At 36.9% G+C, this 72,089-nt stretch overlaps 6 protein-coding genes and 1 long non-coding RNA gene across 10 annotated transcripts in view; 4 read left to right on the top strand and 3 right to left on the bottom strand.

The window, feature by feature from the left end:
- Nucleotides 1–16,236: 16,236 nt before the first annotated feature.
- Nucleotides 16,237–18,759, top strand: LOC126588489 (G-type lectin S-receptor-like serine/threonine-protein kinase LECRK3). The gene has a single exon (XM_050253581.1). It carries the CDS (start codon nt 16,324–16,326, stop codon nt 18,712–18,714), a length of 2,391 nt encoding a protein of 796 aa, XP_050109538.1. The 5' UTR covers nt 16,237–16,323; the 3' UTR covers nt 18,715–18,759.
- Nucleotides 18,760–24,006: 5,247 nt separating this feature from the next.
- On the bottom strand, nt 24,007–36,770 carry LOC126588496 (G-type lectin S-receptor-like serine/threonine-protein kinase LECRK3). The gene is made up of 2 exons (XM_050253590.1): nt 36,507–36,770; nt 24,007–25,777 (listed from the first exon to the last, which is right to left on the bottom strand). Exon 2 carries the CDS (start codon nt 25,696–25,698, stop codon nt 24,160–24,162), a length of 1,539 nt encoding a protein of 512 aa, XP_050109547.1. The 5' UTR covers nt 25,699–25,777; nt 36,507–36,770; the 3' UTR covers nt 24,007–24,159.
- Nucleotides 36,130–36,440, bottom strand: LOC126588520 (uncharacterized). The gene is made up of 2 exons (XR_007611504.1): nt 36,258–36,440; nt 36,130–36,201 (listed from the first exon to the last, which is right to left on the bottom strand). It is a non-coding gene; the product is annotated as an uncharacterized LOC126588520 (long non-coding RNA).
- A 1,828-nt stretch (nt 36,771–38,598) lies between the features above and the next one.
- Nucleotides 38,599–40,198, bottom strand: LOC126589210 (G-type lectin S-receptor-like serine/threonine-protein kinase RLK1). The gene is made up of 2 exons (XM_050254415.1): nt 39,395–40,198; nt 38,599–38,625 (listed from the first exon to the last, which is right to left on the bottom strand). Exons 1-2 carry the CDS (start codon nt 39,968–39,970, stop codon nt 38,599–38,601), a joined length of 603 nt encoding a protein of 200 aa, XP_050110372.1. The 5' UTR covers nt 39,971–40,198.
- Nucleotides 40,199–41,396: 1,198 nt separating this feature from the next.
- Nucleotides 41,397–44,141, top strand: LOC126588493 (pentatricopeptide repeat-containing protein At5g59600-like). Of its 3 annotated transcripts, XR_007611487.1 has the most exons (3): nt 41,397–43,234; nt 43,495–43,593; nt 43,912–44,141. XR_007611487.1 is itself a non-coding variant. In XM_050253586.1 (2 exons), the coding sequence occupies exon 1, from the start codon at nt 41,586–41,588 to the stop codon at nt 43,203–43,205; it is 1,620 nt and encodes a 539-aa protein (XP_050109543.1). In that variant the 5' UTR covers nt 41,397–41,585; the 3' UTR covers nt 43,206–43,234; nt 43,495–43,693. The 3 variants fall into 3 exon arrangements, 1 of the variants encoding a protein (XP_050109543.1); XR_007611486.1 differs by lacking the exon at nt 43,912–44,141 and having other exon boundaries at nt 41,397–43,402; nt 43,495–43,693; XM_050253586.1 differs by lacking the exon at nt 43,912–44,141 and having other exon boundaries at nt 43,495–43,693.
- A 4,897-nt stretch (nt 44,142–49,038) lies between these two features.
- Nucleotides 49,039–51,267, top strand: LOC126588508 (uncharacterized). Of its 2 annotated transcripts, none has more exons than XM_050253612.1 (2): nt 49,039–49,363; nt 50,535–51,267. In XM_050253612.1, the coding sequence occupies exon 2, from the start codon at nt 50,583–50,585 to the stop codon at nt 50,994–50,996; it is 414 nt and encodes a 137-aa protein (XP_050109569.1). In that variant the 5' UTR covers nt 49,039–49,363; nt 50,535–50,582; the 3' UTR covers nt 50,997–51,267. The 2 variants fall into 2 exon arrangements, with proteins under 2 accessions (XP_050109569.1, XP_050109570.1); XM_050253613.1 differs by lacking the exon at nt 49,039–49,363 and adding an exon at nt 49,450–49,558.
- Nucleotides 51,268–70,991: 19,724 nt separating this feature from the next.
- The window catches only part of LOC126588169 (beta-glucosidase 24-like), a 4,516-nt gene continuing 3,418 nt past the window's right edge, over nt 70,992–72,089 (top strand). Inside the window, exons 1-4 of the mRNA XM_050253228.1 lie at nt 70,992–71,179; nt 71,354–71,423; nt 71,659–71,717; nt 71,891–71,966. Of these exons, the coding sequence (XP_050109185.1) occupies nt 71,000–71,179; nt 71,354–71,423; nt 71,659–71,717; nt 71,891–71,966 (385 nt within the window). The 5' untranslated portion in view covers nt 70,992–70,999. The remainder of the gene's footprint in view (nt 71,180–71,353; nt 71,424–71,658; nt 71,718–71,890; nt 71,967–72,089) is intronic.

The raw sequence follows: 72,089 nt of genomic DNA, 5'->3' as shown, positions 1-72,089 counted from the left end.
CTTGCCATTGAGCATAAATTCGCCATCGATCGTAAGTGCCCCGTTAAAGTTAAGAGACCATTTCTCTAGTTGGATTAAAGTTGAGAGACCAATTATAATAGATTTTTAGTTAATGAATTATTACTCCAATTTAATTAAAGTTAAAAGACTGTTACCATAATTTACTCTGTGTGAAAAGTGGGTATTATGAATAGCACATCCCAAAATAAAATGCACCACAATTTGGTAGGATCTTCCTGTTGAGAGTGATATTTACCGAAATATTGGATAATTTGTCGGCCACAGAGCTATACAAGGGAGTATCTTTAGTGTGACCGTCACACGAGATGGTACATTACGTGTCGTTATATAAATGGTGGAATATATGTGTTAAAAAGTTAATAACTTAAAAAATAAAAAATTTCACCACTTACATAAAAACATTTGATGTACCACCCATGTTCCCGTCACAATTAAAATTTCTCCTTGCTGACAGATGCCCAAACTCCAACTGCCATTCAAATGAGCCCTCCACCCCCAGCCATAATAAATTAGGAAAACTAATGAAAAGGGCTTGAAAACTTTGAGTTTTAATGATAAGGACAAAATAAAGGGTAAAGTGAATAGTACCAGGATTGACTTTTTAGTGTAAAAATGTGGTTTTTCGTTAAAGTGAACAGTACCGGGTGCTTTTCGTTAAAGTTCCCTAATAAATTCTCTTTCTTTAGTCAAGAAGAAAAGGAGGGACTTGGCCCTCACCTCAACTTTTTGAGAAAGAAGAAGTTTATCGCTACCATAATGTTTCGGTCTAATTATATAAATTATACGTAAATTTTTCTTTATATAACATTACATTATTACATTTAAAATGTTACGATAGATTCGTTCCATGAAAATTCTTCTTTAATTTTTTGGATTTTTTCTCCTTTTCCCGAAAACCAGCTCATATTAGTGTTCGTCCTCTGTCAATATCACTCACCTTCAACCAACATTTAATAATTTGATAACGTGTCATATTTTTTGGCAAAGCGGACCCATTTTTGTGGGGTGATATAATAACGGCGTTTGTGGTTTGTCAAGGCATATACCCATTTATCCATTAGCAGTTAGGTCACCTCGCTCACCCACAACCTAACACATCAACAAATATTGCTTACAAATTCTAGAAAATTAGACCAAGAAAAAGAAAACCAAATGCTCGCAAATTAATTTATGTAACATGAGTAGTTTTTTATCCATTGGTATTTAGTTTACGTTGGATGAAATTCTAAATTTAGAGCTTATTTAGATGTAATTTTAAAATGATTGAAAACGTTTTTGATGAAAATATTTTTGAAAAAAATCCTTAGTAAAAATGCAAGTAAATCCTGAAAAAACATTTAAAGTGCTTCATGGAAGAAACACATAATTGATGCTTCTCGTAGAAAGCACTTAAAGTGCTTTTGAAACCCAACAATATTTTCTATAAAAATACCTTCAATCATTTTAAAAAGTACATCCAAACGAACTCTTAATCTCATATATTTTATTGAAAGGCCACAGCCTACAACACTGGGAATGGTGCATCGAATTGTGGTTTCTCTTTCTCGGTCTAATTCAAAGGATCTGCATATTGAGAGGTTCTTTTTCGTGGAAGTGCTGGGCGAGCAGAGATAATTGTTGGGTGTGACTATAAGCTATCATTTATAAATGAAGGAATTTGATTTTCACCATAAATCAATTAGTAATATGGAAAATAGCTCAAATCGTTATAAGCTATTGTATAGTTTGATCTCTCACCGATGTAAGATTTTGTATTCACATTCACATATATGTGTGATAAATTTTCAAGCCTAACACGTGAACAATACAAATTGGGTGACGTAGAACACGTGTGTCGTTGAGCTTCACATGTGAGCTCATCTGCTATGATACTGTGAAGAAATTGGATTCCATCATAAAACCAATAAACAATATGAGAAGAGGTCCAACTCCTTATAAGCTCTTGCATGACTTAGTCCCCCACCGAGGAATTTTATCCTCACATTCTCAGACTAAATTCTACAAAGAGTAGTTGTATAGAGCTTCTAAGTCAAGATTGGGTAACTTAGGGCTTTAACCCAAAAAGAGGGGTAGAAAAGAATGCTTATTGTAGGCCAGGGACGGGAGGAAAGACTTGAATTTAGAACCAGTCAAGAGCAGGATTGATGTCTCATCTTTTTGAAGCATTCAAAGAAGGGAGCTTCCAAGTAATTGGCCTGTGTTGTAAAATCGACGGTGGGTGCAGTGGAATAAATGAAACAAGACACAAAATTTACGAGGTTCCTCTACAGTCAGTGTGACTGGAGTACGTCCTCGGGGCAGCAATGGTGCTTTCATTATAATCTGAAATAATAAAAGTACAAAGATAACTCTCTCCATTATCTCCTGTCCTCTTTCTCTTTTTTCTCTCTTCCTTTCTTCCTTCCTATCTCTCCCATGAACCTCTCACATTCATCTCCCAAAATCTCTTGTTGTGTTCCATAAGACTTGCTTTTATAGAAGCAAATCACAAGCAACATAGTCAAAGGCTTACTATATGCATGTGAGTATTTACTATACACATGTAGTACTTTACTATACACATGTGGGCAAACATACCCACTATTTACAACACTCCCCCTTGGATGCCCTCATAAGTCTTCAATTGACTCGTTAAGATCTTGATCTGTTTTGGATGCTCCCCCCGATAAGTATCTCCCCCTGATTTCAAATCATTTAGGCTGATCGTTGATCGTTGATCATTCTGCTTCAGTCTCTTAGTAAAAAGAGTTGCCGAAATAGGTACTTTACTTGTTGTTAACTTTCCACAGGCTTGTTCTTGAACTGGGCTGAAGGGCCTTCTGCTAGATTTGCTCCAAAGGTCTGAATTTACTTATTTTATCTAGAACTAAATTTAATTCAAGGGTGATGGACACTTGATCTTGAATCAAACTTGTGATTTATTTAAGGACCTTCGAGACTTGATCTTGAATGAAGTTGTACCGTGAAGAGCTTCACGTGGCAAGTGATCTTCGGCTTTGTCGGGGATGAATCAGCACGTGTTTGTTGTGCTTGTCTCCACATGCTTCAATGTATCATTTTCACTTGCCTTACTTGCTCCCCTTGCTTAAGTAGTATTTTCCCTGGTTTTCCCCCTCCATGTGTGGCATCTTCTCTAGTAGGATTTGTCCCTTGATGCATGAGTGGAATGCAAACCCTTGCATTTGAATGATTCATCACTTCTTGGTGACTGGAGACCCAGCTTCAACAACAGTTGAAGATGACTACTCTTGCTCTCGTCCCTGAAGATATGAGATAATCTTGCTCTGGTGCGACTTGTTTGAAGAGGTATTCTCGGAGAAGAAGAAAGCTGAGTATTTCGAGATACTGTGTTGAAGATGCATTCTCGGAGATGAGAGAAAGTTAGGAGTTTTAGATGTGTGCCTTGCCATGGACGATGAAGGTCGACATATATAGGGATTTACCCAATAGCAAGTAGTGGTGATGTGCCTTTACTCTTGTCAGCAACTGTGGTGTAATTAGAACAGTAAGATTTACGCGTTTTCAACTTTGTCAGAGATCTTTGACAAAGTTGCACACGATATCCAAAAAAGCTGAGATTGCATCTGAAAAATGCCAACAAACTTTATTCAGGAAAATCTGGCTTTTGAAATTCGGAGAGCGGTGCCTCTTCGATCTCTGAACAAGTGGCTATGTTGCCTCTTCTTTTATAGAGACATCAATTATGTTCAAGAGTATGCTTAGAAAGTTGCTGCCTGTAGAAATTTCCCCCATTTTGCACTTCTGAAATTTTATTTGACCTCTTTTTTCCTTCATCATTTCTAAAAATGACTTGCCCATCTAACATTTGCTTAGATTTGCGTCTTAGGAGTGATACAGACGAGCAGCGTCAGGATAATATATGGCGCTCATCCTTCTTATCTTCTAATGGTCCTCTTACGGTTGGGGACTCTGTGATGAATAACATAATCGCTACTGTGGTAGCTAGGAATCTTCTCACTCCAAAGGATAACATGATCCTTTCAAAACGGTCTGATGAGCCAGCCGTTCAAGACTCCTTGGCTCTCAGTGTTTAATGTGCGAGCTCTGTATCCAATATGGGTCAACGCCTACTTGCTTAAACTCGCCAAGTTGAATCATTGATGGCTGAGGTGGCAAGTCTTAAACAAGAGATAAGAGGGCTCAAGCACGAGAATAGAGTGTTACACGTGCTTGCAAATAATTACTCGACGAGCATGAAAAGAAAGCTCGACCAACTGCAGGAATCCGAAAGTCGAATTCAAAGTGATCACCAGAGGTTCGTTGCTAGATTCCGAAAGCAACTGATGCCTTCCCCTTCTGGTATTTTGCCAAGTACTGGGGTGTCACATGATCAATCTCCAGTGCCTCCCCATTCTGGGGTACTTCCGAATACTGAGGCTTCACATGAGCAACCTTTGTGAAGGCTCCATCCTGTTTGTTTGTTTTAACTCATGTGTATGTACATATCTGTAATTTCTTGAAAATATTAATAGATAAGCTTTATTTCATTCAATGTATTGTGCCAAATACAATAAAGCATATACTTCACTAAGATGTGGTACTTCTGGACCAAATATTAATTTATTTTTACTCTCACGAAGATAAATGATTATTCTTAGTGTCTTCATCATTTGAGTATTCAACTCATAATCTTCAATCCATATGGTTCTTTTAATATCATAAACATCATGGATAAGATTCTTGTTGGTAGATTGTTCGATCTGCAGTTCGAGACAATAATTCTCTCAACACTTTATAATCTTTTTTTACTCTTCAGGAGTCTCAATTTAATATCATCAACTCTTCAGGAGTTCTAATAATGTCATTGACTCTGGCAAGAGATTTTAGTATGTTGCAACAATATCATAATGAAAGTACTCACTCAGGCAATTTATACCATCCATTGGTATTGAGTACATATTTTATGCTTTACCCTTCGAAGGCTTATTTCAAGCAATTTTAATCCTTCAGGGATTTTCTACACTTCATGACACATTTTCCTTTGGAATTTATACAGAGCAATTTGCTCCCATGTATACTTGAGGGATTTACTTATGGAGATATGATATGGGCGACTCACAACCCTTCGTATATAATTCTCCATTTATATGAACTCGTTTATAAGAGTATAATTTCTGGTTTCAATTAGTAACCTTGTGTCATATCATGTGAGTGTATTACACTGTATTACAAATGCCCATATGTAACCTCCTTGGTTCAACATATTTTGACTATTTGTATTGTATTCAAATATATAGGTCCATTTTTCCACGTTTTTACAAAATTGTAATGGAATTGCCTTTCTCCATTTTGGCCAATAATTTTCCTTTTGTCGACGAACAAAAGAACGTGACTCAATATTAACACAGCTCATTGATGAATTTAGTAGCTACTTGTAAAAACCAAAATTACCATTGGTTATCATCAATCCGTGATCCCATATTCTCATGTGCATGCGCATGCATAAAAGCTTTTCATTTCTTTGGATATTCATTGCCTCTTTAAGGGCATGACACTATCTCTTCCAGGATAGTCATAATTTAGAGAATGTGGATCATAACATCATCTTGAGCGTTATAGAGATTGGATTTTAATCTCCACTTCCGAGGAGTTGAGTCATTGGAACCTATACGCCTATCATGCTACATGCATGAGACATCAATATTCCCATGTCCGTAGATTGTCTTATCTGGGACGTGTATCCATGCGGCGACTGTCATGCTTCTGGCATGCAACAGTTGTGCTTCGGGAATGAAATAGTTCAGTAGTGTCATATTCTTCTTCTTTCAAATGACTAAACCTTTTGAATCTAAAAGTCCGCCATACTTCAGGTGTGCAACAGATAAATCATTTACTGTCTCATTATTTTTTCCAATATGAACATCAATTATTGTAGGCACATTTGCAGCAAGTATATATAATTTCATCACTTTCGTTGCATCATTCAATTATTCCTATTTTATTTTCTCATTGATTGCTTCGTGAATCAAAATAAGACAAATTATCTTCGTTCTTCTGGAACGGTATTTTCTTATCATTCTTCTGGAATGATATTTTCTCATTGCTCTTCCGGAACGATGTTATTTTCTCCCCTTAATGGCGGAAAAATTGTCTTATCAAAATGATAGTCCGCAAACCACGCGGTAAACATATCCCCAGTCAAGGATTCCAAATATTGAATGATAGATGGTGTTCAACATCAATGCCTAATCCGCGATGATGCCTCATTTCAATACGTTGTGGCAGTGCAATAGGCACATAGATAACACAACCAAAAACTCGTAAAAGTATAATGCTTGGCTGGTTCCCAAACACGAGTTGTACTGAGAAGTATTGATGGTTGGTAACATGTCTCAACCGAATTAATAATGCATCATGTAAAGTTTACATGTCCCCATGTAGAAAACTGGCAATTTCGTTTTCATGAGCAGAGTGCGGGAAATCAATTTCATCCGCTTAATAAAGGCTTCTGCTAAACCATTTTGAGTATGGACATAAGGAACTTCTGGTCCTTATTTAATAGTCTGTAAACTGAGACTCTTATGACTTTTATTACAATTAAGTTAAGACACTACGACACTTCAAACTTACGGTACTCATCTAGGAACTTCATGTCCTGATCTTCAGGATCAAGGGACTTCATACCTGATCTTTTTGCGTGATGGAACTTCAGGTCCAATCATTTTTATATGATGAGGATCAAGAAACTGCAGGTTCTGATCTGATCAATGAACTTTAGGTCCTATATATACTCATCGTAACAAAAGATAAGTGCAATAAATAAATTAAAGCAATATGCGGTAATTCTAGCCATAATTAATAAATTGCATTTAAGTAAATAAAGCTTGTGACAAGGGTTTTAATTCAGCACCATCAAAACTTAAAGCAATAGACGGTAAAAATGTCCATGGTAAATAAATTGCTTTAAAGTAAATAAAGCTTGTGACAAGGGCTTTGATTCAGCATCATTCACATAAATATCAAAGCTTTAAAGTAAAGGGTAATAATTCTACCCACTGTAAATAAATTGCTTTAAATAAATAGAACTTGTGACATGAGCTTTAAACCAACACCATGCACATAAATATCAAAGCTTTAAAGCAAAGAGTAATAATTCTACCCACTGTAAATAAATTGCTTTACATAAATAGAACTTGTGACATGAGCTTTAAACCAACACCATGCACATAAATATGCCAAAACAGAAAATGCAATGATTAAGTCCTTATCTTTTGCTTTTTCTTTTTCTTGATCTGCTATTTCTTTTGTTTGATTCCTTTTAGTTTTATTTTTATTTCACAGTTCTGAAGTCATTTTGGTTACTCAAGAAATAATAGTAACAATAGGTTCCAATTGGTGTTCCTCCTCTGGTGAGTTTCGAAAAAGTCGAAATGGTTCTCATAAGTTTTGGAGTCAAGAGTGTCTGCAACTTATGAAAAGATCAAACCGTTAGATTTAGCTCAAATTTTAGTATGATATGGATAAGAGGATACCAAACAACTTTCGTGAAGAAACAATTTCGATCTGAGCTACTGAAATGGAGTTTTGGTACTCATAAGGTGGCTGTCCAGTTTTCTGCGGAAATTGGAATCTGGTTTGGTATTTCAGACATCTACGACGATCGCACCGTTAAAGTTTTCTGAAATTTTGATACGTTGTAGATATTGAGCCGACAAACAACTTTTAAAAAGAAAGTATTTCAATCCGAGGTCCGCAAGTTGGAGTTCCGAGGCTGTTTACATGGCTGTCAAATTCTCTACAAATTTTGAGTATGTACTCTTTTACTTCTGCAAATGATGATATACAGTCATACAACAATATATATAGTTGCTTCAAGAAAATCAATTGTACTGAGATTTGAAGATGAAATGAAAATATTTTCTTATCTGTGAGATTCCAAGCGACAGAGGTGAACAGGATTTGTGACGTTGTGCTTTCCACTGACACGAGAGCTTCTCGTGCTGATAACGTGTTGTAAAATCGACGGTGGGTGCAGTGGAATAAATGAAATAAGACATAAAATTTACGAGGTTCCTCTACAGTCAGTGTGACTGGAGTACGTCCTCGGGGCAGCAATGATGCTTTCATTATAATCTGAAATAATAAGAGTACAAAGATAACTCTCTCTATTATCTCCTCTCCTCTTTCTCTCTTTTCTCTCTTCCTTTCTTCCTTCCTATCTCTCTCATGAACCTCTCACATTCATCTCCCAAAATCTCTTGTTGTGTTCCATAAGACTTGCTTTTATAGAAGCAAATCACAAGCAACATAGTGAAAGGCTTACTATATGCATGTGAGTATTTACTATACACATGTGGTACTTTACTATACACATGTGGGCAAACATACCTACTATTTACAACAGCCTGCATGCATATTAAGATTTAAAAAGACAGCATCCATTACTCAAAATGGCAAATCTCCAACCGTAATATCTGCCATGATTGAACCTTTTTCAAGTCGTTTGTGAGAGGACTCAGCACAATTGACTTGGGTAGTTACGTGCCTTCTGGCTCCCAACTAGCCAACTAGCCACCTAGTTCAATAAGATATCTAAAACCATTTGTAAATGAAATGTCGAATTTAAGATTCAAATTACAATTGATGGTTGATGTGGTAATTTCAAGTCTTATGTTAAATTTTGTACTTCTCCAATTGAATTGTCAAATTTATTTTATTATTTAAATAGAACTTTAAATGGTTTTAACTATTAAAAAAATGTTGAAACAACATTTTATTGGTTGGAATATTAGTGGATAAGAGATCGACTATTAAAATGAATTAAAAATAAATTTGACATTGATGTCAAATTTGACTTCAAATCACAAAACCTTCAAATCCAGTCAACAAATAACACTTCGGTTGGAAAGACTTTTGATGTCAAATATGCATAGTGGCATTCCACCTAGGATTTTGACATCTCATTTGAAGATACTCTGAGAGAACTATGATGTATGTTCATACTACACATAATCAATTGACGCGTGTCCTTTCACTTAATCTTGGTTAATTTTTTTTTCAAAATTGAAAAAGTAACATTTTGTGAAAATTAACTAGAGTTAGGTTAAAGGACCTGTGTCAATTGATTAGGTGTATGGTAAGCATACACCATAGTTATGAAGCAAAAAGGCTCTTGCTAGGCTTTTTTTTTTTTTTTTTTTTTTTTTTTTTGTCAAACGATATATTTTGTTAAATTAGATATTAAATTAGCCACTGACGAAGTTTGAACCCACGATATCATGCTAGACTTAGTTACGTGCACTATGATGAAGGGATCATGATAAGGGTGGGCCCCTTCGTAGTCATCTTGAAAGACAAAGTAGAAATGTGAAATTGGCCAGAAAAATATGAATCTCCCGGTCATGTCAAAATCACCTAGAGTAATAAAAGTGAAGTTTAAAAGTAAGCCCTTTTTATTTTGCGCATTTTTCGTTCTACTTTGATCTGGAATAAGCAGTTGAAGTTTTCACTCCTAGTCGTGTTCGTGGTGTTTTGAATAAGCAACTTTTAGTCTATCTTGAGATAAACTCCTGTTATAGTTATTGTTCATTATCATCCATTTCTATGTCCTTAGATCAAAATGAATACAGACGACCTTGCTAGAGGTAAACCGGGACTTATATTTGAGTAAACCATCCTATTGCAACACCAAGTTTTACTTATATTCCATGGCTCAGGCCCTTAAGCGGGACTTCCTTCTACATCTTTATTCCAGTGAGTATTTTGTTTTCCTTTTCATTTAGGTTTGATCACGTTTGGACTTGGCCCAGGACCGACCCCTATAATTTTCTTCAGAATGTTTTTTTGTTTTACACCCAAGTCTTCGATTTTCTATAAAATAAAATAACACTTATACTCATATGTATATAATTATCGTAAAACACTTACTAGGGTGTTATTAAGTTAATCTTTCTCACACGTACACCTGCACTTACCCTTTTATCTTTTCTGTTGATGAAAAAGTAGAATGAAGGAAGAAATCGTCATCAATGGTGACTGTGAAGTCGAAAAGGCAAATGTACTTTGTATGTTTTTACAAGTTTTAATTTGGGGAAAATTAGGTTCACATCCTTCTTTTTATTACTCCATTGATTAAAATCCTATTCATTTTCAATTTTTAATCAAGTTCCTTGGGTATTAATAACATCATTAATTATTTGAATAATAAAATATTTTTATTTTTAAATATATTCCTTTAATGTTAAAAATGTTACAATTAGTATATTTATATTTATGGCTAAATTTTTTATCATATATTTTTATTTTTAGTTTGTACCTATTTTTAATTTGCAAATATTTTTTAATTTGTATCAATTTTCTTTTCATTTTTAATTTGTACCCATATATTAGTTTCTTTTTGTGCCCATATTTTTTAAAGTTTTATTTGTGTTTGTACCCATGTGTATACCGTCACGTGACATTGTATATTTAATCAATGATAGAAAAATTACATATGGTATATTTATGTTTTATGCCTAAACTTTGTATCATATATTTATATTTTTAGTTTGTACCCACTTTTAATTTGCAACATTTTTTTTTAATTTGTAGTATTTTCTTTTTAGTTTTATTTTGTACCCGTGTATTAATTTCTTTTAGCGCCTATATTTTTAAAAATTCTTTTGTATTCATAATTTTTAATCTTTTATCTGTACCCTAATTTATTTCTAATGTACCCATTCTTCTTTATTAATGTACCACTTTGTTATATGTGAAATGTACCAAATACATTCTTTTGCCATTTCTTATTTCTTATTTTTACATAGTTTTTATCCATTTATTCAATCAAAATGTTTGAATTTTTTCATTGTAACCGTTTCTAATAGTAATATTGACACACCCCGTCCCGAAGGAGGGCATGCTGGCCGTCACGTGAGAGTGACGTAACCATTTACACAGTTCGGAAGCTTTAAAATACAATTACTAAGATGAAACACCCGAAGGTGAGTCCTACTTTTGTCAATTCTGTCAGAACACCGTTGGATTCCTCGTGACCACCATAACTTGAAATATCTTGAACCTGGAAGGGTGCAAAACAAAGTTGAGTGGGTCAGCAAAACATTCTTCGTCAAAACTTTCTTTTCTCTTTGAATATACTAACCCCTCGCCGTAAAACAAGTATAGTTTCCCAGAAATAAAGTATATACTCATATCATGCTAGACAATATGAATGTATGTCATGCCAAAGTATCATAACTGAATGCTCATCATCTCTATGTACATATGATGGAGTAACATATACGTAATATATCTCAAATTCATGCTAGGCAATATGAATGTATGTCATGCCAAAGTATCATAACTGAATGCTCATCATCTCTATGTACATATGATAGAATAACATATAATCGATTCAGCACTCGGCTATAAACATAGTTCATACTCTTTCATCATAATCAACTCAACCCTCTGCTGCATATATAGCTCATAATCATCTCATCATAATCAACTCAGCCCTCGGCTGTATATATAGCTCATAATCATCTTATCACATCATGTATATCTTGCACACATTCAATACCACCTCACGTGGTCTGCAACTCATCACTGTATATATCATAAGATGCTCTAGTGCTACAATCACGTAAAGTTGTGCGATAAATCGCGGGTCACCTACAAGTCGAACCCACATAAGTGGTCTATACGACAGTCTGTGCACCTAACTTGGATCCAAGGCGAGCATACGGTGCGGGAGGTGAACATACAAGTGAAGGATGTGCCTCTAACTCTGGGCGAGAGCACTAATATACGTGTGCAAGTAAATGAGCTTTCAATCGCATCTCAATCATATAATTCATCATATCTCAATCATATCTCATGATCGTTATCAGCATAAGATCTCAATCGTATCTCAATTCTATCTCAATCACATCTAAATTATATCTCAAATATATCTCAAACATATCTCAATCATGTCACAATCATGTCTCAATTATATCTCAATCATATCTCAATCATATCTCAATCATGTCACAATCATATCTCAATTATATCTCAATCATATTTCAATCGTATTTCATTCGTATTTCCATAGTATTTCAATCGTATCTCAATAGTATTTCCAATCGTATTTCAAACGTATATCAATTGTATATCAAACGTATTTCAAACGTATTTCAAACGTATTTCAAATGTATTTCATACGTATTTCAAATGTATTTCATACGTATTTCAAATGTAATATACTCACATGTAGCTTACCTGGGTCTCCTCAGCACCATGCAACAATATGCATAATTATGGTAATGCATATACTAAAATATGATGCATACATGATAGGTTACTTAAATCGTATTTCTTTTAAGATACGTTTTCTGGGAAATACGCCAAGTATACATATATATATACTGAAAAATAACTGCCCACTCACTGATAAGTAGCCGGTTCGTAACCCCCACGCCTAGTTTGGTTACGTTCGTCCTCGGTATAAGTCTCACCTATAAAAGAATAATTATACAAACATCATTTAAACGCACATACACAACATTCATTAATAACTTCTCATATATTTGCTCAAACCTAGGGTGTAAATATATGAAATCGATTTACTCGACGACACGAACGCGCACGTACCAACCACGCGCCGATCGGAGACCGGACGCGCCCGCACGCGCCGCCTAAAGTTCGGTCCACGCGCGCGCGTCGTCTTCTTCCTTGCTTCGCCGGACTGGTTGCGCCGGCGGTGGGGTTTTTGCCAGAATTTATGGGAAATTTTCAAAGTGTCATAACTTCTTCATTTCTTCACCATTTTCGACGTACTTTATATCAAAATGAAGGTATTGACGAGACGAACACAGGCATACCTACCTCGACCCCTAAATATCCGGGGATTCGCCGGAAAAAGCCTCGAAATCTCCGGCCAAATTTCAAACTCGTCGATCTCCGTGTTCTTACGTCCAAAAACTTCCAACGAACTACCCCAAGCCTCCTAATGACCTCAAGAAGCTTCCTATAAGCTTTAAAAGTCCTAAAATCAACCAATAAAAAGTTGATGAATAGTACCCAAATCGGAGCTCGTGATTTCGACGTGAAAACGTTATAGTTCTTACCTGAAATTGGTATGGTTGGACTCGTATCGTCGATACGAAGACGATGGTGGTTTTATTTTCTTCGATCTGTGAAGTTTTGAGAGAGTTGGGTGATGGTCCGTGTGTGTAGAGGGAGAGGGAGAGTGAGAGAGAGCTTTGTCGGGGAGAGCGAGAGTGTTGAGTGCAGATCTTCAAGGGAGAGAGGGAGTGTGAGAGACAGAGTGGAGGGATTCACGGAAAAGAAGAAGAAATAGGGGAAAACGTGTAATCCGTGAATGCACAGTTCCTTCACTTTAATCATGCACAATCAACATAAACGGCCAAAAACGTCCGATTCATCCTTGTCCAAATCACTACTTTAAACATTAGGGTAATTAAACACACATCATACTTACAATAATGAGAATACGGGACGGACTGTCACAAATATTATATAATGAGGGATTTTAGATTTATAGGATTATAAATCTCATAAAATATCAAACAATTAATGTCAAAACTATAAAAATATAAATATTAATAGTAATATAATGAGATGTACAAAGTCAAGGAACCTTGATCAAACTTTGAATACTATTAAGGTTTTAAGCAAAGAATGTTAAGGATTAAGGACCGCATCCAAAATATCCCTTGATTTTATGGTACAACCTCAACTTTCTTTATGATTTAGAGCATGTTGCCTCATGTGTGAAGCTCAACAGCCCCATACATTCCACATCACTTATTTTTTATTTTACGTGTTTGGTTTGAAAATTCACTATCATTATCAATTAGTTTGTTTTATAGTGTCACAGTGTGGAAGGTCAACTTTCTTCAAATCCATAACATACTATTCATTAAAAAAAAAAATATTTGTGTCTTGAACTTTCAACCATGCATCTCGCGGAATATTCAGAGAAAAAGAATAATCTTACACGCTATGCAGAAATTGAACAAAGTAAATGAAGTTTGAAGGAGTCAAAGAAGACAGTTTCCAAGTAATGCTAGCGAAATTGAATCATTGACGAAAATGAGCTCATTGCTGACCTTGTTGTGGTTTGATCCTCTATTTAATACAAAGAAATCACATCGTCGTCCAGCAGCTAAGTTTTTTATTTCATACTTTAAGAGGATGAAATAAAAAATTGCAAGTGATTGAATTAGAAAATATAGTTTGTTTGAATTTTTTCGTCCCTTTGTAATTTTGCCATGGCTTGTCCACTGATAAATCTTCTTCCTTTTAATGTTTCTACCATTTTCCACCCTAGCTCAAACTTCCAAAAACATTTCTTTAGGCTCATCCCTCACTGCACTGAAAGATGATAACTCGTCCTGCCTATCACCATCAGGTGAATTTGCTTTCGGTTTTCGAGAAATCGCAAAAGATGGGTTCCTACTAGCCATTTGGTTCGATAAGATATCGGACAAAACTATTGTCTGGTCAGCCAATGGGGATAAACTAGTGCCAAAGGGATCGAAAGTGGAGCTTACGATCGATGGCGATTTTATGCTCAATGGCAAGCGAATACCAAATCATGTATGGACACGTGTTCAAGTTTTGATTTTTTTTTTAATCAAAACTTGGATATGTGTCCACACGGAATTGGGTATAAGCAGGAGTTACTGTTAAATTGTTCAGTAGCCAAATCTTGTTTGTCATTTTTTTTTAGGAAACTTTAACGAAAAGCTCCCGGTACTGTTCACTTTAACGAAAAACCATATTTTAACACTAAAAAGTCAATCATGGTACTATTCACTTTACCCTTTATTTTGTCCTTATCGTTAAAACGCAAAGTTTTCAAACCCTTTTCATTAGTTTTTTTTTTTTAATTGTGTTTTGTTTTATAAAAAAAAAAAGAAAAGAAGGAAAAGGAAAAAAAAAAACAATCAGGTTTGTTTTTCACTAGGCTTTTTTGTTTTGTCGTTGGGCTACTTTGTTAGGCTCATACTGATAATTTGCTTAGCTCAGTTTGCTTGGAGCTAAGGTCTCTTATGTAGAAAATTTTAATTGTGGCAGAAACGCGGATGGTACATCACGTGTTTTTATGTAAGTAATAACAAATTTTATTTTTTAAGTTATTAACTTTTTAACACATATATTCCACCATTTATATAACGACATGTGATTTATCATCCCATATGACATGTGATGCACCATTTATATAACACATATATTTCACCAGTTGTATATTTTGTAGTGGTTCAAAATATACAACTGGGAAATAGATGTTCTGGGTTTTTGCATGATGTTTAATTATGGAGCTCTCCATTTTCCTTTTTTCCCTTGTCTTCCTGCTTGCTCTATTTCCTTCTCTTCTCTCCCCACATCTAAGATACCATCATAGCAGTTGGACAAAAAAAAATATTACTTTTAATTTATTTAACAAAGAAATATAAAATTTGGCAAAAACAAAAACCAAGAAGCTCGAGACTGAAGCTCGACGGAAGACGCGAAGCTGAAACTTCGACGGAAGACGCCGCCGTTGTTGAAAAACGAAGAGAGAGTTGAAGTCGAAGGCACTGGGTAGTCCAAAACCCTGATCTGGAGATCGCAACGACGCCGTTTCATGGCGTCGTCTTCCTCGACTACTCCACCTCCCTGACTCCGCCACCCTCGATTACTCCATCTCCCGCAGTAGGCTAAATCGAAACATTGGAACGGATTAGGAGAAAGGAGAGGGAGAGGGGAGAGAGAATTGAATTGAGAGAGATTTTTTAATTTTTTTTAATTCAGTTGGGCAAGAGGGTGCGTTCTGTTACTGGCAGCAGTTAACAGATAAATTGATGAAATTTTTAATAGATGTCTGATATTGCAACGAATTCGTAAATTAAGGTATGATATTATAATGTTAAAACATAAGGTATGAGATTGTTATGCGACATATAGTTGAAGTAGTTTTGTGTAATTTATCCTTATCAATTAATTTGTTTTACAGTGTCACACTGTGGAAGATCAACTTTCTTCAAATCCATAACATACTGTTCATTCAAAAAAAATTTAATAGTGTCTTGAACTTTCAACCATGCATCTCGCGGAATACTCAGAGTAAAAGAACAATCTTACACGCCATGCAGAAATTGAACAAAGTACATGAAGCTTGACCAAGTCAAAGAAGACAGTTTCCAAGTAATTCCAGCGAAATTGAATCATTCACGAAAATGAGCTCATTGTTGACCTTATTTAATACGGAGAAATCACATCGTCATCCAGCAGCTAAGTTTTTTATTTCATACTTGAAGTGGATGAAATAAAACATTGCAATTGATTGAAGCAGAGTCCCTCTGTAATTTTGCCATGGCTTGTCCACTGATAAATCTTCTCTTCTTCCTTTTAATGTTTCTACCATTTTCCACCCTAGCTCAAACTTCCAAAAACATTTATTTGGGCTCATCCCTCACTGCACTAAAAGATGATGACTCATCCTGGGCATCACCATCTGGTGAATTTGCTTTCGGCTTTCGAGAAGTAGCAAAAGATGGGTTCCTACTAGCCATTTGGTTCGATGAGATACCAAATAAAACTATTGTCTGGGCAGCCAATCGGGATAATCTAGTGCCAAAGGGATCCAAAGTGGAGCTTACGGTCGATGGAGAGTTTATTCTCAATGATGCAACTGGCAAGCGAATATGGTACACTCAATCTGCCGGTAGTGGAGTTGCCTATGCATCCATGCTAGACACCGGAAATTTTGTGCTGGCGAATCGAAGTTCATCCAATGTGTGGGAGAGCTTTAGTTATCCAACCGATACAATTCTACCCTCACAAACTCTAAATCTGGGCTTCATACTCTATGCGCGCTACACGGCAACAAATTACTCGAGTGGTAGATTCCTGTTTTCACTACAACCTGATGGGAATCTTGTACTTTATACTACAAATTTCCCACAAAACTACAACAATAAAGCTTATTGGGCAGTGGAAAATCCAAATATTGGGTTTCGGGTCATCTTCAACCAGTCTGGCCTTATTTACGTTACATCCAAGAACGGAAGCTTACTCAGTTCCATATCATCCAATACGGTTTCAGTGCAAGATTTCTACCAGAGAGCAACACTAGAGTATGATGGAGTATTTAGGCACTATGTTTACCCAAAAAGTGCCCGAAGATGGCCGCAGGCTTGGTCCACTTCCTCATTCGTACCTCCAAACATCTGCGTGTCAATTTTGGATTCTTTCGGCGGTGGTGCATGTGGCTTAAACAGCTTGTGCACGCTTGAAGATCAAGGACCGACTTGCCACTGCCCAAATGGTTACTCCTTTATTGATCCAAAGGATGAGCGCAGAGGATGCAAGCAAAACTTTGCCTCACAGAGTTGTGGTGAAGCGTCAAAGGAGGAAACAGATCTTTTCGATTTCCAAGAGCTACAAAACACAGATTATCCGGGTGGAGATTACGCGCAGTTTCTGGGGGTAACTGAGGATTGGTGTAAACAGAATTGCCTAGATGATTGTTTTTGTGCCGGGGCATTTTTCAGAACCGGAGAGTGTGTTAAGAAGAGACTCCCTTTGTCAAATGGGAGGACTGACCCCAGTTTTACTGGAAAAACTCTGATAAAATTTGGGAAACAAAATTCGACTGTGAAATCAGGTGGAGGTTCCAACACAGAAAAGAAAGACAATAAAACTTCGATCCTTTTCGGACCAGTCATCCTGAGTGGCTCTGCGGTTCTAAACTTCCTCCTACCATTGATAACTTATTTGGTTGTTTCGCGAGCCTATTCGAGAAAAGTGAAGGTGATTCAACCTTATCCAGTCATCTCTGGTATGAATTTGAAGCATTTCACTTATGAGGAGCTAAACAATGCTACAAACCAATTCGAGGAAGAACTAGGACGGGGTGCTTCAGCAATAGTCTTCAAAGGAGTTCTAGCCTCTGATAATGGGAAGAGCGTTGCTGTCAAAAGCTTAGACTCTAGGGTCAGAGAAAATGATTTGGAATTTAAAGCGGAAGTGAGTGCTATTGGCCGAACAAACCACAGAAATTTAGTCCAGCTAATTGGATTTTGTTACGAGGGAGAGCACCGAATTCTGGTGTACGAGTTTATGAGCAACGGATCTTTAGCGAGCTTCCTCTTTGGAGAGTCGATGCCAAACTGGTATCAAAGGAGGAAAATCGCCTTGGAAATTGCAAGAGGGCTGTTTTATTTGCACGAGGAGTGTAGCAGCCAAATCGTGCATTGTGACATCAAGCCTCAAAACATTCTTCTTGATGACTCTTTCACTGCAAGAATTTCTGACTTCGGTTTAGCAAAGCTTTTGAGAATCGACCAGACTCTAACCATGACGGGAATCAGGGGAACAAAAGGTTATGTGGCCCCTGAATGGTGGAAAAGGTTGCCTATCACAGCCAAGGTTGATATTTATAGCTACGGAATTTTGTTGTTAGAGATTATTTTCTGTAAGAAGCATTTCGAGGCAGCAGCAGAGGATGAAGATCCAATGATACTAGCTGATTGGGCGTACGATTGCTATAAGCAGAATGAGCTGCACCAGCTATTGAAGAATGATGATGAGGCAATGCACGACATGAAGGAGATGGAGAAGTATGTGATGATTGCAATATGGTGCATTCAGGAGGATCCGTTGCTCAGACCTACCATGAAGAAAGTCACATTGATGCTCGAAGGAACTGTCGAAGTCTCAGCTCCTCCCGATCCATCTTCTTTCATAAGTTCAATACTTTAAGTGCTTCCAATTATCCATTTCTTATGTTTATCAAAAGTTTTAGTTTTTATTTGTCCAACATGTGCATTCAAGATTACAATTTATTTCTGTTAAAACCTTTTTTCAGTGGATTAGTACTGCTACAAAGGTCTTTTCAGCCGACAAACACCGAACAATTTTTCTTTTCCAATGTTTTCTTCTTGTTCCAGCGAGAGGCCTGCCGAACGCTTTAAATTGTTTAGTTTTGATCAACCGATCTCTTCTTCAAAACCTCAGTTTTTATTCACCAAACGAGTCGTGAACCCGAATGGAATTCTCAGTTGGTCTCATTTTTCTTTGTACAGGTCTAATGTGTTATTGATTCATTCAATCGTGAGTTTATTTATCATGGCATCTGATTGATGCAATCTTTAACTGTGCATTACTTGGAAACATTCTCACACTAAATTCTACAAAAAAGAGTAGATTGGACGAGAGGAAAGACTTGAATTTAAAACTAGAGTCAGAGCAGCATTGATGTTTCTATTGAAATGTCCCACATCGACCGTATCAATGGAAAAATAAGAGTTTAAATATCATAATCCCACTCCAACTATTACCGAGGCCTTTTGTGATAAAACCCCACACCTGACGGATTGTGCAGGTGGTTAAGTGGGGACAATATCGGTATTGTTGGGAGTGGGCCATATGGCCCGTCTCTGATAATTCTACATGGTATCCCTTGGCTCCACGTGGTTGTGATTGTCGATGTGTGGATCTCCCACGTGTGACCCACTAATTGGGTCCCACGTGAGGGGGCGTATTGAAATGTCTCACATCGACCGTATCAATGGAAAAATAAGAGTTTAAATATCATAATCCCACTCCAACTATTACCGAGGCCTTTTGTGATAAAACCCCACACCTGACGGATTGTGCAGGTGATAATTACCAAGTTGGGGACAATATCGGTATTGTTGGGAGTGGGCCGTATGGCCCGTCTCTGATAATTCTACATGGTATCAGAGCCAGGGAGCGGGCCCGTACCGTACTGCCACGTGATGGGTGGGTCCCCTTGACCCCGCGCGATGATGGTGGGTCCCTTGGCCCTGCGTGTAGGGTGAGTTCCCTTGGCTCCACGTGGTTGTGATTGTCGATCCCGTACCGTACTGTCACGTGATGGGTGGGTCCCCTTGACCCCGCGCGATGATGGTGGGTCCCTTGGCCCTGCGTGTAGGGTGAGTTCCCTTGGCTCCACGTGGTTGTGATTGTCGATCCCGTACCGTACTGTCACGTGATGGGTGGGTCCCCTTGACCCCGCGCGATGATGGTGGGTCCCTTGGCCCTGCGTGTAGGGTGAGTCCCCTTGGCTCCACGTGGTTGTGATTGTCGATGTGTGGATCTCCCACGTGTGACCCACTAATTGGGTCCCACGTGAGGGGGCGTATTGAAATGTCCCACATCGACCGTATCAATGGAAAAATAAGAGTTTAAATATCATAATCACACTCCAACTATTACCGAGGCATTTTGTGATAAAACCCCACACCTGACGGATTGTGCAGGTGGTAATTACCAAGTTGGGGACAATATCGGTATTGTTGGGAGTGGGCCGTATGGCCCGTCTCTGATAATTCTACAGTTTCATCTCTTTGAAGTATTCAAAGAAGGCAGTTTCCAAGTAATTGGGCTGCTTGCATATTAAGATTTAAAAAGACTTTGCATCCCTTACCCCGAATGACAAATACCTCCAACTGCAAATCTACCATGATTCAACGTTTACTTAGTCGTTTGTGAAGACGACGGACTCAACACAGTTGACTTGAAAATTAAATAGTAGTGCATGATGTAAACCTGACAGAGGACGGAATTTGTGTTACTTTAGATGCGAGAAAGTTAAAAGAAGGAAGCAATTTGTGTTATTTTAGATGCAAGAAAGTTAAAAAAAATGAAGCGTCATTTAATTAAAAAAAGTGATTGGAGAATTTGTGATTCACCTGTTAAAAGATAATTTGTTGTTGCCATATTCGAAAAGCAGATGTTTTTGGACTTTTCACGTTGTTTGGATTATTTTTTGGTGCGTCAAAACCTCCATGGAATGGAAGAGTTTCTGTGCGCTTTTCATATCTCTGAAACTTTACACTTATCAGAAGAGCAGAGCAATTGAGTTGCAACTTGCTATTCTACACTCCCAGAATGCAGCGTTCGGATCATCTCTCTCCTCAATCCTTGCACTGGTATTCTCTCTCTCTCTCTCTCTCTCTCTCTCTCTCTCTCTCTCTCTCTCTCTCTCTCTCTCTCTCTCTCTGTATTTCCTATAGTTTAAGGCAGGCAGGTTGTCTTGTCCTTTCCAAGAAAGTTTTGTTTGGCTGCTGAGGAACCTCAGGAAAATAATAGAAAAGAAGAGAAATTGATCTAGTGGGGTTTATTAAATAGGCATTTTTTTTTTTTAATTACTGTAGAGTTCAATTTGGGAGCAGCCTCTCCATAAATGGGGGTAAGGCTAGCCGACATTCACCTTTCCCAGACTCTGCGTAAAGCGGGAGCCTTGTGCACTGGGTACGACCTTTTTTACTGTAGAGTTCAATGAGTTCTTTGATTAAGGTCAGCCATTTGCAGTTCCATTGAAACCAAGTACTTGGGAAATTAAATCCCATTTGCAATTGTCTCTTGTCTACTTAATTTTGTGTTCGTTGTCTTGGCATAATTAGTGAAATACTGAAATTTAGAAGTGTTTGGTCATTTGAAGTGAAAATGTACAAAATAAAAGTTACCAACTTTTGTTGATCTCTCACGGTTTTAGGCATTTTTATGCCCATCGGATTGGGAAATCATGTGGACTTACTATCAGCACCTCAAGGTCTGCACCACAAATCCTCTAGGCATCAAATTGACAGCTTTCTTAGACTATACCTTCCTGTATGTTATATTATGCATTGCATGATTATTGTTTTCTTGATGATATTCAGGTGAGATATTAAAGTTAAATCCAAGCTACAAGACCCCACCGATTATAAACCCTTGTTTGAAGAGGCTAGAGTTCCCATTCCTGTAAGTTAATCTTCTGGTTCTGCAATTCTGTGCAATTCTTAACTGTTTCTTTAAGATGTATCCAAACTGCTGAGATAATATACGTTATTTTATCATGGCGTGAAAAAATATTCTGTCAATCTTAGCTGTATTGATTTAAAATAAAACTTACCCAAGAAGAACATGTATGTGGAATTTTAATCTGGACTCACATGTGGTAGTCTTATCATTCATGTTCTTGTAAGGCAAGGCTTCTACAATGAGAAGTTTGGACCTGAAATCTGAACAGGTTGGCCGTAATTTGGGGTTGAGGGGTGAAGAATGTGCCACAGAGTACTACATGAATTCGAAATAACAGATTAAAGCTAAGCAACTTATGTGTACAATATCTATTACTCTGGTGGAATCGTTTAGATTTACTCATTTAAGCATACGTAGCATTGTTTTTTTTGGTTCGTTGTTTTCAATACTTTTGCTAGTTTGAATTTGGATAATATTATCGTTAGTTCACGAATTACTGTATTTGCTTGTTTTAAGAACTTGCACCAAGAGGCTAGGTTGGAGAGAGCTCACGCTGCAAAAACAGTCTCTTTAGAAGTACGGCTATTGTTGCCAATGTTTTACCCTCCATTCAACTGCCTTTTTAGGAACTTCTAGTATGAGTTGACATGTCATTATTTCACACAGAGATGGAATGTGGATACAACTATTTCATCACTAAAGAGTAAGGATTGCTAGGTTTGTTGATCCTTACTTTTATGAGGTTTCCTTTGGCCGGCCTCCAGGCGGAGGGTGGGGACTTTAAGACATGAGTATATAGTATCCAATTTCATGGTTTTCTGAGTCGGCAAGTATTTGAATTCTAATGCTTATATGTTTTTAAATGCTTTTCAGGTGAAACAATTAGAAAATGAAAGGACTGGTGCAGACAGAATTGCTTGGATGATTGTTTTTGTGTTGTGGCAAATTTTGACATCGGAGGTTGTTAGTGAAAAACTTCTGATAAAAATTCGGGAATGAAAATTCTACTCGAAGATCGGGTGGAGATGCGACACAAAAAATAAAGACAACTCAACAGTGATCCTTGTTGGATCACTACTCCTGAGTAGCTCAGGGGTTCTGAACTTCCTCCTACCATTGAGAAATTATTTGGTTGTTTCTCGAATCTATTCTAGAAAAGTTAAGGTCATTCAGCCTTAACCAGTCATGTCAGATATGAACTTGAAGTGTTCCGTTTGTGAGGAGCTAAATGATGCTACAAATAGAGTTGAGGAAGAACTAGGCCGCGGTGCTTCTGTAACAGTTTTCAAAGGGGTCTTAGCGTCTGATGGTGGAACTGGAAAGTGTGTTGCTGTCAAATTCTTGTATATGAGTTTATGAGCAATGGCTCTCTAGCAAGCTTCCTTGCTTCGAAGATTCAATGACAAACTGGCACCAAAGAAGGCAAATTGCATTGGGAATAGCAAAAGGTCTTTTGTATTTGCATGAGGAGTGTAGCAGCCAAATTGTACATTGTGGCATCAAGCCTCAAAACATTCTTCTTGATGACTATTGCCAAGAATTTCTGATTCTGATTAGCCAAGATTTTGAGAATAGACCAGACTCAAACTACGACTGGAATCAGGGGAACGAAAGGGTATGTGGCCCCTGGATGGTTCAAAAGCTTGCCTATCAAGGCCAAGGTTGATGTTTACAGTTACGGTATTTTGTTGTTAGGAATTATTTTTGCAGGAAGCATTTTAACGCAATGGCAGAGGATAAAGATCAAATGATATTAGCTTATTGGGCATACGATTGCTATAAGCCTAAGAAACTGCAGCTGCTATTCAAGAACAGTGGGGAAATGCTTGACGTGATGAAAATTGAGAAGTATGTTATGATTGCAATACGGTGCATTCAGGAGAACCCGTCGCTCAGACCCACGATGAAGAAAATCACATTCATGCTTGAAGGAACTGTTGTCTCAACTCCACCCGATCCATCTTCTTTCATAAGTTCAATATTTTAGGTGCTTCAGATTATAATCAATTTCTTTGAGCTATAAAAAATTTGTGTATTTTTTTGTACGCAAGTACTTTCTCACTTACTGCAGAACCTCTCAAGCCTAGTAAAGTATGCCGGAAACCTACCATTCTGTTTCACATTCGAGATGAAGCTGATTTAAGCGCTTAAATATGCAAGAAGAAAAGCTGATAACATATAAAACTCTTTGCATTAATTTAGTTGGCAAACAGAAAAGAAATTACAGAGAAATTCTTTTCTTTTGAATGCACATATTGAACAAAGAAGAATATATCCCTCTTTTTATTGAGACAACTCAAATGAGATTTATAATTGCGACACATTAATTACTGCATATTAAGTTAAAAGACTATCTGACCAACGGCAAGCTGATGGCTTAGACTGGAGTGCTTGATCATCATACATACAGAAGCATGGAACTATAACTGAAAGTACTCAAAGTGCCGAATTTGTGAAAGAGGATGGATCAGGAGTAACTGAGACTTCAACATTACCTTCGAGCATCAGTGTGACATTCTTCATCGTAGGCCTCAGCAATGGATCCTCTTCGATGCACCGTATTGCAATCATCACGTACTTCTCCATCTCCTTGATGTCTTTCTTCGCCTCACCATCATTCGGAAATAGAAGGTGCAGTTTTTTATCCTTGTAGCAATCGTAAGCCCAATCAGCCAGTATCATTTGATTTTCATCCTCAGCGTCTTTTTCAAATTTCTTCCGGCAGCAAATAATCTCCAACAACAAAATGCCAAAGCTGTAAACATCCACCTTCACTGTGATAGGCAAGTTTTTGAACCATTCCGGGGCCACATACCCTTTCGTTCCCCTGATTCCAGTTGTGGTTCGAGTCTGGTCCATTCTCAAAAGCTTGGCTAATCCAAAGTCAGCAATTCTTGCGGTGAAAGAGTCGTCGAGAAGAATGTTTTGAGGCTTGATGTCACAATGTACAATCTGGCTGCTGCACTCCTCATGCATATACAAGAGCCCTCTTGCGATTCCCAAGACAATATGCCTTCTCTGGCACCACTTTGGCCTCGACTCTCCAAAAACAAAGCTCGCTAAAGATCCATTGCTCATGAACTCATACACAAGCATTCGGTGCTCACCCTCGTTACAAAACCCAAGTAGTTGGACTAGATTTCTGTGACTTGTTCTGCCAATTGCACTCACTTCAGCATTGAATTCCAAATCATTTCCTCTAACCTTCGAGTCTAAACTTTTGACAGCAACACACTTTCCAATCCCATTATCGGACGCTAAAACTCCTTTAAAAATAGTTGCAGATGCACCGCGTCCTAGTTCTTCCTTGAATTTGTCTGTAGCATCTTTTATCTCGTCATAAGTGAAACACTTCAAATTCATGCCTGCCATAACCCCATAGGGTGGAATCACCTTAGCTTTTCGAGAATAAATGCGAGAAACAACCATATAGGTTATTAAGGGCAAGATGAAATTGAGAACCCCCAAGCTACTCAAGAGCACTGATCCAACTACAATCAAAGTTGAATCATATTCTTTCTTCTTTTTGTTCTTTGCAGCGCCAGCTGATCTGGAAGTAGATTTATCTTTCCTTATTTTGATTAATACTTTCCCGCTATAATTTGCGTCGATCCTCCCATTGAGAAGAGGACCTCCTTTCAACCAACAGTTACCAGTTCTAAAACCGGCAACTGCACAGAAGCAATCAGCTAGGCATGTCTGCCTGCACCAATCCTCAGTTATGTCTTGAAACTTGTCATATTCATTTACACGCCAATACGCATTTTGCATCTCTTGCATATAGAAAAGATCACTCTCCGATGAGGCCTCATCACAGCTTTGGGGAGCAAAGTTAGGTTTGCAGCCTTTCAACATATCATCTGGATCTATGTAGGTATAACCAGGTGGGCACTGGCAAACCGGTCGGCCTTGGTCATGTTTACATAAGCTGTTAAAGCCACACGTGCCCCCGCCTTTTGGTTGCAAGATACTCATGCAGATGTTCGAAGGTATGAAGGACAATGTAGACCATGTTCCGCCACTCGAGCCATTGTTTTTACGAAAAACATAGTGCCTCAAAACTCCATCATAGTCAAGAGTTGCTCTCTGGTACAAATCTTGGTTTGAAAACATAGAGGATAATACCACATTAAGTATCGCTCCATTCCTATCAGTAAGGTAAACAGAACCAGACCGGTTGAAGACTACCTGAAAGCCTCTTCCCAGAGTATCGGTGTAATTCCAATAACCGAAATAAGGATAATCTTGTGGGAAATTTGTTGTGTAAAGCACAAGATTTCCAATTTTTTGTACTGCAAACATGAATCTACCTCTCGAACAATTTGTTGACGTGTAGTGAGCATAGAGTCTGCTGCCTTGATTTAGAGTTTGTGAGGGTAAAATTGTATCGGTTGGATGACTAAAACTCTCCCACAAACTGCTTGAATTTGAGGTGGCCAGCACAAAGTTTCCGGTGTCTAGCATGGCTGCATGTGCAACTCCAGTACCAGCAGCAGAAGCAATCCATGTGCTTTTGCCCGTTGCAATGTCACTAAGGCTAAACTGGCCTTCTGCAGTGAGCTCAACTTTCGATCCTTGTGGCACAAGATTTTTCCCATTGGCTGACCACACAATGGTTTTCTCCGGTATCTTATCGAACCAGATGGCTAGTAGGAAACCGTTGTTTCCAATCTGTCGAAAACCGAAAGCGAAATCACCAGATGGTGACCGCCAAGATGAGTTATCATTTTGTGCGGTGAGTGATGAGCCTAAAGATATGTTTCTATGAGTTTGAGCAGTGGTGGAAAATGGTAGAAACATGAAAAGGAAGAAGAAGAGAAGATATCGAACATCAAAAGCCATGGAAATTAAGGTGAGATGGTAATTTGCTCCGATCAAACCTTACTAAAATCTTCAATAAATAGACTCAATATCGGTTGAACTATATTTTATGTAAACGACCAGTTGACGAGTCCAACGACATAAAAGTCTTTGCATGTTAGAGAACTAAACATCAATTACCAAATAATCAAATGGAGGGGCACTAAAACATCCAATAATAAAATAAAATTTTCATATAATTGTTTATGTGTGACATAGAGTTGGTATGGCCGTTAGGGTTTACAGGTAGCATACCTGCTTTAATACCATCAATAAAGTTGAAGCCATTCCTCATACCAACTGACAATAGAGAGCAAATATCAACTTCTTAGCTCATGCAAGATTCTTTAATTTTTCGACAACGGGACAAGTTATTGGGTGTAATTTGTCACATCCCGGCCTGGGCACCCACCACATTCCGGGCTCGACTCCGTCGTAACACGATATTATCCGCTTTGAGCCCCGACCACGCCCTCACGGTTTTGTTTTTTGGAACTCACACAAGAACTTCCTAGTGGGTCACCCATCATGGGATTGCTCTCGCGCAAACTCGCTTAACTTCGGAGTTCCGATGGAACCTGAAGCCAGTGAGCTCCCAAAAAGCCTCATGCTAGGTAAAGATGAAAATATATATAAGGCTTACAAGATCCACTCCTCTGGGCGATGTGGGATGTTACAATCCACCCCCTTAAGAGCCCGACGTCCTCGTCAGCACACTTCCGACCAGTGATTGACTCTGATACCAAATTGTCACATCCTGGCCTGGGCCCCCACCACATCCGGAGCTCGACTCCGCCGTAGCACGATATTGTTCGCTTTGGGCCCCGACCACGCCCTCACGGTTTTGTTTCTAGGAACTCACACGAAAACTTCCCAGTGGGTCACCCATCATGGGATTGCTCTCGCCCGCGAACTTGCTTAACTTCGGATTGCTCTCGCGCGAACTTGCTTAACTTTGGAGTTCTGATGGAACCTGAAACCAGTGAGCTTCCAAAAAGACCTCGTACTAGGTAGAGATGAGAATATATATATATATATATATATATATATATATATATATATATATAAGGCTTACAGGATCCGCTCCACTAGACGATGTGGGATGTTACATAATTCTTCTTCAAACTTTTGAGTAATTATTCCTCTATCTTTATGCGTAAATGGAAGCAGCTTTTTTTGACTTCGATTCTTGAACATTATTTTCTACCCATTCTTCTTTTTGGCTTCTTTAATCATGCCTTACTTTTGACTCATCTTACCATTTATTTATTTTTATTTTTTTTAAAACCTCAACAGTACATGAAAGAATTTATTGATAAGAAGAAAACTTTATTGATAACGAAAAATCTTACCACCGTCTGTCAATTGAGAACATGCACAAATCTATGAAGAAATGAAGCAACGAATATGGACTTGTGAGGAAGTCTGGATTTCTAATTGAGTTTGGTAACTCTTCTTCTCTAAAATCCTCCAAATTCACAAAAGTCTACAACTGGATGAAGTTTATATTCAACAAAAAGTAGATAACTTTAGAATTTTTAAGTCAATATCAGGAGAATAACTTACATACACCTAGAGAGGTACACTACCATAACATTCTAATTTACATTTTAATAACGTGATACCATATAAAAACGCGACATGTAGGGAAGTCTCACTCTTCTTGAGTGGGACAGTGGACATCGAAAATTTTGGACCTGGATTGTCTGCCCTCTCCCATCCCATACCCTTCTCATCCCCTCTTATTTTTGTGGTCACGGTTAAGCCACGTCAACGTTTTATATTCTCATTGTTGTTTGTCTTATTATTTCTATACAAAAATCAATATAAAATGTTGACATGGCTTAACCGTGACCACAAAAATAGGAGGGGATGGGAAGGGTATGTGATGGGGAGGGTTGACAATCTAGGTCCGAAAATTTTATGGAGTCAAAAGTCTTGATTGAATATATTTCTAGAACTACACATAAATCGAATCAAATTTTTTTCTAATTCCACCGAACTCCAATTGAAATCAACGTAGCCATTCAAAATTCAAAAGTTCCTCTCTTTCACTGATAATGTGATCACCACGGCACATTATACACGCATTGCACGATAAAAGAAAATCATGTTCTTTCATCACTTCATTGCCATGAATTTGGCGAAGAAGGTTCCAAGAAGGTTAAAAAAAAATTGTATCTAAACCCTAAACATTAGATAGACATTTTAACAAACTTTAAATTAATTATTATTTTTTTCACTAAACATGCAATACAAAACACGTTTTAGTGCTCTTTTATTGTAAGTTCGGTTTCCTTATTGGGAAAAGAGTTCTGTTTTTAAATTGAAGTTTTGTGAAAAATTTTGTATGTGCATATTTTCCTTGTCGATTAATTGTCTTTTCAGCTCTATTCTTGACTAAAAGTTTGTAACCAGTTCCATTAAAGACAATACTATTTTTAGAAAACTTATTACTTGTATTTTAGTCTAATGAAGTGTAAGAGAACCAATAATTCAAGAGTTGAATTCATGTTGTAGTGAATAAACTTGGTTTTGCAAATGCCTTGCATGTTATATAAATGTGTAACAGTGTAAGTATGTGTTTGTTGAATTAGTGGCCAAGTGACCAACTTTTGGCTAAATAAAATAAACAAAATGAGGTAGACAACATCATTATGTTTGTTGAAAAAGAAAAAAAGGTTATGATGATGTTTGTAGAAAAAAGGTAAAGGCTAGCAAGTAGCCTTATTATTGGTTTTGTTTATTAGGTGTTTGAGGATGGATGAAGGTGAGCATACGGAAGTGAGAAAGAGAGAGGAAGTGTGCACCATTTTTCTGTTTTTAGTAGCCCATCTTTGAGAGAGCATAGAGAGCTGCAGAGAGCAGAAAGAGAAGAAAGAAAGGTGATTTTCTTTCTTTGTTGGTACTCACTCAATCAAAGTTGTATTTGTGTATTAGCTTTGAGCTTTGTATAGAGAGTAAATTATTCACTATATTTCCCTCTCTATTTGTTTCTTTGGTGAGTGAGAGTTATTGGGTGTATTGGGGTTTTGGGTTGTGAGATTGCCAACACTTTGTAAACTTCCATTTGGTTGATAGTGGATTATTGGGTGAGCTCCTACTGCTCCGAGGACGTACCCCAGTTACACTGATTGTTGAGGAACCTCGTTAAAATCTTGGTGTCTTTTATATTTTGTTCTTGCATTTTCATTTGATAAATTTCCTGTGGGTTAGCTTGAGTTGGTTCCAACGGGTTTGGTGCTATCCTAGCACAACAATTGGTATCAGAGCACTGGTTGCTCTTGGGTACTGTTTAGTTGCCAAAGATGTCAGACGGGCAAGATGAGAATCATTTTGGAAGCAGCTCCGGGTTTGCAAGAACTACGGTGCAAAATGCAAAGTTTGAAGTTGAAAAGTTTGATGGCACAAACAACTTCGGGATGTGGCAATGTGAGGTCAAAGATGTATTGGCTCAACAAGATCTACTTGCCGCTTTGGGAGAGAAGCCGGAAACTATGTCGAAGCCGGAATGGGAGAAATTAAATTTGTGGGCTTAATTCGGTTGTGCCTTGCAAAAACTCAGAAGTATTTTGTGATGCGGGAGACATTGGCAAATGTGTTGTGGCAAAAATTGGAAGACAAGTATATGACGAAGAGTGCAGAGAACCGGCTACACTTGAAGAAAAAACTCTACCGCTTCCAATACAAAGAAGGTACAAAAATGATTAGACACCTTGATGATTTTAATAAGTTGATTGCCGACTTGTTAAATTTAGATGAGGATATTAAAGATGAAGATAAGGCCTTAATATTGTTGAATTCCTTGCCGGACTCTTATGAGCATTTTGTTACCACTATTATGCATGGTAAAGAAACTGTGAAATTTGAAGATGTGTCAAATGCCTTGATGAATTATGAAATGAGGCATAGAGATAAAAATCATGATAGTACCTCTGAAGCTTTATTTGTTAGAGGTAGATCATCGGAGAGAAGATCATCTTCTAGTAGAAAAAAATCACAGTCTCGACCTAGAGGAAACTCTAAAGGTAGAAAACCTTTGGAAATGGATGAATGTGTCTTTTTTCGTAATAAGGGTCATTGGAAGAAAGATTGTCCTAGATTGAAAACCAAAGGCAAAGAAAGTTCTGAAGCTAATGTTGCTGAGGTTGAAACAGATTTTTCTGATTTTGCTTTAACCACTTCCTCATCATTTGATTGTGCTACTAAATGGGTGTTGGATACGAGTTGTACTCATCATATGACTCCTCACAAGGATTGGTTTTCAAGCTTGAAAGAGTTTAATGGTGGTGTTGTGTTCATGGGAGATGACAATCCTTGCACAACAAAAGGGATTGGTACAGTTCGTTTGAAGTTGCATGATGGCATGGTTAAAGAGTTGACAGGTGTTCAGTATGTACCGAATTTGAAGAAAAATCTTATTTCTTTAGGTACTTTGGAATCCAAGGGCTTCAGGTTTCATTCAGATGAACAGACATTGAAAGTTACTTATGGTGTACTTGTTGTGATGAAAGCTCCTCGATGTGGTCATTTGTATTTATTGCAGGGAAGCACTGTGACAGGTGAAGCATCTGTAGTCTCTGAAAATATAGGCACATCTGATTCAGATACTACTAGACTGTGGCATATGAGATTAGGCCATGCCGGTGAGAAAGCTCTACAAGGGCTTGTGAAAAAAGGTCTTCTAAAAGGTGCCACGACTTGTAAGCTTGATTTCTGCGAGCATTGTGTCTTGGGGAAGCAAACTAGAGTGAAGTTTGGTACTGCTGTACATCAGACGAAGGACATTCTTGATTATGTGCATTCGGATGTTTGGGTCCTACAAAGACTCCCTCTTTGAGTGGTAGACATTGGTTCGTGACCTTTGTTGATGATTATTCAAGAAGGTCTTGTGTCTACACTATGAAGCACAAGAGTGAAGTGTTAAGCATTTTCTTAGGTTGGAAGAAAATGGTTGAGAACCAGACTGGGAGAAAGATTAAGATTTTGAGATCGGATAATGGTGGTGAATACACATCCGACCTTTCTTTAAAGTTTGCAAAGAGGAAGGGATTGTGAGACATTTTAGTGTCCAGGGAACTCCACAACAAAATGGAGTTGCAGAAAGATTGAATCGAACCTTGCTTGAGAAAGTTAGATGCATGTTGTCTTAGTCGGGTTTGAGCAAGTCGTTTTGGGCAGAGGCAGTTAATTATGTATGTCACATCATCAACCGATTACCCTCAGCTGCTGTTCAGGGTAAGACACCAATGGAGGTATGGACTGGAAAACCTTCTACTGATTATGATTATATTCATATTTTTGGTTCGCCTGCTTATTTTCATGTAACTGAAAATAAACTTGATCCTAGAGCCAAAAAGGCTATCTTTCTTGGTTTTAGTAGTGGTGTCAAAGGTTACAGGTTTTGGTGTCCAGAGATGAAGAAACTGGTAATTAGTAGAGATGTGACATTTGATGAAGAAAGTATGTTCAGAAACTCTGAGAAGAATGTGAAAGATGTCCAACAGGTAGAGCTTGATAAAGTTGCCTCTGGTACTTCAAATCCTATTTCCGCTGATGTCAAAGCCACTACAAGTAAAAAAGTAGGAGACCATGAGGATGTTGAAGAAGTTGAACTTGAAGATTCTATTCAAGTTGAAGAGCAAGTTTCACCTCAAGAGTCTATTGCCAAGAACAAAGGAAAGAGACAAATTACCAAGCCAGCTCGGTATAGTGACTATGTTGCTTTTGCTCTTCCTATTATCATTGATGATATTCCATCCAATTTCGAGGAAGCCATTGAGAGTGAGGAGAATGAGAGGTGGTGCAATGCCATGGGTGATGAGATAAATTCTCTCTTGAAGAACAAGACTTGGGAGTTAGCTAAATTGCCTAAGGGCAAGAAAGCTATCGGTTGCAAATGGGTGTATGCTAAGAAGGAAGATGTTGATGAGAAAAGTAATGCGAGATTCAAAGCAAGATTAGTTGCTAAAGGGTATGCACAAAAGGAGGGCATTGACTACAATGAAATCTTTTCTCCAGTTGTGAAACACTCCTCAATTCGCATTATGTTAGCTCTTGTTGCACAGTATGATCTTGAGCTTATGCAACTTGATGTGAAGACGGCTTTCCTACATGGTGATTTGAATGAAGAGATCTATATGTGTCAACCAGATGGGTATACAGTGAAAGGGAAGGAGAATTTGTTTTGCAAATTGAAGAAATCATTTTATGGCTTGAAGCAATCTCCAAGACAATGGTATTTGAGGTTTGATAAATTTATGAGAGGCCAAAATTATTCTAGAAGTCAATATGATCATTGTGTGTACTTCAAGAAGTTGCAAGATGGGTCTTTCATTTATTTGTTGATATATGTTGATGATATGTTGATTGCCTCAAAGAATGTTGAAGAGATTGAGAAATTGAAGAAGCAAATGAAGAATGAGTTTGAGATGAAGGATCTTGGTGAAGCGAAGAAGATCCTTGGCATAGAGATCACTAGAGATAGAAAGAAGGGTTTGGTCAGTTTGAATCAAAGACAATACCTTGAGAAGTTGATTCGGAAGTTTGGAGTCCATGATTCAACCAAACCGGTTAGTACCCCTTTGGCTCCTCATTTTAAATTGAGTTCTCTACAGTGTCCTAAAACTGATAAAGAGAAGCTGCAAATGAAAAATATACCATATGCAAATTTGGTTGGTAGTTTGATGTATGCAATGGTATGCTCTAGACCGGATATTGCTCATGCAGTTGGCATGGTGAGTCGATATATGCATAATCCAGGTAAAGAGCATTGGCAAGCAGCTAAGTGGATATTGAGGTATCTCCATGGTACTCGAGATGTTGGTTTATACTTTGAGAGAGATGACTCTGGTATTAGTCATTTTGCAGTTGGTTATGTTGATTCAGATTATGCAGGTGATCTGGATGGAAGGAAGTCTACTACAGGCTATGTGTTTACTATGGCTAAAGGGCCAGTTTGTTGGAGGTCCATTTTGCAGTAGTCTGTTGCCTTGTCTACTACAGAGGCTGAATATATGGTAGTTGCTGAAGCTATAGAGGAGGCCATTTGGATACATGGGCTGATTAGAGATTTGGGGGTTGATCAGAAGTAGGTGGAGGTACATTGTGATAGTCAGAGTGCCATTTATTTGGCTAAGTATCAGGTTCATCATGAGAGGACCAAGCACATAGATGTGCGTTATCACCTTGTGCGTGAAGTCGTTGGTGAAGGAGAGATTATTCTCCAGAAGATTCCAACTAAAGACAACCCCGCTGATATGTTGACTAAGGTTGTTGATGTAGCCAAGTTTGTTCATTGCTTGAACTTGGCCCACATTTTGCATATATAAATAAGGCGATGAGCAGTAGGAGTTTTGGAGCATTTGGCTCGGCATGAGTTGTTCTCTTGCTAGTGTTTGGGAGTGATTTTTTGGGTCGATTGTGTTGGTTGGCTTATCATGGCATTTTCAGAACTTGGCCAAGGTGGAGATTGTTAAATTAGTGGCCAAGTGGCCAACTTTTGGCTAAATAAAATAAACAAAAGAACGTAGACAACATCATTATGTTTGTTGAAAAAGAAAAAAAGGTTATGATGATGTTTGTAGAAAAAAGGTAAAGGCTAGCAAGTAGCCTTATTATTGGTTTTGTTTATTAGGTGTTTGAGGATGGATGAAGGTGAGCATACGGAAGTGAGAAAGAGAGAGGAAGTGTGCACCATTTTTCTGTTTTTAGTAGCCCATCTTTGAGAGAGCAAAGAGAGCTGTAGAGAGCAGAAAGAGAAGAAAGAAATGTGATTTTCTTTCTTTGTTGGTACTCACTCAGTCAAAGTTGTATTTGTGTATTAGCTTTGAGCTTTGTATAGAGAGGAAATTATTCACTATATTTCCCTCTCTATTTGTTTCTTTGGTGAGTGAGAGTTATTGGGTGTATTGGGGTTTTGGGTTGTGAGATTGCCAACACTTTGTAAACTTCCATTTGGTTGATAGTGGATTATTGGGTGAGCTCCTACTGCTCCGATGACGTACTCCAGTTACACTGACTGTTGAGGAACCTCGTTAAAATCTTGGTGTCTTTTATATTTTGTTCTTGCATTTTCATTTGATAAATTTCCTGTGGGTTAGCTTGAGTTGGTTCCAACGGGTTTGGTGCAATCCTAGCACAACAGTGTTATGCTCGGCGCGTGTATGATGGCACTCGGCACTCAACAGACTCATCATGCACTCGTGTTGTATGAGAGGGTGAAGTTTGATGGATTGGTGCCGAATGGTTTCAAAAATGCAACATTTGCAAAGACGAACGTTTATTTTATTTTATTTTATTTCCAAAAGAACGTTTATGTAACAGAACAAATTTTAATCTTAAATGCACGTGTTTCACATGAGAATTGTTATTGACACTCTAAACTTTCATAATTAGAAAGAAAAATATACTTGTGAATAGTCCAGATTGAGATTTTTTGAGTACTGATAACAATTCCCATAAGAAATTATCCCTCTTTTTATATGAGGTTAAGTGCAAATAACTACCTTTTATATAGGGTTAAGTACGAATAAATACCAAACATTTTAGGGTTATTCCAAATTAGTCTTAACTTTTTAAAACATTCCAAGTAACTACTAACATTTTGAAAGTTAGACATATGTTAGGTCACCGACGTTAAGTCAGGACTTTACTAACATTAAGTGATGACGTTATTAGAATTAAATGATGAGGTGGACAAATTCTAAACTAGGTTTTCATTAATCGCTGTCTTTGAAGCTCTAATCCTCCAAATCAACCTTTTTCCCCAAGTAAAACCGTAAATTTATTTAACTAAATTGCGTTGATTTGGAGATTCAAAGCACCATAGATAACTTGAGAGTTAAAACACGCTTTCATATTTGTCCACAACATCACTTAAAGCTAGTGAACCTAACAAATATCATTTTTTTCAAAAAACTTTATGTAGTTATTTGGAATGATTTAAAAGGTTATGTCCGATTTGGAATGACCCCAAAAGGTTGGGTAGTTATTTGTACTTAACTCTTTTATATATTATTGAGGAATTAATCTTACACGAGATTTATCATAGTTATACATTAATTACCACAGATTAAGTTCAGGACTATCTGACTCACCAAACTCATGGCTTAGACTGGAATCCGTGAAAATCAAACATACAAATATGAAATTATACTGCAAGCACTTAAAATGTCGAATTTATGAACGTGGATGGATCAGGTGGAAATGAGACTTAACAGTACCTTCAAGCATAAGTGTGACATTCTTCATCGTGGGCCTCAACAATGGATCCTCCTCGATGCACCGCATTGCAATCATCACGTACTTCTCCATCTCCTTGATGGCTTCCATGGGCTCACTATCATTTGATTTTCATCCTCGGCGTCTTCTTCAAATTTCTTCCGGCAGCAAATAATCTCCAACAACAACATGCCAAAGCTGTAAACTGTTGTGCAAAAGCGTCAAATATGAAACCAATAAGCTACAATGGCGAAATATGATAAGACAAATAATTCAAATGATACAAGGATTTATACTGGTTCGGCGTAAGCCTATGTCCAGTTCTGAGACGGCGAGGAAATTCCACTAATATCAAAATGGAGATTACAAATAGAGTTGAACTCTCATACCCAATATCTCATATACACCCAATAGCTCTCACTCATACAAAGAACAAATGGAGAAGAAGAAACACATATCAAATTCTTCTCTCCCAAAAGCCACAAAATGTAGCACAATATCTTAGAATGAATGATGGCACAAATGGAGGATAGAAAATAGCAACCCCCCTCTTCTTCTCTCTAATCTGCCGTTCCCAACCCCCAAAACCAAAGGCATAACCAAATGCCTTAATATAAACAAAAGGAACAAACATCATAATTCCAATTTGCCACTTGAGTCATGCATTACTATAGTCATTGCTTTTCCGAAATACATAGTACCTCAAGACTCCATCATAGTCAAGAGTTGCTCTCTGGTATAAATCTTGGTTCGAAAATGTGTAGGGTAATACCACCTTGAGTATTGTTCCATTTGTTGCAGTGAGGTAAACAGAGCCAGACTGGTTGAAGATGACCTGAAAGCCACTATGCAGAGTATCGGTGTAATTCCAATAACCGTAAAAGGGATAATCTTGGGAGAAATTTGTTGTGTAAAGCTTGAGATTGCCTTCAGATTCTAGTGTAAGCAGAAATCTACCTCTCGAGTAATTTTGAAACACCCCAACCCGGAAGTTTGAGGTAAATTTTTCTTCTTCCCAAAATTTTGCTTACTTTTCACTTTTACCCCTTATCCTAATGAAATCCTAGTCGTTCATCTAAATTGTCTTTCTCTCCTAAACTGCCAAGTGGCAGCACCCTAACTCTCTCCCTTTCCTTTTCCCGAAAACCCTCAGACCTTCTCTCTCTTTTTCTCACTCTCAGTCATCTCTCTCTCTCTCGTCTTTCATCTCTCCCGAACAACACACCCATAACCCATATCCTAAAATCATCAAATCACAATTTCAACATCACCATCGTCTTTAACTCGTCGCTACGAACTCAACCATAGTATTGGCATTTTGGAAGTCAAACCATGAAGCCCTGTACACGAGCTCCGGCGAGCACCGCCCCTTTCGAGGCGATTTCCGGCCAAACCACGGCGATTTGGTCGGCGTGTAAGGTATCAATCTCTTCGTCTCCCTGAGTACTACAACTTTCCTTTTTGTTTCACCCGATTTTGTTGAGTATTGAAGAAGTTATACTCATTTGAATCTTACCTAGTTTTCGGCGAGTCCGACGGCTTTCGAGGCATTTTCCGGCCAAAAAACGGCGAGTTAGACATCGTGTGATGTACCATTCTCTTCGTCTCTTCAAGGGCTACAACTTTCGTTCTTGTTTCACTTGATTTTGTTAAGTATTGACAAAGTTATGACCGTTTAAAACGGGTGTGGATTTTCGGCCGAAATTCCAATTTTCTCTCCCATTGGGTCCGGCGACCCACCAAATCCAAAGGCCTCGGGCCTTATTTTGAAGGGCCTTGGGCCGGTATCCTTTAAAGGGCTTAAAGCCCTGTCCTTTAATAAGGCCTTAGGGCCTTTGTGAAGTGTTGTGAGGGCTGCCCTAGTGCAGCCCGTGTGTGTGTGTGTGTTTTAGGGTTTGTGTAGTGTGTGAGTGTGTGTGTGTTGTGTGTGAGTTTGGGCTTAAGCCCAAACCACCCCTTTTCACCCTAAACCCTTTTAACCCAAAACCTTTAGGACCCAAAACCTTAGAATTCCAAAACTCAATAGATCCTAATCCTATTTAACCTAAACCCTAATCCGGATTTCAAGCCTAAAACCCGTTAGACCTAATTCGACCGTTGACCTCCGGTCAACGTTGACTTTAGGGTTGACTTTTCGGGTTTTCGTCCGGGACTCTTCTTAGGGTAATTCGACGTTCTGAATCCGTTTCCAACGTCCGTTTTCCCAAATTCAATTGCTATTATATAGTTTTATTTATTGAACTCTTTATGTGCTTAGGGGCAATTATTGTGACGTTTCCGTCTTCGCTAGTGGCACAGCTTTTGGCAACTAAGTACTGTGAGTGGACCCCTTCTAAAATTACATGATTTTATAGTTTAATCGCATAAATAATTAGCATGCCTACGAATTTATGAAGTGATTTATGTGAAGCATGTTGATTTAATATATTGATTTTCGTCTCGTGTTTTTGTGAGGAATAAATTGTTAGCCTATATTGAGCTATATTTTGATATATCTTATTTCTATAAAAACCATAAACTGGTAGACTATCCGATGGATGACGATAGGATGCTAGAACATGTTTTCGAAACCCCTCTTTATAGTATAGACGATGGATGACTTTATACTATGAAGTGGTTATTTATGAGACACTATGTCGCCTGGGGCGAGGATCTGGTGTTGCCAATTAGGCCGGGAGAAATAATCCCTAGCAAAAGGCTGAGGGACACAGTGACAGGCACTGGGCCGGGAGGGAGTTATCTCTGGCTACGGGCACAGAGACTTAGGTGCAGGCATTGGGCCGTGAGTTATATTTATTCGGTGATCTTTCTAGCAGCATACTGCGTTTACCAGACCATTTATGATGCGTTTACTGTTTTGATTTCCGCGATGAGTTTCCGCGATATGGCTTTTGAGATATTTTGGCATGCTAGGATTTTTATTAAATCCATCATTTATTATGCTAGTAGTTTTCATTATATAAACTGTGGGGGATAGTACCTTGATAACTGTTTTATTATTATTATATATATAAACTTGGTCCACTCACCTTTGTTTTGCGCCCCCATTCAGAACTTAGAATCAAGGCACCTAATCCCGGCGTGAAGGCACTTCCGCAGCAGCATCTTCGGATCCTCTCAATGTAGGACCCACTTCTTTATTCATTCAATTTTATCTCAATTATTTTTAGTGATTAGGTTTAGTTGTATGTTCTGAACACGTTCCAAAACTTTTAACTCTTAGTATTTTAAATTCATAACCCTTATTTACTTCTTATTCTTAGCTTTTGTATCAATTAATGGCTTTCGTCACCCTCGGGTGTCGGCCAGCATGTGTCTATCCTGGTATTCGGGGAATATCAGGGTCGGGGCGAATTGTGACATCCCACATCACCCAGGGGAGTGATCCTTAAATGTATATTCTCATCCCTACCTAGCACGAGGCCTTTTGGGAGCTCACTGGCTTCGGGTTCTGTAGGAACTCCGAAGTTAAGCGAGAAGGAGGCCAGAGCACTCCCAGGATGGATGACCCACTGGGAAGTTGCTCGTGAGTTCCCAAAAACAAAACCGTGAGAGAATGGTAAGCCCAAAACGGACAATATCGTGCTACGGTGGTGGAGCGGGCCCAGGAAGTGATCCGTCTCGGGCCGGGATGTGACAAATTTGTTGACGTATAGGGAGCATATAGTCTGCTGCCTTGATTTATAGTCTGTGGGGGTAGGATTGTATCGGTTGGATGACCAAAACTCTCCCACAAACCGTTTGAATGTGCTTTGGCCAGCACAAAATTTCCAGTGTCTAGCATGGCTGCGTTGGCAACAATCCCAGTACCTACTGAAGCAACGAATGTGTCATTGCCTATCGCGATATCATTGAGCAGCAAGTGGCCATCAGCAGTGAGTTCAACTTTGGATCCTTGGGCCACAAGACTATTTCCATTGGCTGACCACACTACGGTTTTATCTGGTATCTTATTGAACCAGATGGCTAGTAAGAAACCGTCGTTTCCAATCTGTCGAAAACCAAAAGCAAATTCACCAGATGGTGATTGCCAGGATGCTGAGTTATCATTTTGTGCAGTGAGTGATGAGCCTAAAGACATGTTTCTATAAGTTTGAGCCATGGCGGAAAATGGGAAAAACACGAAAAGGATGAAGCAGGGAGGATATAGCACATCAAAAGACATTGTAATTCAGGTGAGGATAATTTGCTCCAAACTGATCACACTGGTAAAATCTTCAACAAGCAGGCTAAAATCATCAACTATTTATGCACGGACGAGTTGACGAATACAACGACTTCAATTTTGTTTCCCACGTAACAGTGTAAGATGGTGCTCGTCAACAATCAAATAAAATTTTCATGTCAGATTTTCACCTTCGAGCCTCCTTTTTTCGGCAATTCGGTGCGAGTGAGAAAGTCTTACGTGTGAACAGATTTTCTTTTTGCATATTTGATCAAAGGCATGAATCACATTTTGCTACTATTAGTTTTCATCTCAAACGTGAAACACCATGATAAGTGAGAAAGCTTGGAATTTTCTTGAGAAAGACCGGACGAACCTTTATTCCTTGTTTTTGTAGCTTTTCTGAAAGAAGTGATATGTAATTGAGTTTGGTAAATAAACCTTCTACAGTTTACACTCTAAATCCTGCATGGTCCACAAAATTCCACAATTCAACTAAGTTTATAAAAGCTGACATGTAGTCAAGTTGGCTATAACAGTGTGATTTTAATCCTTCATCTAAGTTTGAATCTCTCATATCCCATACTTGAGCTTGAATCCCTCATTCCCGTAATTTAGATTAGATAAAGCATCGCTCGGGAATAAGAAGTGCATAACTTTATGGAGTCACACGTGTAGATCAAATGCACCTGGAATTAAAAACAAACTCAAATTCTTTTTGGTTCCACAAAACTTAAACTCCGTGTTGATATCAAGTTTACGAAGTCATTAGTATGAGAAAACGTATACCTTAGGGCACGTTCAGTAACCATTTTGTTAGTTTTTAATTTTAAATTTTTTTAGAGATAGAAGGTAGATATAGAGTGAAGAAATGACGACTAATGAGACGTAGGATAATGTATAAGAAAAAGCGCACACAATAAAAATTAGAAACCAACAACTAGCAACGAATTTAAATTATTAATTTCTTCTTTGTTTATTCCCCAACCCTCTCACTATCCTTCTGTGTGTATAATTTTCACATATTACTTATCACATCTTTCAAATGAAATTTTTTTCAGTGTGTCAGGAACATGATTCGTTGACATACCTAATTAGAAATTTTTCTTTAAATGTCTAATCAATTCCATTACGATAGTTGGTGGGAAGATCCTCTCCTGAGCTCAGGATGGAGATTCTCATGAGCAACCCATCTAGGCCGTTCAAACTTAATCTAACGGCTTTAATTATTATAACTTTTAGAGATACCCCATGCTTGAAGCTGTTTGATCAAATTTAAACAGCCCGGATGGATTGCTCAGGAGGATCCCATCCTGAGCTCAGGAGAGGATCGAGTTCCTAGTTGGTGTCCTTATTCGTATTTTTGGCATACTAAAAAATCTTTATTAAAAAAAAAAAAAAAAAAAAAAAAAACTACAAATTAAAAACGAAATGATTATCGAAAATTGTATCATTTACCCAACTCTCGTATGCATTGGCTACAAAGACAGACACCAAGAAAGAACGAAATTTTAAAAAACAAGACCGAAAATTGCGAAAAGAAAATCTCAACCCACCATGGAAGTAAAGGAACTTGCTTTCCCAGAAGTTGTATCTTTTAGCTGAAAATAAGATTATGAAAATACCATCTTTTTCGACATTCAAGTTGTCTCCAGACGACTTGGCTTTGCTTTTACAGAAATGCATGAAAGCAAGAGCTCTGAGACAAGGCAAGCAAATTCATGCAGTGCTGTTAACAAGTGGGGTGGACATGAATTTGTTATCTTTGAGTTCAAAGCTTGTGGGGATGTATGCTGGTTGTGGGGATGTTGGGAATGCACACCAAGTGTTTGATAAAATTCCCAAGCCAAACGTCTTCGCGTTGAACTGGCTGGTTTTGGCGTCAGCGTTTAATGGGCAGTTTGAGGATGCAATTGGGTACTTTTATTTGATGCAAGAGTTGGGAATTGTTGGCAACAAGTTCACGTTTCCTGTCGTGCTTAAGGTTTGTGTTGGTTTGATGGATTTGAACAAGGGAAAGGAAGTTCATGCTGTGGTGAATAAACTTGGTTTTGAAAAGGATGTGTCTTTGGCAAATGCCTTGATTGACATGTATTATAAATGTGGAAGTTTGTGTTATGCTCGTCGCGTGTTTGATAGGATGCTCGACAGAGACGTTGTTTCTTGGACGTCGATGATATGCGGGTATTTTAACATAGGAAAGACTGATCAAGCGCTCCTCTTGTTTGAGAGGATGAGGTTGGATGGATTGGAACCGAATGATTTCACATGGAATGCAATGATAGCGGGGTTTGCTCGGTGTGGAGATACAAATCGAGCATATGCGCTTCTGTCTAGGATGACTAAAGAGGGATTGGTTCCTGATTTGGTTACTTGGAATGCGTTGATTTCAGGTTTTACCCAAGGCCAGCATGCTGATGAAGCATTTAAACTGTTCAGGATGATGTTGGTGTCTGGAATTAAAGCGAACCTCGTGACTATCACAGGGTTGCTACCAGCTTGTGGGATCATTGGTTCAATTCAAAGAGGGAGAGAAATTCATGGATTGATCTACAGGATGGGCTTTGACGTAAATGTGTTTGTTGCTAGTGCTCTTATTGATATGTACTCAAAATGTGGCAGTGTGAAAAATGCTCGAAGTGTATTTGACCAGAATCCTGTAAATAACATTGCATCATGGAATGCATTGATTGGATGTTATGGTAAGTACGGTATGGTTGATTCCTCCATAGAGCTTTTTGAAAGAATGCAAGCAGAAGGAGTGCAGGCAAATGAAGTGACTTTGACATGCGTACTTTCTGCGTGCAGCCACAGTGGTTATGTAGAGAAAGGTTTAAAGATTTTCAAGTCCATGAAAATGTGTCATGGAGTTGAGCCAGGTACAGAACATTATGCTTGTGTTGTTGATCTCTTGTGTCGGTCAGGAAAGATGGTAGCAGCTTACGAATTGGTTAAGGGAATGCCTATAGAAGTCACTGAATCTATCATTGGAGCCTTTTTCAACGGTTGCAAAGTCCATGGAAGAAGAGATCTTGCTAAAATGATGGCAGAAGCTATTCTAAAAATGGAGTTAAAGAGACCTGGAGGTTTTGTAACGCTTTCGAATATCCATGCTGCTAACGGAGAATGGGAAGAGGTTGAGAACGTAAGGATGGTGATGAAGCAGAGGAAGATTCTTAAGCAACCTGGATTTAGTTGGCTCGGTAAAAAGATGGCTTTGTCAGACTTGCAGTAGAAAAGAAGTCAAGAGAGTATGTATCCAAGGTGTGCCTCTAATCAGATAGTATCAGTTCAGAAGATCGTCACATAATCCCTTTTGTTTTCACAAAAGACATCTCTTGTACAACTGAATTGATTTTCCAAAATTTTGTATCGACGCCATTGATCCATTCAGTTTTCAAAGACATGAAGTTTATGAATTTGACTGCATTGGTAACAAACTCCAAAAATACTCTTCTTTTTCATTGCTTGATACCCTTCTTTTCCAAGCTACTCATCTTCCCAGATGAATTTTGTGTATGCAGACACAAGATCAAAACGGAGAAGCGGATGGTGAATCTAAACATGAACTGTTGAACTTGGCGGCTGAACAAGTACAGTTACTACTCAACCTCGAGTTGCAGGTTTACATTTCAGATTCTGGCTAACATTCTTTTGTTCATTTCTTAATTCCTGAAAACAGTTCTCCGAAAACAAAGTATACAATTATAACCCTTGAAGCCACTAACGTTTAAAAACAAGTTTGACACCATATAACTAATCCATCTGTTTGATTTAAGTATTACTGAAGACTGATTACATAATCCAAATAAACACTCTCAACACACGGCATGAGTAATTAGTAGAACTTGTCATAAGCAGATGAATTGTTAATTTTGCTATGTCGAAGAATGTCTTTCGATATATCTCCCTACTTCATACTCATGAAACTAAAACTGCAGCTATAGCAGTGTTGCTTTTCAGACATGTGGCGTTGAAGTCAATGCATGTTTTGCTGCCAGGCTTGGGGGATCACGCTTTTTGAAGTGTCTAGGACTTGGAAGAGAACATGTGAAAAATTTGGATGGAAAAAGTGCAGTTAGGAATGACTTTGTTTAATAGGGACAAAAGGTTGCTTATGAATTCTCTAAACCTCCATAATTAATGAAAATATTTTGAAGAAAGCTCAAAAGGGTCCCAAAAAAGGTCCTAAAATCACCCACTCTTCCAATAATTGCATGCCTTAAAAGGGTCCTAAAGAGGCTTGGAATATAAGAAACCATGCCTTGCATGGTGTGGTGGTTGTCCAATGGAGGGGTGTGGGGGGTCTCTCTTGAACCACTTTATCTACTCACGCGTTGATTTTGTTTTGTTTCAAGACCCAAATGCACAAAAGTTCCAAGTAATTTGTGAAAAATATGCACGAGTAGAATCGGTTATAAATTTTCAATAAAAAATTATAATTGAAGGGACACTTTGGCCTGTTTTTATTGTTTTCAAAACGGCTTGACAATCAAACGCGCTTTTGGTTATGTTTGGAAGAAAAATTTGAAAGCATGTATGGGTTGCAAAAGTGCTTTATGAGGAACACCTATTGTGTGCTTTAGGAAGACATGTTTATAATAAAAACCCTTCTAGTATAAGTGCTTATGAGAAGAAGTGTTTCTTGCTGTAGCGATTCCAAACAAGGCACTCATATCGTGTTATATATACGGCTTATTGCCTGTTTGACGCCCCCACAATTATATTCCAATACTATTTGTGCAAATTTTGCCTTAAATGTTTCGAGTGTTAAGGAAAACCTCTACGAACTAATCTCTCATTTGTTTTATTAAGATAAACTCTGAAAACGTGCAATCACTTACAAATCGGGGTCGGAATCTTTTCACCTTGTTGAGAATGAAGGACCCCAATTTCATTGAAGGTGGGAGTTGTATAGTCTTTCTTTCCATGTTGTGCAGAAAACAATGGGTTAGCAAGAAAGTCAAAAGACAGATATGAACTTAAAGATCTCAAACCATGTTTGGAAATTACTAAAGAGAAAACATGAGGATTGTTTTCATGTGTTGTCTAGTTCTTATCCTTACTTTAGACAAAATTGTACAAAGGATTGGCATTAGATGCATGCAGCTGGCAGTCATCCATTAATATATCAAATCAATTTGGTTCTTTTCTTGGTTGGCTTTTTGCAAAAGTTAAGAGTTTAAAAATAAAACCTACCATTAAGTCAAAGAAAAAAAATATAGGGGATTCATATATAGATCGATTGTACGAATATAAGAACATCATTGCATTTAGTTTTGTATTAAGTTTTTCATTAGCTCTAAGTCTTCTTCTACCCCTTTTGCTCTGAGCCTCTATCTCATAATTGTATTTTAGACATTTGTAGGTATTTGTTTCATATGTCCAAACCATTTTAACCGATTTTCTCTCGTCATATATTCATATAGAGATAAAACTACATAAATTGGTTGTTTTTCAATGTGAAATATGAATATTCTATGAACTTTTGCAAGATGTTATAGCTTTGATCCAGTTATGTCGGCCATTTATAAGAGTCGCCATCTTAGTTCATAGTAGTTTCACAAAAGAAGGTACTATGCCCTTAAATTGTAAAGGAGTGCCCTTCAAAATGGTCTCTATCTAGGGAGCCATTGTTATCCTTTTCCAAAGGGCATCTCCCCGGATAAATTATTGTGTTTAGAAGAATCGTGAGTGGATCGCGTCTTTTGTTCGACTATGTCAAGAAGAGAAAAGTTGAAACTAATGTAAAGATGGTGAGACCCTAGTGTTTCTCTCAAAAATGACCTTAATGTAGAAGAAGTGGCTATTGCATACAAAGTTGAAGGCATGGAATTAGGGATATGGCTTGGCAAATTTAGCTGAGTAGATCAGGTTTGTTGCAAGATCACCTCTCTTCCTAACCAAAAAGGTCTCATGAAAACGTACACATTACTACAAAATAGAACAAAGTAAAGGAAAATTTGACCTCAATAAAGCTTACCAACAATGATATTAACCAGAATATTCATCTTCAAATCCAATATCTACAATTCTTCTTTTCTTTCCTAATCTTACTAAACAACATCAGGAATCAGTCACAATAATACGGTATAGAACTCGTTATTCACAAAAGTTAAACGTAAGATTTATCTTTAAAAAAATACCATGTGATTGTAGTACTAACGGCTATTCATAATATTCTTAAACCATTTAAATACAATATCAACTTCTCATTCCTCGATTCAATGCCTTTTAATGCACTCTTCTATTCGATTTATCTAGCCCTTTATGCAAACAAATGCAAACAAATAAATACCATTCAATGTCTTTTAAAATTCGTATGCTACTACTTTCTATCTAGCGACTATCTGAGAGGCAAACCTATATAATAATTGCCACTTACTAGTTTAGGAAAATATAATAAGGAAAGTGGTATTATAATTTTCCCTCTTGCTTGGTGAGGTATTTGGGAGCTACCTGAAATAACTATTGCTTTATTTTTTTTAAAGGGTGACTTGATCGGCACCCAACTTTAAGTTAAGTTCATCCAAATTTTTTATGAAACTTGAATTTCTTATTTTACCCTTAAACATAAGAGTAATATTAGAGAGACTACCTATTTAAATTGTATTTTATAAATCATATAACGTGATCGTTGATCGTTGGATTATAACTTAAGTGTTGATTAACATTCTTATTTCATAGTAGTGACACATCACATAGTTTATAAATTTGAACTAAAAATTTGGTTTTCCTAATATTACCCTTTCGGTTATTCCTATTCCCACTCAACTTCTCTTTCCAAACACTCTTGGGGGGGGGTAAGAGAAGGACAATGCTATTCACACACCAATTTTTACTTTTCACACACTCCTTCCAATTTTCGATCGTCGGATCGAATGAATTGAAGAAGATCAATGACAAAAAATTAATAAAGGTGTAGGGAAAAAAATGGATATATGGAAAAAAACACAAGCAAGAGTCCCTCAATCACTCTTCAAAATGAGTAAACTGCCGATATGCCCCCTGAACTATCACTTAACTTTCGATTTCTCCCCTGAACTTTTTAATTGGAAAATTAAGGACTTAAACTAATTTTTTTGGCCGATTTACCCCCTGCTGTTAATTTTTCATTCATTCCATCCAAATTTCTGTTAAATGGAAGCATGTGCATAACAAGTGTGGGTAGTTCGGTTGCTTCATTCTTTAAAATAATTGAAAACCTTAGATTTCTAAAATATAAACCTATGCAAATATGGGTAATTCTATAGTTTTTGTGTCAAAAGGTCTAGTGAAGTGCTTTTGTCCACAAAGGAGAGTTACGTGGTGTGCACATGATAAAATGTTAATTTGGATGAAATCTATGAAAAACTAACAGTAGGTGGGGAAATCGGCCAAAAAAATTAGTTTAAGTCCTTAATTTTTTAATTAAAAAGTTCAGGGAGGAAATCGAAAGTTGAGTGATAGTTCATGAGGTAAATTAACATTTTAGCCCTTCAAAATTGAGGTAGCTTTTAGTGTTTTAAAAGTTTTTAAAAGATAGTTGGGTTAGCCCACTCATCCACCTCTTTAAGATAGATAACATTGTTGGTCAAAAAAAAAAAAATTGGGTGAACTTATTAATATTTCTTAGGTTCTCAATAAGGGTATTTGTGGAATAAAATTGGTTAACCAATAGAATTTAAAAGTTTTAAAACAATGATTGGGTGAACTTAAAATTGGGCGCCTAATTCCTGCTTATTCATTGTATCTGGGTAATTTTTCAAATCATACTAGCTGTCACAAGTTCAATCTATAGCTCTAGGGCATGTGAAGGGGTTCACTTTAATGAATCATCTACTTTTGTGACTTAAAATTGAAAACTTCTCAATCCAAAATGAAAAAATTCCTTTATTTAATGTAGATAAGGGCAAAACATATACGTTTAGAGAAATGTTAAGAGAACTCTCTTAAAATAGAACTCTACATAACAACAATTTTCGTGCCACTTACAGTTTAATGTCAATTTTCGTGCCAACATTATAAACATTATGCAAAAAATATGAGGTGATAGAGAGTCTATAGAAAGCCTCACTATTGAAAGACTCTCCTTAGCATTTCTCATACATTTATATGAAAGATTCCAAAATCGCCAAATGTGTAGTCGAAGATGTATAGAGGGTTGAACTAGGTGCATTTTTCCGAAGAAATGTTAAATAGTTGGAATTGTAAAGGTTTTAATTCACAGACCAAATAAGTAAATGACTCATTAAAATAAGTGAGGACACTGCCTAAAACTCTCTTTGTTTTTTTTTGGGCAGAAACATTCCCTAAAACTCTCTAGTTACATGCATCGTATCCATATCTAAGACCCTTTTCAAAGAAAAACAAAAATTTTAATCACACAAATTATTTATCGTCATCTAAAAAAGCTTATTACTTTTCATACTTTATCCTCTTTGCTAAGAACATGAAAAACTTGGGTCAAATTCCTTGACCAGTCAGGCATGATAATAAGATAATTTTCACATCATTAGTTATTTGTTATGTAAGTTTTTTTAAGAGAAACGATAGCTTTCATAGATGATTTGAAGAATTTGTACAAAATAAAAGAGCAACAACTTAATTACAACAATTTTCAAATAACAAGTCAAAAAAAGGAGGAATCTCAAACCAACAACAAAATCAATTAGTATGAAGGACATACCGACCTAAGCGACACGATATGACATGTAAACTTTCATTGATAAACATGTCGACACGGCATTGATTCGTATGTAATCGAAATTTCAAAAGCATCAATATAAAAAACATATCAATAATAAATAACATTATGATATATTTGTCGATATTAAATTATCAGACTATCAATCGTTCTAAGTGGTCAGTGTTAACTGTTAAGCACACAGGCTGGTACAATACCATAACCAGGAAACAAAGACTTTTAATTTCTGAAAACCACAGTGTGATGTTAAGCGTAAGACTTTTGAGCTTTAGTTTAAAACAAAGAAAACTCATATGGTAAAGAAAAGTATGAAGTTAAAATTACCAAAATGCCCTTTCACATACATACAGTCTCACACATCACAGTCTACAGAGTCGCAGACTACAGAGCCAATCAACAAATATCTCTTCTTCTCACCCTTCCTTCTCAGCTCTCTCTCTCTCTCTTCCCGTTTAAGTCGAACCAGTTTCTTGGGTTCGCAGCACTTTGGCCTGCCTCACATGCCAATCCCCAGTCTCTTCAAATCTCTAAACTTTTTTATCTGGGTGTCCAATATTTCACCCTCAGATCATACTTTTGCCCATTAAAATCTCCATATTTCTTCACTTCGAATCACTGACTGAGGAAAACCCATCTCGGTTTTGGTCCTTTTTGACCCTCCTATGAGTACTTCAATAGATTCTGAGTGTTGGGTTTTCTCACAACAGGTCAGTTTCTTCTCTCTCTCTATCTTTTATTTTTATTTTTATTTTTAGCATTTTGTGATTGGAATTTGGAATATGCGTTAAACTGTGTATTTTGTTGCTTTCTGTTTAAAAAATTTGTGGGACTTGGATGTTGAAGCTGATTGAAAGAAATGGTTTAATATGATGGCACAAATGAAGCAAGAAATGGTTTTGATGGTCAGTTGAGTTCTGTCTATTTCATTGTGTATGCGATTCATGCTGTCTTATGGATCTTGCTTGGATTGTTTCTGTGTGCTTTTGGGTGTGATTTTCCAGATAGTAAAATTTGTTACTTTGATTTTGCATGTTTCGAAAGTTCGAGTCTTTGTGGAGATGTGGCTTTTCATCCGTTTTTTGGTTCTGTTGTGATTAATTTTGATGTGTTTTCACTATTGGGAGCAAACCTGTATGAATTTCGACTTTGTTGGCCGAAAAGTCTGAATCTTTGTAGCAGTACTTCATCGTTTGAATCGGTGTCCAGGCATGTAAGATCCCATATCTTGTAGTGACACAAACTTAAAAAATTTGGCTGAAATCAGAGTCTCTCTTATGGGGTTTTCGATATGTAACTTTCTTTAATGCCTAATTGGTTTGTGTGTAAAAAGAAGTGACAGTTCTCAATACCATCTCTTGGAAGCAAAACAACTTAGTCAAGTGACCTAGAGTTGTGTTTTTCTTTGTTTCATTTGACTAATACTTTCTATGGCGTTTCATCATAAGATGCTTCATCAAACAAATGCAGTCATTGCATCTATTGATGTTTGAAATGAAAGCAAAACCTACACAATTTGAACTCCTAAAAGATATATAGATTATGAGCTGCCTTTATATTCTGGAGTTAGTTGTTTATGAGAAGCATTGGATGCCTGCTAGTAGCTGTTTTATAGTATTGATTTTATACGCTACTGGTTGTTCCTTATGTATTTACATCATGCTGTCTAGCTATTTAGTTGGTTGTATTGTTACTTATCATCATTGTCGGGATTGTTATATACTTGGAGAAGCCACCACTAGTTTTTGTAGGATGGCATATAATTTGTGTCATCCCTGAGTTCTACCGATTATTAGGGGGGATGAATTGATTTCTCGATTCTGAATTGTACCTTAAGTAACTATAAGTGAAATTAACATTTGTATGTTTTTTTCATTGCAGCATAAAACTTATATTGCATGAAATATTCTTTTCTGGAGTTTTGAAATCATGGGTAGAGGTAGAGGAAAGGGAAAGAGGTTAACTGTCAACAATCATGATGATCCTGGTAGTGGTGAGGAAGAAAAAATACCGGCACAAAAGAGAAGGGGAAGGCCTCAAAAGCCATTAAAAGATGAGATTGATGAAGAAGAAGCTGAAAGAATAGAGGCAGATGATAGTGAGAATGGAAAGGCTGGTATCTCAAGCAAGGAGGTAAAAAGCCCCTCTGTGGCAGAGAATGGTAAGAAGAGGAAGCGGCAATCACAGGTGAAGGAGAAGTCAGATTCAGTTAAGGAGGAAAATGGTAATGGAACGAGATCAAGCACCGATGACTCAACTAAGTCTAATGGATTTCGGCATAATGGGAGCAGGCGGAAAAACAAGCCCCGTCGAGCAGCTGAAGCTGGTGTTGAATGCAAGTGAGAGACGATAACTTGTGCATCCTTTTCTCATTGCCAAAAAAGTCACAGGACAGGAAGTGAGGCCTAGTAAATCTCTAGTTTCTTTTTTCTTTTTCTGCTTAATTGTTCTTTGGTAATTTCGAACATCATTCCTTTTTTATTTGAATTGTGAAATTTGGAATGCATTCTGATGGATGTAGTTTTCCATGATGCTCTGATATTTTAAATTTTGACTATCTTATTTTTTGCATTGTATAATTTGCAGAACATATTTAAGCAGTTGCTCTCTCTCACATTGTTACCTGTTTTTCGTGCAACTAATGAGATATCTATAGATTCATATTAGATAACTTAACTAAAAGGTTGTGTTATATTCTTTATGAGGAACAGTTCTGAGAAGGTCAGCTTTAATGCTTCCCCCTAATTAGAACAATCTTGCTTCTGCTAGAGACACTTTTTTTAGGCATTACTGCAAGCAGAGTTCATCTTCTCCTGATCTACTTTGTTTTGAATTGTTATTTTATGGTGCCTCTATAACTTGTTTTTGGATTATTGGACTAACATCTGAACTTGGTAAATGTTGCAATTCTTCATATGTAGCTGTTTTGCTTCATTAGCGGGTAGTTGAGCTTCCATCAAGGGCTTTTTGTCTCTCTTTGGACCTCACACTTTAAACATGTCCATGATGGAATTGTGTTCATAGTCAGCACACATTTTCTAGATTTATACTGGATCAGTTTGCACTAGCTAGTTAGGGCCAGACCATTGAGGTATATTGCTTATTCCTGAGCCTTGAGATGAGGCTACAGCTAAAGCGTGGTGGTTAGTATCTGGTTTAGAATGTTTGTAACAAATTCTGTGTTCTTGAAGCCAAAGCTTTTTCCGAACGTTAAAAACTAAGAATGCATGGAGGGTTGAGTGAGTAACCAACCGAAGTCAAGGTTGTTTAGACTTTGTTTTAGAATGCATGGAGGGTTGAGTCTTGAGTGAGTAACTAACGAAAGTCAAGGTTGTTTAGACTTTGTTTTAGCTTCGAGGAGGACCTGTGTTCGGTCAGTCTCTCTAATTATTACGCTTGTGGTTAAGTTCTGTAATTTCCACTTTCCAGTAGTATGTGTGTTTGTTAGCAGGATATGTTTTATCCATACTTGGTGTTTTTTAATGGAAACATAATATTCCTAGGATCATATATCTGTTACTAGGCCATACTTGCGGATACTAGCTGGGTGTTTTGACTGATATGATTGTGAAGTTTTATGCTATTAAATTCGATATTATGTGATATGGTTAAGGTGTGCTTTCAGAATCCCAGTTAAAGGTTTTGTACTGGCTTGAAAATGTCGATTAGGACATCACATTGGTTTTCAAGTTGTCTTGTAGGGCCACTCCGGCACCTGAAGAGGTGAATTTTTCACTTGAATATTTTAATTAGTGAAATTTACATGTTGTACTGCTGGTGTACTGGTTCTAGTGGTAGTGAATCTTGTGATTCAAGTGAAGTACTCTTGGATGTAGAATAACGTATGAACCCAGGAAGGGAGGAAAAGAAAGAAAAAAAACAAGGAGAATGACGAGTTTAACGTGAAAGTATATTATGGTATATCCCCTTAGTTGTTGGAGAATAGGACAAAATATACAGGACTTTTATGCAAAAGGATCTCTATTTTTTTCAAAAAATAGGGATTAGGTGTGGGACTCACTTTCCATCGAAATTTAACGATCCGAACAGTCTATTTTATAAGTTTCGATTCATAGATTATCTTTGCAAAAATTCAATTAAATTCGAAACCATTTGCCTACTTAATTATCAAGATAAAATTTCATTGTTTCTTATATAACAAAGTATTTGTTAATTTCTTTGAACCTAATTAGATATCTTAAACATTTATAGTTTGGCTAATATTTTGCAAGAATGATCTATGAGGTACAACTTAAGAAATAAACGGTTTGGATCATTAAAGTTCGATGTAGTGTGGTGGACCTTACAACTAATCCTTATTTTTATAAGAAAAATGGGGATCCCTACCCTTGTCTATATAGGCACCTCTCATATCGGTAATTAAGTTCGGATAATATTGGTGATGTTGATGGTGGACCATACTGGGCATATAAAGTTTAATTAGTAATATATATATATATATATATATATATATATATATATATATATATATATATATATATATATATATATATATATGCACCTTTCATATCAATGATTAAGTTTGGACAATATTGATGATATTGATAGTGGACCAGTATCACGTTACACGATAGATGCTAATAGCATGATATACATTAAGACCTCGATTGACATGCCATATTAGACCCTATTCTAGTACGAATCCGGTGTTTGGATCGTGTATAACTTTAGCATGCTTCACGCACACTTAATTATCCCCCAAAACCTATGTATCATTTTAGTCGGGTGAAACAACGCTTGTGAATTCCTTCCTCCGTTCGATTATCTTGGCGTTCGTGAATTCCTTCCACCAGTCGACTGGCCGTTTGCGAATTCCTTCAACCGTTTCTTCGTCTCATCTGATTTTGAGTTCGGTCTGTGAGCAAGAGAAGGGTTGAGCTGCCAAATTCTGATAAGCAGAATGGTGGGCAGGTTAACACTGCGCCAGGAAACGGCGTTGTATCCTTCGGTTTCTTCCAGATCTTCCAAAGTTTACTAATTTCTGTTTGTTATTTCGAATGTGACATTCTGAGTTGGGTAAGTGTGACTTGGAACTTGAAAACCAATCAGATCCAAGCCCATTAGGCCGTGTATTCAGATTGAGCTGGAGCTTTTTGGTCCAAAACACTGTTGAGAAAATTAGAGTACACAACTCTAATATTTAAGTATTAAAGAGATAAAACAAGTTAACAATTTTAAAAGTTATGACGCTTTTTCACTTTCTAGAGATAAACTCTATAACAATCACACTCCTCACAAAGACCTTATATCTCACTCTCACACTTAGAGTGGAACTTATTTCTTAGTTCAAAACGAATCAACAACTAGTTGCACAGGATCACAGTCAGTGATACTCTTAACTTAATAAAGAAAGAAAAAAAAAGGAAGTCGACTTCCAAACTAAAATAAAACGTAAATAAATATAGAAAATTGTTATTAGCACTCTAAAAATCTTTTTTGGCACTCCAAACTTTCCATAATTAGAAAGAAAAATACACCTAATAAATATTCAGATTGAAAATATTCATCGATCTACAAAATTTTCTCATGGAGGTACCCATTTTTTTTTGCCACAGATACCAATATACTGGCCAAAAGACACTACGATATTAAATTCATATGTGGTTGAGATATTTATGAATTTAATCATTAAAATGCATAAGCTCAATTATACATTCAAGTTAGATCAATTCTCAAAGTTTTGGTCAACAATAAAAACTGCTTACCTATGAGTTCACCTATAAAACATGCAAATGCGATATACTTTTTTTACCACAATTCTATGTATTGTGAATTTTTGTCGGCAACTTTTGTGGCATATAGAGGCTAAAAGATACTACGATATTAAATCCATATGTAGTCGAAATATTTATCAGTTTAATCATTAAAAGGCATAAACTCAATTACACATCCAGTTTAGATCAATTATGAAGTTTTGCTCCACAATAAAAACTACTTAGCTATGAGTTCGCCTTTAAAGCGTGCAAAAGGTGATATACTTTTTAGCCACGGTTCAATGTATTTTTCTTTCTAATTATGGTAAGTTTGGAGTGCCAAATGAGATTTTTGGAGTGCTAATAACAATTTTCTATATTTATATACATTTTATTTTAGTTTGGAAGTCGACTTCCTTCTTTTTTTCTTTCTTTATCAAGTTGGGAGTATCACTGACTGTGACCCTGTGCAACTAGTTGTTGATTCGTTTTTCACTTTCTAGAGATAAACTCTACAACAATCACACTCCTCACAAAGACCTTATATCTCACTCTCACTTCTTGGTTCGTTCAAATGGGGTAGACCCCTTCTTCTTTGATAGGCATGGATGAGACATTAAAGAAGCACAGAAACACCATGTTAGAAATATCTAGCTAATTTCATTTTCTTCACTAGAATTAACTACACTAATGTTGAAAGTTGGTGGAAGCTTCAACTTTTTTTGACTTTTCCTAGCTCAAGTTTTAACTAATTTTCATGGGTTGGTCTTTATTCTTTGGGTTGGTGTCAATCTTCAACCCTCCCCCCCTCAGCTTGTACACACATTTATATGATATGGGTTTATATCTCTTGGCTATGGCACTAGATCCCAAGTTTGATGCTCCAGTGCAATCTCTTTTCCCATAGCCTTAAGATGTGATGTCTCTTCACACATCTCAGGTTCAACTTACTATGGATGCATTGGCATATTTAGGATTTGGCTTTTGTATTCTTGTAACCTCCATAGTTGTAATTGTGGGGTTCATACTTCCATTTCACTAGGTCTAAATTTCCTGGTTGATGCACGCTAGTTTGCAAAGGATTATGAAGCTCATCTGGTTTAAAATCGTCACCATTAAACGAATCCTCAAGCTCATTTGGACTCGGGCAGTTTGATCCCCCATCTTCTACTGCAAAGTATCTCCAATGTCTTTCGAGTCAGGCAACACATCCTTTTCTAAGGATCACCGAGAAGATGCTTCATTAAACACCACATCTCTTGATGTGTAACATCTTCCAGTCATAAGATCACAACATATCTATCCTTTTCTTTGGATGTCGTATCCCACAAAGATACATCTTGCTGCCTCTTATCAAACTTGCTATGTAGATGACTTGGAACAAATAAGTAGCACACACAGCCAAATACTCAAAAGTAGTTAACTGTATGTTTCATATCCCACAATGTCTCAAAGGGTGAAACAAATTCTAAACTTGGTTGAGGAAGCCTCTAATCACATCAGTTGCAGTTCTCATGGCTTCAACACAAAACCTTCTTAGTACATCTTCATATGTACCATATAGATTTCTGCAAGATGTTGGTTCTTTCTTTCCATTACACCATTATGTCGTGGTCAGGTGAAATGGTGATGTATTCTACATTCATTTGAGGTGTTATATATATGAGTAGGCAATTGATCTTCTTCCCCACTTCTCCTTCGATTGTATCTCTAAACTCTTTAAATTTAAAAAATGTGTCAAAATTTTCTTTCCCGAAGAAAATTCACACGTATCTGGAGAAGTCGTCAATGAATGTTACCATGTAGCGCATCCCACTTATCGATGGTTGCTTGACGGACCCGCACACATCATAGTGAACTAGTTCTAATGATTCTTTGTTTTGAACTTTGACTCCTCGTATGGTAGTTGATGTGCTTTAACATATTAACATTCTACACAAACTGTGTTTCTCACGTCAACAATCATTACATAGTGAACCTACAAAATGTATGTCAAAAAATTAGTGTCCTGTAACATATGTATATTATATCTTTATTGATACTATTATCTATTTATTTATTGATACTATTATTAAGATAAAAGGTCTAGTCAACCGTCTTTTACAAATACTAATTAATTATGTCCCCATTATTTTATCCTTAGTTGCAATAAACATAATAAGGATAAATTAGTAGTTTGCATATTTAAAATATTAAAATATAAGTATGCATGTGTATAATTGGTAGGATATATAAAGTCTTTTTTTTTTCAACACTAGCATATATTAAACCAGAACGCTATCTTTGGGGAAAAAACCCTTAAAACATATATCATTGTATGACTTAGTTCAAATTCCTCACTTCCTTAATATAATATATCGATGTACCAAAAAAACCTTAATATTTTTGGAACAAATAGTAAATGTGTAATCTCTCAATTTTCCTTTTTTAATAAAACTGAAAACTCACGTAGGGTTGGGTTAGTGTACCTACGTACAAGATAGTTCTCTACCAATCCTATCTTTTCATTTGGTTATATCTTTTCATTAATTGATATATGCTGGTTTTCGATCTTGATTGATTTTGTGTAACGTGGGTTGGCATGCATGGATTAAAAAGACTCAAACTCCATAAATCCATTTTCCAACTTAATATGTAGAGCCACACCATCAAAACTTAATTAAAAAGACTCTACAAAATCACTCATCAAATTTAAGGCTCAATCCTCTCTCTATAAATATGTAGAGCGACTTTCTCACTCTAAGGTGTTTCTTTAAAATAAAAATAAAAAGGAACAACACCTAATTAACTAGAAAAGAAATTCAAAACTTTTGTAATAAGTGAATAACAATAAAAAAAAAGAAATTTGTAGAGGCTTTGTAGAGGATGTTGGACTGCAAAATAGAGGAGCATTTTAGTGTTTTGCGCCCATAAGTCAACAAATTTGTATTTAATAAAATTACATTTGCTGTTAGATTACAGAGAAGAGTGATTGTTATGGAATTTAGGAGGAAACATATATATTTCAGAGAGAGGATTCACAGAGAAATATGAACCAATTTCATTTCATCATCCTTGCTTATCGGAATGTGACCGACTACAAAAACAATGTAGGGCAGTGTTATACCTTCTCTCTCTCTCACACAAGAAAGAATATATCACAACCATTCATTTTATCTATTCTATGAGATAGCTACAGTTGTCACCCTACATTGCTAACTCTCATGCAATCTAGAGCATTCATTTTGGAATGTAATCCAATGGCTCTAATTAAAACAAGTAAAAAATGAATTGGTTTATTTCAGCTAAAACACTTAAAACTAACACTCCCTTCTAAGTTTTTAGCTGAAATCACTCCCAAAGCCTTCCTCAAATACTCGAATCTATCCCTTGCCAATGCTTTTGTAAAAATATCAGCAACTTGTTCTTCAGTTTTGCAATAAATCATATCAACTTCACCATTTTGCAGTGCATCTCTGATAAAATGAAACCTTCTGTTTATGTGTCTTGTCTTATGATGTGCCACTAGATTCCTAGAGATTGCAATAGCTGAGGTATTATCACAGAGAATCTGAGTAGGTTCCATTTGTTCTTCTCCAAAATCTGATAAAACAAATCTTAGCCAGATGGCTTAAGCAGTTGCCTCTGCATCACTAACATACTCAGCCTCTGCAATGGACAAGGCTACACTACTTTGTTCGATTGAAGCCCAAGAGAATGCTCCAGAACCAAAGCTAAATGCATATCCAGAGGTGCTCTTCATGTCATCTTCACTTCCTGCCCAGTCACTATCACAGTATCCAATAAGCACAACATCTTTACCCTTCTCATATGCAATTCCATAGTCCAGTGTGCCTTGGATATACCTTAGCACTCTCTTTGCAGTTCCCATATGTTTCCTGGTTGGATTATGCATGAATCGAGCAAGTAGACTTGCAGCAAACATGATATCAGGTCTTGTAGCTGTTAAGTATAACAAGCTACCTACAATCTGCCTATAGATACTCTCATAAGCTAATTCACTTCCATCTTCTTTAATTAATCTTTCATTTGTTGCGAGTGGAGTTGCAACAGGTTTACACTCCTTCAATCCAAATTTCTCCAACAAGGTTCTTGCATATTTCTTTTGATGCAGAAAGATACTACCTTATGTTTGAATGACACCAAGTCCCAAGAAATGATGCAATAGTCCCAAATCAGACATTTCATACTTTCCCATCATTTCTGCTTTAAACTCATTCATTAATGCACTGGAACTCCCTGTGTATATAATGTCATCAACATACAAAGAAACAATGAGAATTCCTGCCTCAGTGACTTTGATGTAGAGAGTTGCCTCACTTGGACTTCTGTGAAAACCAGTACTGCAGAAGTGAGAGTCAATTTCCTTGTACTAGGCCTGTGGTGCCTGTTTCAACCCATACAAGGCTTTCTTGAGCTTGTAGACCTTGTCTTCTTTGCCTTCAATCACAAAACCAAGTGGTTGATCTACATATACTTCCTCATTTAGAACTCCATTTAGAAATGCTGACTTTACATTAAGTTGGAACAACTTCCATCCTTTTTGTGCAGCAAGACCAATTAGAGTCCTAATAGTATCAAGTCTTGCCACATGAGCAAATGTCTTATTGAAATCGACCCCAGGCTTTTGAGAGTATCCATTAGCCACTAACCTTGCCTTATTCTTCTGTATAGACCTATCTAGGTTCAATTTTGTTTTGTAGATCCACTTGACACCAACAATTGGCTTATCAAGTGGTCTATCAACAAGTTCCCAAGTGCAGTTTTTCTCTATCATACCAATTTCTGCCTGCATTGCCTTCTGCCATGACTCATCTTGTGATGCTTCCTCAAAGTTCTCAGGCTCAACTATGCACAGATTGCATTTTGCATACACTTCTGTCAAACTCTTGAACTTCAAAGGTGTGTGATCGTAGTCTTGTGGACCTGTGATATTCTGCATTGGAATTAACCTTGAACCGTTTTCAATTGATTCACAGACTTCACATGCAAACTCATCATTTACATTGCATCTGTCATTTGAACTTCTTTCTTCTCTTTGTTCTCTCATTCCCACTTCAGGTAGTGGTACACTGATAGTCTTCTCAGATTGAGAATTCCAATCCCAGCAAGTATTTTCATTAACTATCACATCTCTTGACACAATTATTTTCTTTGAGACAAGATCATAAAGTCTATAACCTTTCTCACATGTGCCATATCCCAAAAAAATACATTTAATGCTGGTCTCATCTAGCTTCTGCCTTAGTTGAGTTGGAATGTGAGCATAACATATAGAACCAAAAATCTTCATGTGTTTGATTCCTGGCTTTCTTCCACTATAAGCCTCAAAATGAGTCTTCTTATCAATAGCCTTAGTGGGACATCTATTCAGAGTGTACACTGCTGTGTTGACAGCTTCTACCCAGAAATCAAGTGGAACTCCCTTCTCAACCATCATACATTTTGCCATTTCCACTATGGTTCTATTCTTTCTCTCAGCCACACCATTTTGCTGTGGTGTATAGGCTACTGTTAGTTGTCTTTCCATGCCCATTTCTTCACAAAATTTCCTGAATTTAGTAGATGTATACTCTCATCCTCTATCACTTCTCAACTTTTTCAACTGATAACCACTTTGCAATTCAATTGTGGCCTTAAATTTCTTGAAGATATCAAATACCTCAGACTTGTTTCTTAAGAAATAGATCCAACACATTCGAGTGCAATCATCTATAAGAAAATACCTATTTCTTGCTTTAGTTGTGGTTTGCATAGGTCCACAAATATATGAGTGAATAAATTCTAGAGGAAGAGTAGCTCTCTATGATGCTTCCTTTGGAAATGCATCTCTGCAATGCTTCCCAAAAACACATCCTTTACATATCTCATCTGTCATCTTGAGTTCAGGTAATCCCAACACCATATCATGTTCTTTGAGTTGCTTCAGACTTTTTAAGTTCAAATGTCCCAGCCTCCTATGCCAGAGTGTAGAAGACTGACACACATTAGCTTTTAGAGCCATTTGCATTCCAGATTGAAGTTTCATGGGAAAACTTCTGTTTCCTTTCATTGGTACTTTGGCTATCAAGTTTGACATAGATTCATCATCATATATAGCTGCAGTAGTACCACCAAACACCAGGAAGTAACCGTGTTCCATCATCTGTCCCACACTGAGCAGATTTTCTTGTAAACCTGGAACTAACATCACTTCCTTGATATACCTTTTCCCCATTTTGGTTTCAACTGCTAGATTGCATTTCCCTATTACCTCAATAAGCTGACCAGTGCCCATCTCAACCTTAGTAGTCATAGTTCTATTAATATCAACCAGCAATTCTTCTCTTCCAGTCATATGATTGCTACACCCACTGTCTACATACTATGTGTCTTCACATTTCTTCACAATGACATTATTGTAGACATAGAACATTGTAGGAGTGTCATTGACTTGATTCACAAAGTTTGCATGCTGATTTATCTTCTTGCCACGACAGTCCTTTGCAATATGCCCAAGTTTATGACAATTATGGCACCTAGGTTTGTCTTTGAACCAACATTCTCCAAAATGCAACTTATCACAATGTAAGCAAGGATTCTTAGCTCCTTCAGAGGTACCTGCAGCTTTTCCAGCTTGATTTACAGGTTTGTTATCTCCTTTCTTCCACTTTGACTTCCAATTCTTTTGTGGTTTGAACCCCTGATTTCCATTGTACTTATTTTGCTTTGGAGTAATATTGAGACTAACAAAAGCCTTCTCAGTGTGAGCCTCATCATGCCTATCAATTCTTTGTTCATACCCTTTTAGAATAGCCACAACATCTTGAACATCAACAGTGTCTAGATCCTTAGTATTCTCGATAACAGAAGCAATACTATCATATGATCTAGGTAAACTGATCAGCAATTTTTGGACAATTCTCTGATTACTAATATTCTCACCATAACCCCTCATTTGACTAATCAGATCAAATAGTCTAACTAGATATGCAAAGAAACTTTCATTTTCACCCATTCAAGTATATTCAAAATCATAGCGTAAGCCTTGGAGTTTCACAGCCCGTACCTGTTTATCTCCCACAAATTCTTGTTTCAGCACATTCCAAGCAGCATTTTCAGTCTCTTGGATGGCGATTCTCAAAAAGATCTGATCAGAAACCGCCCCTTGAATGATTCCAAATGCCTTCGCATCTTTGACTATATTCTCCTTCAATAGCTTGCTCTCAGCTATAGTGAGTTCTTCATCCTTCTTCGCCGAAGTTTCGACACCATTTTCGACGATATCCTAGAGCTCGTGCGATCGGAATATTGTCTTCATCCGAATCTGCCAGAAATCAAAGTTATCACCATTGAATACCAACGCACGAAGATCAGCTCCACTTGATCCAGCCATATGAGACGAGATCTAAGATCACTACACTTTCTTCTCCGAGTTTTCTTCAGTGAGAAAGCTCAACGGTCAGTTCGAGCTCTTCACTGTGAGCTTCACTGATTCACGCCCAGTTGCAGATGATGCAACTTGGCTTTGAGGCCATGTTAGATTACAGAGGAGAGTGATTGTTATGGAATTTAGGAGGAAAAATGTATATTTTAGAGAGAGGATTCACAGAGAAATATGAACCAATTTCATTTCATCATCCTTGCTTATCTGAATGTGACCGACTACAAAAACAATGTAGGGCACTGTTGTACCTTCTCTCTCTCACACAAGAAAGAATACATCACAGCCATTCATTTCATCTATCCTATGAGATAGCTACAGTTGTCACTCTACATTGCTAACTCTCATTCAATCTAGAGCATTCATTTTGGAATGTAATCCAATGGCTCTAATTAAAACAAGTAAAAAATGAATTGGTTTATTTCAGCTAAAACACTTAAACACTAACATTTGCATAGTCTCTTGGAGATGCTCTACCATATATAACACAGTCTATTGACGTAAAGTTCGTCAAAATGGGTTAACTGATGAAGTTTATAGTAGTCATGACTTGACCTGAACATTGTAAACTGTCTGGACTTACCAAAAATTTAGCATGCCATAGGGGTTGGGGTCGGTGCACAAGGAGTCGTTACTCCTTAGACTCACTTCGGCTTTCTCGATAGCATGATAAAAACGCTAAAACACATGTCATCATTCCGTCGACAAATGACCTGCATGCTTTTCTGGATAACTGGTGGTGGCACAAGACTACTAAGTCATTCCGTCGGCAGTGGCATGCGACAGTGGTTCAGCGACTGGGATTCGTTGGGGCTGTCTTGACTCTTAAGTGATCTGTTTTGTTTCAGGAGGAAGAGGTGGTGGAGGACAGAGAGAGAGAGACAGAGACAGAAAGAGCGAGGGATATACATGATCGACGTACTGTACATCGGATCATTTTTTACTCGTCCTAGGGTTTAGGCCTGGTTTGAACGAATAGTAAGTCAATGCATGCATGCATGCTCGCTTCAATCAATGAAGAAGCAGAGGAAATTAAGAAGATATAGTTCATAGTTGTGTGTGAATATAAGGCAAATCCTTTTTACAAGTTAGGAGAGGGAAAACGCTTAATTACTAATCAACGGGATAGACTGTTGCGTACTGTCTAGCTAGCTAAGCAAATCCTGTAAGAATAAGCATAGCCTTTATAATATACTTAGCCAAGAACACAAGAATTTAGCAACTAAATCACAACCAACGCATCAAATATGTTCTACATATGCAAATACTGAAGTAATATCTGCAACACGTACCTGCAGACTGTTTGATGAAGTTTTTCCCATGTGTGCTGTCAGAAGACAACAGATGGTGCAGCTCTGGATGTCATTGGAAGGCAGTCACAGGATAGTTGTATGCGTGTACTGTGGACACATAGACCTTATCATCTTCATCAGTACAAGTTGTCAAGATCTTAAAGAAACTCGACAGATTCTCGTTCTCCATAAGCCTCTCTGGTGAGATTCCATATTTATGGTTTTGCATTACAAGATAATCTGTACTCAACTTCTTAAGCAAGTTCGGAGGAAATCTTTGAAAAACAGTTCCTTCAATAACGGCGTTCTCTGTAAATTGTAAAGTTTGTATGTTGTAGTGTATGTAACAAAGCCTTCCCGTAAGGCCTGAGATATGAAATTGATTTGAAAAGCTGCCGTGTTTCTAAGTTTAACATAGACATGTTCATGGATGAAGAAGCCATGGACGAATCTACACACAAGCTTCTCCTCTCTTGCAAAATCAAAAGTACTCAAACTAACAATAGGTCTTAGTTCAATATTGAGCGTATCTTTTGTGAGAGCAGTGGCTTATGTTTTTATACTAAACATAGATTGCCCTATTACAATCCTACAAGGAATACAAGACCAAATCCTTGTATAAGTATGAGTTCTATTCTCGAGCCAACATTAGAGTTTCAATCCAAACCAAAGTTGAATTAACTCTTATAAACACATTAAGACATCTTTATACCAATCTGAAATAACAATGATTATTACTAAACTGTGAGAATCACACTCATACTCTAACATTCTCCCACTTGAGTATGATTCACAACAGTAAATAATCATCTTAAATTCAATATAAAGGTGATGACATAAGTCATTCATCAACACACTAGTACATAGACACAACCAGCTTTATAAACCAAAACAATGAATTTATAATTGCCTCTGCAACACAAAATACAGATTTAACTTACAAATCACAATGTCTAGTTCATGTTCATAGCAATGTATCTAAGCTCAAAAGTAAACCAAGACGTCTACTCCCACTCATATAGCCACAAAATCTTTTGGATAACAAAAGCTTAACCTCACATACAACTTACCTATGCATTTTAAAGTATTGAACTTAAGAATCTTTTCTGTTACATCGTAGAATTAACTCAAAAGTCACAACATACTTAATTTGCATTTTGTAATTATGTGAACCAATATAGCAAAAACCAAACCAATTTGCTCCCACTTAACTGGGCTATACTTAACACAAACAAGTTAAGTATAAGTTAATATCAACTGTATTAACTAATGGTCATTGCAATACACTGAATGTCTTATCAATGTGATCAATTGCCGCAACAAATATGCAAACAAATTCCATGATCACATTCATCCAATTTGTATTTACAACAATGTGATTTTACTTGACTAGAACAAACACACAAATTGATTTGCTCCCACTATATCAAGTTAAGTTTAGTTCCAGCAAATAGCACTAAACTTCTCATTACTTAAACAAATTAAGTAACATAAATAATTACCAATTGCTTCAATAAAACCATAATCTGGTTTTCAAGCATCCAAATGGATTATAATGGCCAGCCTAATTAACCTTATGCTTACATTCTTCTCCCACTTAAGCATAAGCAGAATGTACTGCACAACCAATAAAGAAACCGGAGATATGAACCAATTGATTCCCGATTCCTTACCAATTGCATAATCTCAGTTTAGTCAAATACACCTAAACCATTATGCAAACAGTCTATGTATCAAAAGATAGTCACAATCCATTCGGAAAAACTTATCTCACATAAACCCAAAATCACTAGTTTCAACAATGATCAAAATCAGAATAGCAAGCACAATATTTTTGCATTCAATTTGATCCTAACTAGTTCAATATCCATCGAGCAAGATCGACCAAATTTTGATAATGTCTGGATATATATCACAACAACATGTCTTGATTAAAACGAGATAATCAAGACCACTATTTCTTCTGGAGAACTCGAAGTTCATCTTCCTCCCTATTTGTGATTTCAACCAAAATATAATAGCGGAAGCATGCATCATGAAATCACAAATATACATATACAATAAGCATGCATCGATATATACATGATAAGATTAGTCGACAATAATCCAAAAAAAAAAATATATTCATGCCTTTAATTCATTGTCAACACCATCATCAATTATATACAGATTCGTAAGCAAGTCCTTGGAGAAAATAACGATAGCCACATATCATTAATCTTATGAATTTCCAATAAGATGACAAAATAATTATTTGCTTTCCGATTCATAATAAAATATATATATTGTAAATGGCTAAAAGTTTATTGTCACAAGACTCATTATAGGCAGTCAATAAAACATCTACCTTATATATTCATCTGTTCATATATATTTTTTTTTTGTATGCATGCATGCATCAATATGCAGAGAAACTTATGCAAGTTCCATTTGATATATATAAAAACGCATGCCCATAATTACAACGTCTATGCACGAATGCTATCTCCATATACATACAGATTTCATTCAAATATGCTATTATGTATAAATCACAAAGCAATTTGCATCCACTTTATATATGCATTTATTTTTGTCGCTTTATAATACCTCCTGACTTGCATATGATATGCAGTCAAATCCATTCCAACCCAAACTTGATATAAATCAAACCAATTGAAAATCAGGAATTGACACTAAGATGTGCATGTGTAGCTCCCCGCAATTTAAATGTATCGAGATTCATACATGAAAAAATGCATACACATTGACTCTTTAATGAAAAATAGAAGAGTATATCTAGACATACACTAATTTATTTATGCAGCAAAGGATGATTCCAGACATCTCACATAAATCACAAGTTGGCATCCATAGGGATTTCGAGTTTAATCATGCCTTCACAATATATATAAATAAACAAGCATACTCGAAATAGCAAAAGCCCTAATTCATTATGCTCCAACTCATCGAACTATAATCACGCATATAGGAGAACAATTAATCATGCATGAAACAGTGAAGTGAGTTACCTGAATGCATCATTGGACCCATATTCGTCAACCCGATTGCAATTCCTTGGCTCCAAATCAACGAAATAAATTATCCATCAATGCTTGAGACCCATCCATATGGATTGCCATCACTCCAAATTCCTATGGACCTCATACCATTGCAGATTATCGAAGTGCATTGCCATTGTTACAGTCGCGATTTCAATTGAAACATCAAAAACCAAAAGAAACAGCATGCGGGTCAATAAAATGCAAATAAAGTCTGTAAATATTTCATAAGCATTGTACGACATCATGGTTTGAAAACCCAGAACATTTCTCTATATTTATGACCATTATTAATACAAGAGAGATCAGAAAAACAGAAAATACCATAAGTTGCAGACATCATTAACAACGCAACGGAAGCAATAGTTACCAGAAATATATAATTATATTTTGGTGAGATTTGATGTTAACAGATCACTTACATGGATCTTCTAGAGACAAACAAGATGAAGATGTCTGCAGACATGATCAAAAGATCGCTGGTTGTTTTCTTCTTTTGAATCGATAATGGTCATAAAACTTTTAAAAATAGTTTAAAGAACCCAGTTTTCTTTTGGGCAGCCAAGAGTCATTTAATAAAAAATTATTCGCACAAAACGACGTCGCATTCCTTGTTCTTCAGAAAACCAAATAGACAGACTTTATATGTTGCAGATTTTAGGAAACGATTTTTGATCGAATTTAGTTGTTAAATTCAATGGCTCTGATACCACATGTAATAATAAGCATAGCCTTTATAATATACTTAGCCAAGAACACAAGAATTTAGCAACTAAATCACAACCAACGCATCAAATATGTTCTACATATGCAAATACTGAAGTAATATCTGCAACACGTACCTGCAGACTGTTTGACGAAGTTTTTCCCATGTGTGCTGTCAGAAGACAACAGATGGTGCAGCTCTGGATGTCATTGGAAGGCAGTCACAGGATAGTTGTATGCGTGTACTGTGGACACATAGACCTTATCATCTTCATCAGTACAAGTTGTCAAGATCTTAAAGAAACTCGACAGATTCTCGTTCTCCATAAGCCTCTATATGGTTTTGCATTACAAGATAATCTGTACTCAACTTCTTAAGCAAGTCCGGAGGAAATCTTTGAAAAACAGTTCCTTCAATAACGGCGTTCTCGGTAAATTGTAAAGTTTGTATGTTGTAGTGTATGTAACAAAGCCTTCCCGTAAGGCCTGAGATATGAAATTGATTTGAAAAGCTGCCGTGTTTCTAAGTTTAACATAGACATGTTCATGGATGAAGAAGCCATGGACGAATCTACACACAAGCTTCTCCTCTCTTGCAAAATCAAAAGTACTCAAACTAACAATAGGTCTTAGTTCAATATTGAGCGTATCTTTTGTGAGAGCAGTGGCTTATGTTTTTATACTAAACATAGATTGCCCTATTACAATCCTACAAGGAATACAAGACCAAATTCTTGTATAAGTATGAGTTCTATTCTCGAGCCAACAATAGAGTTTCAATCCAAACCAAAGTTGAATTAACTCTTATAAACACATTAAGACATCTTTATACCAATCTGAAATAACAATGATTATTACTAAACTGTGAGAATCACACTCATACTCTAACAAATCCTAGTAGAAATATGATCAAATGACAACCAGAATTCCCCCTAGCTAGAGACCTTTGTAAATTATCTTTATTTAAATTACTCTGTTAAATTTTTGTCCAAGCAGTCAAATAAGGATAAAAAACTTGGTCACTCCCATTCACGTCTAACATTTAATGAAGAGGTAAGTGGTGGATTGTCTTAATGATCATTAAAGCATTTATGTATCAAGTCATTGGATCATGGGGTTTAAACATTTCCTCTTTCCTTGAGTGTAAACTAAAGTAGTAATGTCGCTTGTATTAAAATAAATAAATAATGGAAAGTAATGCTATTTAAACACACTTTCTAATATAGATGGTCTAACCTATATACAAGATAGAACTCACTTCCATCATAGAGTTTTTCAGTAACGAGGTCAGTTTTATATGTTCAAATAACATTATTGTTCAATGAATGACTGATTTCTTGGGGTTGGGTGTGGCTTGGGATGGGAAAATACCCGCGAAAGGACGTGAGTGTCGGTAGATGGTGGTATTGAGTTACCCGTGAAAGAACGCGTGAATGTGAATGGGTGGTGTCAGTCGATGAATGAGGAGATGGGGATGGGGAGGAGAAGAGATATCCGCACCATGAGTAGACCTGTCAGTGCCTGTAATTTGGGACTTTATTTTTTTATTATTTTATTTTTTATTTTTATTTTAAATGTCTATTCTACGTTTTCTCCATTTTCATTCTCTTTCCACCACTTCCTAGTTTCTTACGTTTTCATCTCACGAAAAAAAAAAGAGTTTTAGTGTAATTGTTGTTGGAACAAACAATCAGAATACAACTTTATTGATAACAAATTATAATATACAACTGAAATAACTATAATCCAATATTGTATTATAATTTATAACTAATTTGTATTGAAATATTGTAAAATAAAAAAGACAAGAAAGTAGAAAAATTGACTTGATTGAAAAGATAGAGGCCTGCAGATTTGCAGTGTCCTAAAGATAGAATTGTGCCCCTACTCTTTGATTGTAGTTCAACTGGCGTCTGTCCCCCAGGATCCAACTATTTGTAATTCAAAGTTCCAGCACTGGAGCTTTGAATTCTAGCCAGTGGCGGATCCAGGAAATAATATTATGAGGGTTAGTAAGAATAGCGCGTTGCGCGCGCAATTTTTTTTTTAATAGAAATAGCATGCATATCGTCATTTCATCGAGTCTTGGTAGGCCTAAAGTCATTTGGAAAGGCATACTGCACACCTGTTAATGCCTCATTTGCGTGGGTAACTAACACGTTCCAAGGTTGCTCCCATATGAATGCTTAACAAAGAAACACACTTATCTTGAACATACTAAAAATGTTTGATATATTACATCCCATTAATATGTTTGTCCAAGAATGATGATGCTTTGTTATTCTTTGAGATGACCATTTAATTTACTTTGCATTTTTGGATAGTTTTTTACTTGGTTCTTTTTTTTTTCTGCCAACAATTGTAATCACAACCAACAAACAAGCCAGAGGTAAATAATATTAGGACTAGACTGTAAAGGGGCAACACCTCTCTAAAATGCAAGCAGTTGAAGGGCATATATGAAGGGCAACTCTAACCTTTAAAGGGGCAGCACCCAAGTCATCTATGGACATTCACCGAAGTTCGGAGGGTCAGCACCTAAGGTGTCTATGGAAGTTCACTGAAGTTCGGGGGGTCAGCTGACCCCCCTTGCCCCTTAATGCATCCACCAGTGATTCTAGCGAACCTTTGAATGCTTTCTCTTCCAAATGATATATATCTTATATGTAGTAGACGTATGTATTATTTCCTATATTCGTGTCTGACATCTTTGCTATTTTATAAGATATTAGGTATCCCTTCCCAACAGGTATTAGGAAGTTAAGAAACTGCCCGCATAATCCAAATTCAAATTGAAGAGATAAGTATGACAATTTGAATTTGGCTTATCCAAATACCTGTTCGGTCTCATACCAACAAACCTATATAATATATTATTCGCACCAAATTACTATTAATATGAAGATCATAATATCAAGTATCTTGACAATATATACACTAACGATATATATATGTGATACAAACTCCAACAATTGTCACATTACCATGTAATATGTTCAATGTACTCATATTATAACACGTCAAGTTATGTATTAGTAATATACTCTAAGTCCTTATCATATCAAAGAAAGTTACAAAATGCAAAATTATAACGTGGAGGGAAGATGATTTTTTTTCTTTTTCTAAATTGAATTGAAATAATGAAAAGTGAATAAAAAGAAATATAAAGAAGATAAACATATATATATATATATATATATATATATATGAACACGATATAGAGGTATGATATCCATGAAAAAATACAAAATTATAACATGAACACAATAAACTCCAATCTATTTTAGGTTAATGTGTCATCCTATTTGATTTGGATGACTTGCTAGTTGCTACCCTGTTCCTTTTCCTCTTATAGAATGGTCTTCAAGCGTCCCTTGCACTCATTTCTCCTAATTTAAGATTGAATTAGGATTCGCTTCTCTGGAAATATAATAACAATCTTTAGTTTCCGCGCGCCCCCCCCGGGAATAATCGAGTCCTTCATATTTTCCTAGAAGCAGCCGACTAACATATCCGAACACCTATGGTTACATTTAATAATATTTTTAGTTTACCAATGTTTTCAGATTAAATATTACCCCTTGCTTTATGTATGTTTTGGTTACAGAAAATTTACTCGATCTTTAAATGTATATCACGAGTAGTAGCACGTTCAATGAAGCGGTATATTTAGGATGAGGATCGGTGGGTCATTTTTGTGGGGATTCAAGGGATTCTCATATCGTGATCGTTTATCATACATTATGCGATCAGTTTTCATTAAGTACTATTTATGTTTAATTTTAAATAAATAAATTTAAAATAATTTTTTATTGCACGATAAACGAGCTAGGATGTGAGGATCCCTAAGATCCCCACAATTTGAATCCTAATGGGATCCAAATCTGTATATTTAAAGCCCGTTTGCAGTTTTTTTTTGGGATGTGATATCCACACACCCCTTTTTACTTATCCCACACCTTTTTAGTTTTTGGTCATCGGATCAGATGAATTAAAGAAGATTAACAGACATAAACTAACAAGGAATGTGTGAGAAGTAAAAAATGGCACCCTTTTTTTTTAATAAAAAATTGTTGTTTATTATTCTCACTTGTATTACGTACGTACTCCCTCTATATAAACGCCATGCAACATGGCAGCAAGAGTACGCAAAAACACTCACAGTTAACATATGGCAATGAAATATCGTTCTTTGCTTTTGTGTGTGGTGCTACTCATTGGTTTTGCATTGACAAAAAGCAAAGCTGCAGAGACTGATCATCGACCAGTTAAATGTGGTTTGCTCCACAGGGGAAGCTTTGATTCTCTTGAACCAGGGTTCTTATTTGGCGCAGCTTCTGCATCTTACCAGGCCAGTCTCCTTCTAGGGCTTAACTACTAAATACACTTTAAGTTGTTTTAATCTGTGTTTCATATAATTTAGGTTTAGTTTAATTTCAACGTCAAATCTATTAGCATTCCTGCATGGATATTTACATATCTTCATTCTGAATGCGTACTCTTAAATATGTTGTGTACATTACAGGTAGAAGGTGCTTGGAATCAACATGGCAGAGGACCAAGCATATGGGATAACTACACCCACCAATATCCACGTCTGTCTAATCATATCACGTAGCTAAAATGTGTTATTGATGCTTGGCTAAACCATTCCTTTGTTTTTCAATGGAAGCTTTTAACTTTCTTTTAATACAATGATGATGTTTAATGGAATCACCGAATATAAAGCCACTCACTCAAAAGTAAAGCGAAAAACCATTACATGCACACATATGTCTCAAGGATTTTGACTTATGTTGTAGATAATAAAATTAATATGGTTAATTGCAGAAAGAATCGTTAATCGAAGCAATGGAGACATCGCTATTGATCAGTATCACCGTTACAAGGTTCCAAAATCACATAATCTTATTACATACATCCTTTGTTTTTGAAGTTGATGGCCACAAGTATATACTAAATTCTGGATCCTTGAGAAAAAGTTGAGAGATATATTGAAGAGAAGACCTTTTCTTTCAGCTTCTTTCTTATAATAATGTATGCCTTTTGTATCGTTATATAGGAAGATGTGGATATCATGAAGAATATGGGGATGGATTCTTATAGGTTCTCTATCTCATGGTCGAGATTGTTACCAAGTAATGTTGATGATTCGCCTCCATATATTTGATTGGGACCAATCACCTTATAGTTTAACATGTTCTACTTAATTAATTTCTACTTGTAGATAGGTATTCACTTGTTTAATAGTTTTGCTCTAA

Source organism: Malus sylvestris, chromosome 11 (assembly GCF_916048215.2).
Source record: "Malus sylvestris chromosome 11, drMalSylv7.2, whole genome shotgun sequence".
Taxonomy (NCBI): domain Eukaryota; kingdom Viridiplantae; phylum Streptophyta; class Magnoliopsida; order Rosales; family Rosaceae; genus Malus; species Malus sylvestris.
This window is presented reverse-complemented; position numbering and strand designations above follow the sequence as displayed.

Coding starts and splice junctions, on each gene's coding strand:
- LOC126588493 (XM_050253586.1), top strand. CDS start 41,586: ATGAAAATACCATCTTTTTCGACATTCAAGTTGTCTCCAGACGACTTG.
- LOC126588489 (XM_050253581.1), top strand. CDS start 16,324: ATGGCTTGTCCACTGATAAATCTTCTCTTCTTCCTTTTAATGTTTCTA.
- LOC126588508 (XM_050253612.1), top strand. CDS start 50,583: ATGGGTAGAGGTAGAGGAAAGGGAAAGAGGTTAACTGTCAACAATCAT.
- LOC126589210 (XM_050254415.1), bottom strand. CDS start 39,970: ATGTCTTTTGATGTGCTATATCCTCCCTGCTTCATCCTTTTCGTGTTT. Junction 38,626..39,394: donor CCTGGGCCCGCTCCACCACC/GTAGCACGATAT, acceptor TGGTAAACGCAG/TATGCTGCTAGAAAGATCAC.
- LOC126588496 (XM_050253590.1), bottom strand. CDS start 25,698: ATGAGTATCTTGCAACCAAAAGGCGGGGGCACGTGTGGCTTTAACAGC.